Below are 72,089 nucleotides of genomic sequence, written 5' to 3'. Positions count from 1 at the left end.
CCAATAAAAAATGGTTCAAACTCATTCTGAACTCATTGACTCCAATTTATGAGTTCGCCTCTACTAGCAGGTATAATAGAGCGTGACCTGCTTTATTCAATAGTGTAACGAAGACGAGCTACTTCCGGAGTTTACAATCTTAATAAGCAAGTTGCCTTATTATTTGCACCTCATCAAGTTGCCTTGGTTCATCTCTCTTGGTATTACTTTGATCTCATTGCCTAGCTATATCATATCTCAACTCTTCTTGTTGTGTAAAATCCTACAAAAATCATATAAATGTGATCAGTCATCAGTTAATTAATGAAGTCTCTTAATATCTACACTATATATAAAATAAGGATCACTCAAATGTTTTTTCATTTTGGATATTTTGCACATATTCTTAGATACTATAATACAATTTTCATCCTCTAACTTTTTTCTTCTCAAGTGCTGAACCATGGGCTTTGAGTTTGATGAACTTGAATTTTAATTCAAATTCGGTCTTAAACTTGAATGTTTAAAACATGTCAAAAAAATCCCTTTTTAAGTTAATTATACGTTCTTCAGAGTTCTCTCTTGCTGTCTTTTGTTACTTCTTATGTTGTTAGGCCTCTGTTGGGGGACTCCTACTTGGAAGAAATATCACTGTGTTGTAGACAAACTCTTCTACTTCCATTTAATTAGCTCACATGTATCATCGACCAATTATATTTATATTACAACTAGTGTACCCTATTTCAATAAATACAATCTTCTTTAAAAAAAGATCACATAAATATTATATTAAAAATTAAATTTGGAGTTATAAAATAAAAGTGTCATGAAATAGTGAGTATTGATCCTATATAGCTAATTTTTAAATCCTGAATATTGGGAAAATAACTTAAATTACAATTATGTTTAATGTAAATATTTTTTAAAGAGTAAAAAAGGCGAACCACATTTCGCTAAGGGGTTTCGTATTTTTAATATAGTATAGATAAAGTTGTATAATCGAATATCATTGCCAAAAACACATGACTTGCATGCTTGACATGGTTTGATTGGCCTTTTTATCTATTTGGCACACAACATAATGTTAGGGATCTTACAAAAATAGCCAACTGGATTATGTTCTTACTTTTCCTTATCGATATATATAGATTATACACTAATTATATATAGTTGTACACATATTATTCATAAACAATATATATAGAGAGAGATTCCCGGCTATTCTAATTTAAGCTATGAGACTATTTAGGTTAATATCTCTATCAGATTGTCGTACTAATGGGCTTTGGGCTAATGAATTGAGTTTTAAAAAGGTTAAAATAACACGAGCTAGCTAGTTTTCGGATTGGTCATTCAAAAATAGCCAGTAATTGCAAAGTCATTGAAAAATAGTCACTATTTTGCTATAATAGGAACCGGTCCAGTATAATATACTGAACATTCGTGCACCTATGTATGAACTTCCAGCATATTATGCTGGAACTCCAATACGCGGGAAGTTCTAGCATAATATACGTTCTTCAGAGTTCTCTCTTGCTTTCTTTTGTTATACTTCTTACGTTGTTAGGCCTCTGTTGGAGGACTCCTACTTTGAAGAAAGATCATCGTGTTGTAGACAAACTTTTCTACTTTCATTTAATTTGCTCACACGTACCATCGACCAATTACATTTATATTACAATAAAGCTGTATAATCGAATATCATTGCCAAAAACACGTGACTTGCGTGCTTGAAAGAATTTGATTGGCCTTTTTATCTATTTGGCACACAACATAAGGTTAGGGATATTACAAAAATAGCCAACCGGATCTGCTTACTTTTCTTAATCGATATACATAAATTATACATTAAGTGTATACAATTTTACACATATTATTCATGAATCTTGAATATATATATATACACACACACCCACACATCCAAATCCAATGGACTACAAACGATGAGCCCATTTCATTAGGCCTAAGAAGTCATCTTCGTAGAGACCTAATTTGGTGTCACGTGTCAAATGACGTGGCATGCTAAGTCAAACGAAAAATAGCCAACCGGATTCTCTGCTTACTTTTCTTTATCGATATACATAGATTATACACTTGTACACACACACACACACACACACATATATATATACATATATATATATATGTGTGTGTGTGTGTGTGTGTGTGTCAAAGGACGTGGCATGCTAAGTCAAATGGAAAGTAGCCAACCTGATTCTCTACTTAATTTTCTTAATCGATATACATAAATTATACACTAAGTGTATACAATTATACACATATTATTCAAGAATACTATATATATATATATATATATATATATATATATATATATATATATACACACACACACACACATACATACATACACACACACACACACATCCAAATCCATTGCGCTACAGACGATGAGCCCATTTCATTAGGCCAAAGAAGTCATTTTCCTAGAGACTTAGTTTGGTGCCACGTGTCAAATGACGTGGCATGCTAAGTCAATTGGAAGAGCCAATAGGATCGTGCCACGTGTCAAAATAACAAAGCATGCCAATTCAAATTAAAGGTCCAATGAAACCGTGCCATATGTGCAAGTGACATGTTCTGGCCAATCAAACGTGACCTTGTCACACTTCAATTTGATTGGTCGGAAAGAGTTCTTATCATAACTCTTCCTTACCACAACTATAAATAGGGGTCTTCATAACACAGAAAAGGCACCAGAAATTATAACAAGAAGCAAGAGAGCTCGTGGATCAAGCTTCAAGCAATCAAGTTCAAGTTCAAGCTCAAAAACGAAGAACAAATCAAGATTCAAAGAGTACGAGTTCAAATCAAAGTTCGTGCTAGCTGAATTCAAGATCATCGTTCGTGACAACAAATATATATTCAAGATCAAGCTCAAGGGTTGTTGAATTTATTTACTATTGGAAAGAAGAATCGGAGGATTCATAGAGATTGTACACTCATATTACTTGAAATAAAATACTACGATTGTTGCAATATTTTTTCGGTCTTCATTTTATTTTCTTGACGCAATTTATTGTCTACAAATTCTGGCATGCCCAGTGGGACAATCTCTACCTTTTATCTCAACTTTTCAATCACCAAAATTCAAGAGCATCGAAATGGCTTCAAATAAAATCATCTCTAGATCAACTTCCTCCAAGCCTGCTACTTCTAGGTTCTATACTGATGTGAAAAGCATCTTCGATGTTACCTTTGGAAGATTCTGACTAGTTACGAGGACAAAAGCAAGCTCATTAGGACAACAAGCACCCCAGGTGTCGTCCGCATCAACTCCTATTATCAGATCTTTGTCCTCAAAAGGAGCAAGATCTTCTACGCACACACCTGGAGGAGGAAGCGATATTGCTGAAAAGATTGAGAAAACTCTAGCTCTGCTGGACCTTTATGAATCCAAGAACTCTACTATGAAGGAAGATGGTGATACTTCAATTGACGGATCCTCCCCACTTATACTGCATAACGTGATCCAATCAAAGATCAATCTATGTGACAATCCATGCTAATCCCCATCGTCCACAACAATCATGCAAGCCATAGTGAAAATTGCTTCATCTGTGGAGGAGCAGTTGGCAACCTTGACGGAATCAATCGATAGCTTGACCAAATGCATGCAAAATCAAGATGCTAGAATTGACAAGCTATAAGACAGGATGAGAATCTTGATGGAAGAATAATCCACCCATGCACCTGACAAGCTCCTAGAAGTTCAAGAGATTGATCCTCCCCCACAACAAGTTGCATCCACTAAGAAAATTCCAGTCTCTTCGGAAGGGATTATTCCAATCCATCAACTAAAGGAGTTCATTGAATGGAGTATAAAAAACAAATATGAAGTTGCCTCCAAGTACTACCTTACCTACGCAAAGTTGTTACTTTAAGGATCGATATGTTGAAGATGCCTGCTGGCTATCAACCTCCAAAATTTCAACAGTTTGATGGCAAAGGCAATCCAAAGCAACATGTGGCGCACTTCACTGAGACATGCAACAATGCTGGGACTTATGGAGATTACCTCGTCAAGCAGTTTATCCATTCACTAAAAGGAAATGCGTTTGATTGGTACACAGACCTCGAGGCTGGATCTATTGATAGTTGGTATTAACTAAAGTAAGAATTCCTCAATCGCTTTTATAGCACGAGACGTACTGTGAGTATGATAGAACTTACAAATACCCGTCAATAAAAGGGTGAACCAGTTATCGATTTTATCAATCGTTGGAAGAGTGCAAGCCTCAACTGCAAAGACAGGCTTAGTGATGCTTCTGGCATAGAAATGTGCATCCAAAGCATGCATTGGGGGCTGTGTTATATCTTTCAAGGTATTAGGCCTAACACATTTTAAGAACTTGCGACTCGTGCCCATGGCATGGAGTTGAGCATGGCCTCCATTTGTAATAAAAGGCTGCCCATCTATGAGCCTCGTAAAGGGAACGACATGAACGAAGTCAGAAAATAGAGCAAATTCATACCCAAGTCTGAAAACAGAGAAGCCATAAATGTCAACACATCATTTGTGAAGTTTACAACGAAGGTGAGTAAGAAGCAATGTGTGAAATCAACTTCTTTTCTAGATAAGCCGAGTGGAAAGTTGACTCTAAAAGAAATGCAAGAAAAGGAGTACCCATTTCTATATTCTGATGTGCCTGCAATTTTTGAAGAACTTCTCGAGGTAAAGCTCATTGGGCTCCCGGAGATGAAGTAGCCAAATGAAGATGGGAAAATTGTTGACCCAAATTACTGCAAATACCATCGACTTGTTAGCCACCCTTTAGAGAAATGCTTTGTCTTCAAGGACAAAGTTATGGACTTGGCTCGTGAAAAAAGATCATGATTGAAGACGAGAAAACAAGCACAAACCAAGTCTCTATCACCTTTGGCTCATTTAGTCTAGATGAATTATGTAGTTTTAAAGAAAGCAAAGATGAAGAATTACTGAAGAAAAACAAAGTTAAAGACGATCAACCTGATGATAAAGTGAGCATGGTGTTTCATCTCCAATGGAGGATAACAAGAAATGCGAGGACGTTTCACCGTATTATCATATATCCTTCAATGATAGGGACCCTCAAGAAGATGAAGGTGCAAAGGATGCTCCGCCTGAACGTGAATAATGGGTAAAGCCAACAGTGGGCGCTTTGAAAAAAGTAAACCTTGGCACTAATGAAGAATTGAGGCATACTTATCTAAGCACTTTACTAACAGACGATAAAGAAAGAACTTTTATTGAGTTACTCTAGGAGTTTTGTCATATTTTCTTGGAGTTACAAAGAGATGCTTGGCTTGGACCCTAAAGTAGTTGTCCATCACTTTGTAGTCAAGAATGATGTTCGTCCTGTTAAGCAAGCTCAAAGATGCTTTAGGTCGGACTTGGTTCCCTTGATTGAAAGTTAAGTTAACAAACTCATTGTAGCTGGATTTATTCGTGAAGTTAAATACCCAACATGGGTCTCAAGTATTGTCCATGTAAGGAAGAAGAATGGCCAGATTCGGGTGTGCATTGACTTCAGGGATCTCAACAATGTGTGTCCCAAAGATGAATTCCCGTTTCCTATTCCAAAGTTGATGATCGGTGCTACTACTGGTTATAAGTCAATGTCTTTCATGGACGGTTCGTCAGGGTATAACCAATTTTGTATGGTACCAAAAGATGAAGAGCTTACTGCATTCCACACCCCCAATAGTATTTATTGCTACAAGGTAATGCCTTTTGGCTTGAAGAATGCTGGTGCTACTTACCAAAGAGCTATGCAGAATATCTTTGATGACCTTCTCCACAAGAATGTCGAATGTTATGTGTGCGACTTGATGGTAAAATCAATAAAGAGAGGCGACCACTTAAAAGACTTGAGAATGGTATTTGAATTGCTCCAGAGGTACCAACTTAGGATGAACCAATTGAAATGCACCTTTGGAGTTACTACTAGAAATTTCCTTGGTTTCATTGTCCAACATCGAGGGATATAAATTGATCAAGCCAAAGTGGATGCCATTTCGAAAATGCCTGAGCCTCGCGATATTCATTGTTGATACCCAATTTTTCCCAATATATATTTTATACTCAAAATACTTTCAAAATAGCATGTGTATGCATATATAAGCATGCCCAAGTATTTTGGTATTTTTCCCAAATTTTTTAAGATTTTCAAAACCAATTTATTGTCTATTTTTAACAGTACAAAATCCAATAATTATTTCCGAAATTATCATTTTGGTGAATAATTTATTTCCGTCCAAATAGTTACACCAAAATATAATTAACGTGATTTTTGCATATTTTTACAAATTCATTTGATATTTTTAAGCTAAATTACATAAAATTGCAATTATGGCCTATATTACGATTAATAGCGTTTTACAATTATAAAATCATTTCCAGAATTTTTAGATTAATATTTATATATTATTAATTAGTTCAGTGCTTTTAATTTATTTTTAAAATCATTTTAGCTATTTTTTATAAAATAAAAAAGGGGAAATTGGCTATTTAACACATAGCCCATTATTATTTCAATTTTAGCCTCAAATTGATCCCCAATTCCGCCCCAAATTGAAACAACCCAATTTCAATTTTTACCTGACCCCTTGACCCGTTTTCAGACCCGCCCGACTTCCCCTTTAATCCTGGTCGTTGATCATTTTGATCAACGGCCGTGATTCGTCCTTTCCTTTTTTAATCCCATTACCCCTCTAACCCTAACCTCATTTCCACCCTTTAGCCGCCCTTGAATCCCAAACTCTCTCAAGACTCTCTCAAGGTTCTTCGGAACCCTAGCCTCCCCCTACCTTGTTCCATCGTGTTTTCACCGGAGTCCATGGCTTCTCAGGCCATGAACAGCTTATACTCACCTCCTCCGGCTCTTGCATGCCTGATGCTCGAAGGTTCGAGGCCAGACCTCGAAGGTCTTCACTCACACCTTTACCGATTTGAAGATTCCGGCCATCTCCGGCCTTGCTACGGTGGCTCTTGGTCTTCTGAGCCTGTTTCTGACCTCATCCGACTTAGATCGGACTTTTCCAAGCCTTTCTCATTCAGGGTTTTCTGAAACCCTAATTACTCGAGGTTTTTTCTGATTATTTTTTAGATCTGTCATATATTTGCACTTTGCTTAAGTTTCTTAAACGTTTTCTCCGATTTTCTTTCAAAAGTTACTTCTTTTCGATTAGGGTTTCTGGAAAAAGGTTCTTAAAAATGTTTCTAACTCTTCTTCTTCTTTTTTTGGTGTGAATCGATCCCTGCTATGTTCTTATTTTCTCTCTTCTAACTCACATGCTTTTTCATGTGTTCTCATGTTTGCTGTATTATGAAGTTTTTCTATTGTGCTCTATTCTGTCTTCCACTGGTTCCAATATCATGCTCTCACATGCCTATGTGCTTTATATATGAGAACTTTTCTTTCAAAAGGGTTTTACCAACTGTTAATTGATTCTGAATCCCCTCAGTGTTTCTTACTTGATTGTTACTGATTTTCCCCTAATTGAACCTCCCTTTACCTCTCTTTCTGACTTGGTTCATTGGTAATTTCGAATCCCCGATTCCTTGATTTACTAGGTACTAATTGATTTACTGTGTTCTTGCCTTATTTGGGCTAACCGTATATTTTAAATTTTTCTTTCCTTAGTTAAACCTCTATGTATTTGCCCCTAATTTCCTACTTTACACAAGATGTTTACTTGATTCTCTTTCCTTAACTAATTGTTGTCCATTACCGTTTGAGTTTGAACTCCTTAATTAAAAGAAGTTCTTATGTTGATTGATTATAATTGATACATAGTTCCATAATTACTATGATTCTTCCCTTACTCTCTACCTATTTTCCAAGCTATAAATACTCGACTCTTTTTCTTTTCACCTTAAAAAAAAAACGGAATACACTTCAGAGCTTCACTTAATTCTCACAACCCCTTCTAAAACTTTCTGCACTTTGGCTTTCTCAAGACTTCTGCTTTCATTTGTTTTTCCTAAAACTGGTATGTCCTAGTTTTGATTCTAGCATCAACCCCAATGTGTTTACTTACAAGTTTTTATGTCTATGCCTACTTTACTGCTCTGTAGAATTCAACTTCTATGATAGTATACTTATGTCTTGCTATCTGTTACTGCAATGAATCCCATTCCTCATACCCATTTATGTGCTTGAGCTGTGGTTTAAGACATGACAATACACAAAGTTATTGTCCATGGATTAAAACTGGATCCTTTGGATCCTAGACTCTTTCAATTTCCCATACCTCATTCCCTTAGGTGTGTTGAGTTGTGGTATAGCCTGGCAGCATCCAAGTTGTTGTCCAGGGCTAAACCTGACCTTCAATAGGTCCTAACTCTCTAATTTTTAGCTGACAGGCTGGTCAGGGGTGTGCCAGCACTCCTAATTGCTGGGCATGACCACCAGCCTGCCTTGGCATTCCTTAATTCCCCTCTATTGCACCTACACCTATTCCTAGAACCTTAAGTTCTGCCCCTCTCTTTTGATCCTTGCTTTGGGACCTTGAGTTCCCTCTGAACTTGGACATTTGAGAGCTGGCCCTTCCACACTGCACTATAATCTAATTCTGCAATATATTTGGGGTGTAAGCACTGCCTGGAGTTCCTGAAACTCCTTGGATCTTTGAAAAACCCCGGATGAGAGAAGGCTTTGGAATCTGATCTTTGGAAGTTGGTTTATTTCATATTTCAGACCTGGGGTCTGAATTAGGCTCTCATTGGTTGGAATCTTTAATTTCTGATATATTTTCCTTATTCATTCTGATCTGTAATAATCTTGTAATAAATATTTGGGGTCGGCTAGTGGAAAAGGGCAGGGGACTATGCATGCAAGGGGTAGATACCATGCTCATAGGGAATTACTATACTTCTGAAATTCTGCACTCATGTATATACCATGTTCATAGGGATTACTATTTTTCTAAAGTTCTGCATTTTATAAATCATTGAAACTCTGCATTCTTATATAGATACCATGTTTATAGGATTTTTTGCATTCTCATATAGATACTATGCCTATAAGGTTTTCTGCAATTTCATAACAGATGTCATGCCTGTAAGCCGATTCTAAAATTCTGCATCTTCATATAGACACCATGCCTATAGAACTTTCTGCATTCTGCATCCGTCATTAGGCAAACCTATTATAGGATTTAAATACCTAATCAATTGCATGTAGACAACCTGCCTATGGGATTCCTGCATAAGCAATAACAATGCTCAAATCAGTAACACCTAGAAAGCATGTCTATAGGAGCTGTTAACTGAACCTGAATCGTCAACTCGCTTATAAGCCTAAAATCAGTAGCAATAATGTTTAACGCCGCAGATCTTATGTCCCTGTAATTGACAATTCTTTTTCTGCAATCAGTTTACTTCTTTATTTATGAAACTAATAGATATCAAGCCTATAGGTTCTGTTTAACGCCTAGGCAAGCCTTAGGGTAAAATTTTATAATTGCATCAGTTTTGATAATTACAACCAGCGGGCAGGCCTAATTCGGACTTCTTATTTGAAAAAAATATGTGATAAATTAGCCACCCTTCCAACGCCTTAATTTGATTCAGACCAAACCAGTACTTGTAAGTCATGCTAAATAATCTGCTGATTTGAACGGGGAGGCCTACTTAAGCCTTAACTGCTATTTGTTAACCTTTTAACTGCTATTTGTTATTGCTTGTCGCCTAGATTTTTATCCTTTTTGAAAACTCTGAAAAAGCCCCAACTCCCTCCCATTTAGGATTAGTAGTCTCAATGCCTCCGAGACTGACAGGATTGGGACAGGTAATAACATGCAATAAGCAGCGATACCATTCCGCGCTTTAATACCTTAACGGGTTGGGAAAGGGTAGATATGGATATGATGACCGGTGCGCTAATATCACGTGCGACCCCTCTTCTAAGGAGTGATTTCTGGATATTGCATTGAAGTGATCCATGTTAATCACAAACCTAGGACCCCTTTTCTATATTTGCTCCCTTTAGAGTTGTTTAAACTTTTCAAATCCTAGCTCTCTTTCTACTTACTTTCATAAGTTTCAACCTAATTGCAATCTTATGTGCGAATCCTTATTTGAGCCTTGATTGTTTACTTGTAAAGTCACAATTGCAACATGGCCGGGAACCACACTAGTGGATCTTGAGGGGTGCCTAACACCTTCCCCTCGGGATAATTTCTAGCCCTTACCCTAATCTCTGGTCTCTTCATCTCAAACCCTTCTTAAAGTGTCCTAATGCACTATAATCATTAGGTGGCGACTCTTCAACTTCTAAACCTAATTCTCGAAAGGGAATAGATTTGTCCTCCCAATGTCGTATACCCGATTTCTGACCCCACGGTTAGCGAAAAGGGGGCGTCGACAGCATGGCGACTCTGCTGGGGAGATTCTTTAGGCTTTTACCATTGCATGTTGCTTGTGACTTTACTATCTCATTAATTGCTTTATTTACTATCTTTTATTCGCTACGAAACTGACTTGGCTCTTCATGTCTTTTCTTTCCTTTAGTTTCTTTCCTTTACTGCTTTATTTCAATACTGTTGTAATTACTGCAATTATTGTAATCAATTATCTTATGAAAGTGAAAATACATGTCAGTTTGTTTCATTCTTGTAAATTGTATCTTCAACATCATATTCCACTCGTGCCAAACAAATACCATAGCAACGCTTATAATGAGTGGTTGCGCTCTTCCAATATTATCACCCTTTAAATTCGGCAAAGGCGTATTTGCGGTAAAACCAGTCGATCAGCGGTGCAGTCGACGCTTCCGTGCCTTTCCCTCTTGAGTTGTCCACTCAAGGGTACCTGTCTAATACCCCGATAGAAACCTTACTCTGTCTAACTATGCATGCATCATGGTCAAACCTAGCCGAGTCAGTTATGTTGTCCACCTAATGACTCATTAAGATAGCCTTGTCCAAAGTCTATCGGGTTTCCCTAAAACCCAAACGGACACCTACATGTTCTGTGCATTTATTTGGAGAACTAAATGCTTTTTATGCTAATTATTGGTTTAAATAGTCGAGTTTGGCAGGGTAGGGGTCTAACACTCTGTTTTGCAGAAAATGAGGCACGAAGTCCCCAGATTTGGCATGGTAACCAACATTCATCTAAGGCTGCTGAATTGGTGGGAAGATCTCCACTCCATGATCAGACACTCGTCCGCAAATACTTAGGGAATCTACCTTCTCTTCTAGAAATCCAGCCTGACAACAAAATCATAGAGGCTGCAACTCTGTTTTGGGATAGTGACAGGTCTGTGTTCCGCTTCGGGAACATTGAAATGGCTCCTTTGCTCGAAGAAATAGGAGGCTTAGCTGGTATTCCTTGGGAGACTCCGGGTTTGCTTATTCCAGAGAATCGCAAGGGTAGGGGTTTCCTTAAGATGATGGGACTGAAGAAGAACCCTGACTTGACCTGTCTGAAAGACTCCTACATCCCATTCGACTATCTGTACGAGAGGTACGGCCATAGCAAGTCATACCGCACCTACTCAGATGAATTTGCCCTCACCTCATTGGGGCATATTCACAGAAGGGTCTTTGTATTCATGTTTTGTTTCCTGGGGATGATAGTGTTCCCTATGAAGAAGGCTAGGATCCACACCAGACTGGCCATGGTAACCAAGACTCTGATGGAAGGAATTGGCGGACAACCTTTCAGTATAGTGCCCATGATTGTTGCTGAGATATACCGGGCTCTGGACAACTGTCAGCGAAAAGCCAGTCATTTTGAGGGATGCAATTTATTACTTCAGCTATGGCTCATGGAGCACCTCCAGAAAGGAGAATACCGACAAGAGATCTTACGCAGAGACTGGGATGATCACATTGCCTTCCACCAGCCAAGGCGTATGAATTATATGCCTAACATGTTCGCTCAGCCAGAAGACGCTGAAAGATGGGTGGAGCTATTTGAGAATCTAAAAGAAGACCAAGTACAGTGGATGGTTGAATGGTTCCCTACGGAAGAATTCATTGTTCGATCCCGAGACGCACCATTTCTCATACTCATTGGTCTAAGAGGAACTTATCCCTACGTTCCCCTCCGAGCCATGAGACAGGCTGGAAGGAAGCAAATCATACCAAGGGTTGACAAAATAAGTCACTTTAGGGCTGATTTCCAGGAAGATGATAGCCCTCACAAATGCCAAGCTCAACACATGTGGCATTGCAAGCTCGTTTTGGGGAAAGAATCTATTGAGCCAGACAGGTATCACGCTGGTTGCGTGCCGCACTATTCGGGTTGGTTGGAAGATAATCACAATGGTATGGGTCAGCCCGGGTTCATTCACGGACACAGAATCATCGACGAGAAAGCTGAACACGGGTTAAGTACAATCAACTGCGCAAGAGAATTCGAGAGTGTGAAAGTGAGCATCGGGAAATACAAGAAGCCCATCAAAAGTTGATCGAGGAATGGAAGGATATGGCTGTCAGCGCCAACAAACGACTAGGGTATTTGCAGCGGGGTCTAGTGGAGCTAGAAGGAAAGTTCCTCAAGAGGATTGAAGATTGTCGGAACGCTGAAGGGAATGCAGGCGGATATTTGGCCCAAGCTTATCTGCTGCTAGGACTGCGCGAGCTGGTGAAGCTGTTCGAGGGGGATAAAGATACCAAATATGGGGAAGGTCCTTCTGGGACCAAGTAGTTAGGAGTCTTTTATTTTGCTTTTAATGATGTAATAAGGCCGATGGCCACTAGTGACACTTTATTTTCTGTTATTTAGCGTTGTTTTGGATTCATCTTATTTTTATCAATAAAATGAGGCATTTAGCATTACAAGTTCTCCAACTTAATTTGTCGCTAGGCCTACCTCGGGCACAACGAGGCACCCAAATTAGGACGCGATTTATATTCTTGCACAATGTGCTTAAATATTGCAACATTTCCTTCTCATAACCCGCACTAACTTGTTACCTTTTTTTGTTTTTCTTTATTTTTATTCCCCTCCCCAAAGGTTAGTTCGTGCATTCTGGCACCATCATCATACAGTACGAGATCCAAGGGCCCTCCAACTCCTCCTCCTCTAAGTCCTATCCGGAACAAGAACAAAGGTAGAATGGGAGATTCAAGCGCCAGAAAGGAAAGAATTGAGATTCCTTAGGGTACCCCGGTTGCTAAGGAAACTGCTGCCCAACTTGAGCAGAAACTGTTGAAGTTCCAAGAAGAACTGGATCAAGTTCGGAACTTGGCAAATTTATCATTCACTCTCACCGCTCCTGATGTCAACTTTCCAAATGCTCAAAATCCCGCACCTCCACAGAACACCCCACAACCACAGATGCAACCCACTCATGCTCAACATTGCAACACATGCCACACTCTACTACTCATTCCTGAACCACTAAACACCACAAACGATCATCCCCACAACACTCCTATCTACGTAGATACCATACCCCACTACACTCAACCAATCTCAAGTGCACCTGAGTCTGATGACAAGGACTCTCTTATCTGAAACTTGGCAACAGAACTGAAGAAGTTGACCAACCGAGTCCAGGGCATGGAAGGAAACAGAGGCATAGAGAGGTTGAATTATGAAGACCTCTGCATTCAGCCAGATGTTGAATTTCCGGAGGGATACAAACCTCCCAAGTTCAAAATGTTTGATGGCACGGGAGATCCCAGAGTCCATTTAAGGACATATTGTGATAAACTGGTCAGAGTCGAAAGGAATGAGAAAATCCGTATGAAACTCTTCATGAGAAGCCTGAAGGGGGATGCTTTATCCCGGTACATCAGTCAGGACCCCAAGAAATGGACAAGCTGGGTAGGTATGACATCGAATTTCATGGATAGGTTCTGATTCAATACAGAGAATGCACCGGATGTATTCTACATCCAGAATCTGAAGAAGAAGCCTACCGAGACATTCCACGAGTATGCTACTCGTTGGAGATCGGAGGCTGCTAAGGTCAGGCCGGCCCTAGAAGAGGAACAAATGAAAAGATTCTTCATCCGGGCTTAGGACCCACAATATTATGAGAGGTTGATGCTGATCGAGGGCCAGAAATTCTCTGATATCATCAAGCTAGGAGAAAGAATTGAGGAAGGCATTAAGAATGGTATGGTTACTAATCTTGAAGCATTGCAGGCCACCAACAAAGCTTTACAATCTGGTGGCACGTCCAACAAGAAGGATGTCAATGCCGTGATGGTCGCACAGGGAGCCAAATCACCACTAAAATACCACACTTACCCGTCACCTCCACTTACATATCAACCTATCCCGAATTACCAAGCATCCGCACCCTCTTACCAAAATCCACCACCCATTTACCAATCATCTCCACCTCCCACATATCAACTCACTTCGCCCAGATACTCTCAACCTGCACCTCTTTACCAAGCTTATAATGCCCAACCCTCTCACTACCAATCACCCCCCACTCGCTAAAATTTCCCGAGACCCAGACCAAATTTTGACCACAGACCTCCCACATAATATACAACCATCACTGGGCCGATTCACCAGCTGTATGAGAAACTTAAAGCTTCTAGTTACGTCTCCCCTATCCCTGCCATAACTCCAGAAAATCCTTCCCAGTGGGTCAACCCTAATAATATCTGTGCGTACCACTCCGGCATGAAAGGTCACACCATTGATGAATGTCGCTCGTTGAAGGACAGATTCAAACTCTGATCGACAATAAGGTTATCGTAGCAAAGGAGCCTGCTACTAATGTACGCAACAACCCTCTGCCTGATCACAGAGGTGGGGACATTCACATGATCGAGATCGAAAATGACTGGGACCCCGAGGGATCGATAGGACTGATTGCTGAGGATGATGAGCCAAAGAAACCAGCAGTCACACTTAACTCGATTATTGTGCAGAACTAGCCCTCCAGTGGCGATGAAGTAAACATGTCTATACCTCTCGAATTTGAAGCACCTTCTTCTGCGAAGGTGGCCGGGCTAATTGAGGTTGAGTTTGGGGCTCCAAAGGCACCTGTACTCTTTGAAGTTGCTGTGTTACCACCGAGGGTACCCATCCATGTAGCAATGTCAGACATAACACCGTTCCACTCAAATGCCATACCATGGGATTACACAGCTGAAGCAAAGAGGAAAGGAAAGACCAAGATGGGAGAAGCAATTACTGCGCAGGGTATGACCAGAACAGGCAGGCTTTACACTTCAGAGCACCTAGCTGAGTCCGGTAAGCAAGCCTCAGGACGGACTACTGAAACTGGTCCCGATGATCTTTGGAGGAAAATACAAGCTAAGGAGTATTCGGTCGTTGAGCAGTTGAACAAAACACCAACACAGATCTCCATCCTAGCTCTTCTACAGAGCTCTGACGCACACAAAAAGACCTTGATGAAGATATTGAGCGAAGCTTATGTGCCCAGCAACATAACTGGGGGAGAAATGGCAAATATGATAGGACAAATACTGGAAAGCCACAAAATACCTTCTACGAAGATGAGCTGCCGCCGGAAGGACTAAGTCACAACATGGCCCTAAACATCACCGTGCAATGCGAATATTACTTCGTCACTAGAGTCTTGATCGATGGAGGCTCCAGCCTCAACATCTGTCCGTTGATAACTCTCAGAACATTGGGAAAGAGCCTGTACGAAATCAAAGATGGAGCCATCAATGTCAAAGCCTTTGATGGGTCCCAAAGGTCTACTATCGGGGAAATCAGCCTATGCTTGCAAATGGGGCCAACCTGGTTCGATGTTGACTTTCAAGTGATACATGTCCGAGCATCCTACAATTTGCTGTTGGGACGACCATGGATCCATGCCGCTGGAGCTGTAGCATCGACCTTGCATCAGGCAGTGAAGTTCGAATGGAATCACCAAGAGGTGATTATTCATGGAGATGGTAGCAACCCCATATATAGTCGCCAGACCATCCCGATGATTGGAGGCAGAAGAAGAATAGGCGGAGAAACATACCACCACATTGAAAGAGTCAACGCTGTAGACAAAGATAAATGGTGGATAACAAGATTGAAAGTATCCTGAATTGGTGTGGATACGAACCTGGAAAGGGACTCGGCAAAAACCTCGAGGGAATTGCCAAACCCATCAAGCTGAAGAAACATGGCACTACATTTGGTTTGGGGTATGAGTACAATTGGGAGGAGTTCAATCACTGGTCACCACCATGGCGCGGTCCCTACTGCCCACTGGAGCATCCGATACCTCACCTAGAGCAGACTTTCCAACCGGCAGATATTATATATGGGTCGGAGAAAGAGGAAGCATTGGCAGCCATGAAGAATCTGTTCCTAGAGGATGGTGATATGGACTGCTGTGTTATTTTCGAGAAGGAAGGGGAGGAAGGCCCTTCTATACAAGTTGTGAACCAAGGAGAGTGCCTCAGCAATTGGTCGATCAGAACCACCAGGGCCCGGAAACCTTCGGGGTAGCAAGGCTGAACAAAAGCACCATGCATCACATTTTACTTTTTACTAGCTGATTTTATTTCCGCAATGTCTTTAATTCTGAAAAGAGCTCTAATACTCAAAACAATTACGAATTTAATCGAAGCATTTCAGTTTATTATATATCTCGCTCTTATTATTTTTTTATCATTCACTTTATTTTATACAACATTACTATTACTTACCTTGATGATGAACCAAGGATTGTGACTTACAATGAGACAACACAACAAACGGATATGGACTCAGAAGAGGATGATATACCGGAAGAGGTCGTCAGAGGAGTTGAGAATTTTGAAAATAGGCCTAAGTATAACTTGGACGAAACTGAGGTCGTTAATCTGGGAGATACATGGAATGTCAAAGAAACACGGATCAATGTTCACCTGTCACCATCAGAAAAGAAAGAGTACACGGAGTTCCTGAAGGAATATGAAGACATATTCGCCTGGTCATATGATGATATGACTGGTCTCAGCACATCCATTGTAGCTCACAAACTGCCAACAGGTCCAACATGCCCGCCGATAAAGCAGAAGCTCAGGAAATTCAAACCCGACATGAGTTTGAAAATCAAAGAAGAGGTTACCAAGCAAGTCAAAGCCAAGGTTCTCAGGGTAGTAGAGTATCCGACATGGTTAGCCAACATCGTGCCAGTGCCAAAAAAGATGGGAAAGTTAGAGTTTGTGTTGACTACCAGGATCTCAATCGGGCCAGTCCCAAAGACGACTTCCCCTTGCCTAACATACACATTCTTATCGACAACTACGCCAAGCATGAGTTGCAGTATTTTGTTGATTATTTCACTGGGTATCATCAGATATGGATGGATGAGGAAGATGCAGAGAAAACGGCTTTCATCACGCCATGGGAATGTAATGTTACAAAATGATGCCATTCGGTTTAAAGAACGCTGGTGCCACCTACATGAGATCCATGACTACCATATTTCATGACATGATACACAAGTAGATCGAGGTATATGTGGATGACGTCATCATCAAATCCAAGAAAGCCAGGGATCACATGGAAGACCTAAGAAAGTTCTTCAACAAACTGAGGAGGTACAATCTGAAACTGAATCCCGCCAAGTGTGCATTCGGGGTTCCTGCTGGAAAATTATTGGGTTTCATCGTGAGTCGTCGAGGAATAGAATTGGATCCATCAAAGGTAAACGCTATCCAAGAATTGCCGCCGCCAAAGAACAAGAAGGACGTGATGAGTTTCCTGGGAAGACTCAACTATATCAGCCGATTCATAGCTCAATCCACGGTCATTTGTGAACCTATCTTCAAAATATTGAAGAAGGACGCTTCTACCAAATGGACTGATGATTGTCAGAAAGCTTTTGATAGAATTAAGGAATACCGGTCGACACCACCGGTCTTGGTTTCGCCTGAGCCGGGAAGACCCCTATTGCTTTACCTTGCGGTATCGGATAGAGCATTCGGTTGTGTTCTAGGACAACATGATGAAACAGGGAGAAAGGAGCAAGCCATCTACTATCTCAGTAAGAAGTTCACACCGTACGAGGTCCAGTATTCTCTTTTAGAACGCACTTGCTGTGCTCTGACTTGGGTCACGCAGAAGTTAAGGCATTACTTTTGTGCTTACACTACTTATCTCATATCCAGAATGGACCCTCTGAAGTATATCTTCCAGAAGCCCATGCCCACTGGCAAGCTCGCCAAGTGGCAGATCCTACTAAGTGAATTCGACATTGTTTACGTGACCCAGAAAGCAATCAAAGGGCAAGCCTTGGGGGACCATCTCGCCGAGAATCCCGTGGACGGAGGATACGAGACCCTAAAAATGTATTTTCCCGATGAAGAGGTATCTTTCATAGGAGAAGATATTGCAGAATCCTATGATGGTTGGAGGTTGTTTTTCGACGGAGCTGCAAATTTCAAAGGAGTTGGCATAGGAGCAGTCCTAGTATTAGAAACCGGCCAGCACTACCCGGTATCCGCCAAGCTCAGGTTCCCTTGCACCAATAATATGGCCGAATATGAATCCTGCATCTTGGGGCTCAAAATGGCCATTGACATGAACGTTCAGAAGTTGCTAGTGATCGGGGATTCAGACTTGCTCATACATCAGGTTCGAGGAGAGTGGGCAACCAAGAACTCTAAGATACTTCCTTACTTGCATCATATACAGGAGTTGAGGAAAAGGTTCATAAAGACAGAATTTCAGCACGTCCCCAGAGTCTAGAACAAGTTTGCTGATGCATTAGCTACTTTATCGTCCATGATCCACCATCCATATACAAATTTCATTGATCCCATCCCAGTAAAGATTCATGATCAGTCAGTTTATTGTGCCCATATTGAGGAAGAAGCGGATGGAAAACCATGGTTCTATGACATCAAGGAGTACTTGACAACAGGGGAATATCCATAATTTGCCAACGCTACTCAGAAGTGCACACTTCGTAGGTTATCCAACAACTTCTTTCACAGCGGAGGAATTCTATACAGAAGGACTCCCGATTTGGGTTTACTAAGGTATGTCGAAGCAAAAGAAGCATCCAGGCTATTGGACGAGGTGCATGCAGGGACTTGCGGGCCGCACATGAATGGTTTTGTCTTAGAAAAGAAGATACTCCGAGCAGGGTATTTTTGGATGACTATGGAAACAGACTGTATCCAGTATGTTCGCAAATGCCATCGCTGTCAGATACATGCAAATATGATAAAGGCGCCTCCAAATGAGCTTACTGTAACAAGCTCACCATGGACATTCGCCGCTTGGGGAATGAATGTTATCGGACCTATCGAGCCTGCCGTATCAAATGGGCACAAGTTCATCTTAGTGGAAATCGATTATTTTACCAAATGGGTTGAAGAAGCATCATACAAGGCGGTCACTGAGAAGGTTGTGGTGGGTTTCGTTCGCGATCGCATTGTTTGTCGGTTCGGAGTTCCGGAGTCAATCATCACCGATAATGGTTCCAATCTCAACAACAACTTGATGAAATCAATGTGTGAAACTTTCAAGATCAAACACAAGAACTCTACATCCTACAGGCCTCAGATGAATGGAGCTGTAGAAGCAGCCAACAAGAATATCAAGAAGATACTAAGGAAGATGGTCGAAAGGCACAAACAATGGCATGAGAAGTTATCATTCGCCTTATTGGGATACCGCACTACAGTCTGCACATCGACCGGAGCAACTCCCTACATGCTGGTTTATGGTACAGAGGCGGTCATCCCCGCCGAGGTAGAAATTCCCTCCTTAAGGATCATACAAGAAGTAGAGTTGGATGATGTAGAATGGGTAAAAGGTCGCTACGAGCAGTTAGCCCTTATAGATGGGAAAAGGATGAATGCGGTTTGCCACGGTCAGTTGTATCAGAATAGAATGTCCAGAGCCTTCAACAAAAGGGTTAAGCCAAGGAGGTTTACACCGGGGCAGCTGGTGTTGAAGAAAATATTCCCACATCAAGATGAAGCCAAGGGGAAGTTCTCTCCCAATTGGCAGGGTCCGTACATGGTTCACCGGGTTCTAACTGGAGGAGCCCTTATTCTTGTAGAGATGGATGGAGAAGTCTGGCCGAAGCCAATCAATTCAGATGCAATGAAACGATATTATGTGTAACCACTTATGATTCCCTCAATGATTTAATTTGATCTACGCCCGACCTGATTCCCGTTTAAGAGGGGATACGTAGGCAGCCCTATGGGTTCGGTCATAATTAAATAAAAATTCCATTTTCCCCCGCTATTGGAACTGGGGCAGAATTTCGAGAAGGACCATCAAAATTCCGAAGTTGATTTTAGTCCACGCATCGCCAGGAGTGCCAGCCCAGTAAACCGGGGCAGAATTTTGAGGAGGATCCTCAAAATTCCGGAGCAAAAGAGGTTGCAATGTTTGGAACCACGTTGCAGTCGTTGGTTCATCTAAAGAAAACTATTTTCGATTATATATTTACTAAAGCATGCATAACTATTATCCAGATTGCTGTTGTTTAGCGACGCTACCCCAATGACACACAACGTCAAGAGCCCGGGGAAGACGAACTAACCTTTCCCCTTACAGAACTCACGATTTTTCTTTGGATGCAGGCACTCAGTTCGCAACATCATTAGGTATATTTATGCACTCTCAAGAATATAACTTCTCAGAATCATCACTTGTCCGCAATTGCTATCCGTATACAATCTCCCCAGAAGTCATGTTGTCGTAATCAGCTAAGAGATCTTACTACTAATCGTCCTTTTACATTCTTGCACTGCATAAGGCTACCTTTCTGCCTTCCGAGGTTAAGCTCTACCTCCATCTGCATCGCATAAGGCTACCTTTCTGCCTTCCGAGGTTAAGCTCTACCTCCATCTGCATCGCATAAGGCTACTTTTCTGCCTTTCGAGACTAAGCTCTATCTCCATTTGCATTTTGCATAAGGCTACCTTTCTGCCTTCCGAGACTAAGCATTGTCTCCATCCTGCATTTTTCTGCATTTTGCATAAGGCTACCTTTCTGCCTTTCGAGGTTAAGCTCTACCTCCATCCGCATTCTGTATAAGGCTACCTTTCTGCCTTCCGAGGTTAAGCTCTACCTCTATCTGCGTTTCCCGCATTGCACAAGGCTACCCTTCTACCTTCCGAGACTAAGCTCTGTCTCCATCTGTATTTTTGCATAAGGCTACTTTTTTGCTTTCCGAGGTTAAGCTCTACCTCCATCATCATTTGCATAAGGCTACTTATCCGCCTTTCGAGACTAAGCCCTGTCTCCATCTGCATAAGGCTACTCTATCTGCCTTTCAAGACTAAGCATTGTCTCCATCCTGCATGGCTGAAATATCGCCTCTTTACTTTTCTCGCACGGCTGCAATATCGCCACCTTTTATTTACATCTTGCACCGACTGAAAGATCGCCACCTTTTGCATTTCATGGGCTGAAAGATCGCCAACCTATTCAAAGGCATCATAGTTCGGAGGCACCACCTACATGGCCCGAGAACATCATTTCATGGCCTGCGAATTTTTATTTACACTCTTCATAGCCCGGGACGTCATGGTCCAAGGACGTCATCCTAACCGTCCAAAGACAGCATTCATGGTCCGATGGGAACTTGCATCACGTTTAAATTTACGCACAATATACGCTCGTATTACTTACTTGCAGGTACACCGGCTGGCAACAGCCGTCTCAGTAGGAGAGATCCCGCCCCGGTTCCCGCAGCCTATTAATTTTTCAGAAACCTCTCTCAATCTAAACATCGCGTTCGTCCGTTTCAAATCTCCATCGGCATATTCCGTCAATGGTTCCGGAACTACATACGACCTGAGTCCTGTAAGACCAGGGATATGTATGCAGCTCAAAAACCAGAGCTCGGTCAAAACTCCTTTCAAATCGCCACTTCCGGTCAAAATTGGCCATCTTATCTTTACCCGACAACTCTTTCATCATTCCCGGGTAAAGAGGGGCAGCTGTTGATACCCAATTTTTTCCTATATATATTTTATACTCAAAATACTTTCAAAATAGCATGTGTATGCATATATAAGCATGCCCAAGTATTTTGGTATTTTTCCCAAATATTTTAAGATTTTCAAAACCAATTTATTGTCTATTTTAACAGTGCAAAATCCAATAATTATTTCCGAAATTATCATTTTGGTGAATAATTTATTTCCATCCTCATAGTTACACCAAAATATAATTAACGTGATTTTTGCATATTTTTACAAATTCATTTGATATTTTAAAGCTAAATTACATAAAATTGCAATTATGGCCTATATTACGATTAATAGCGTTTTGCAATTATAAAATCATTTCCAGCATTTTTAGATTAATATTTATATATTATTAATTAGATTAGTGCTTTTAATTTATTTTTAAAATCATTTTAGCTATTTTTTATAAAATAAAAAGGGGAAAATTGGCTATTTAACACATAGCCCATTATTATTTCAATTTTAGCCTCAAATTGATCCCCAATTCCGCCCCAAATTGAAACAACCCAATTTCAATTTTTACCCGACCCCTTGACCCATTTTCAAACCCGCCCGGCTTCCCCTTTAATCCTGGTCGTTGATCATTTTGATCAACGGCCGTGATTCGTCCTTTCCTTTTTTAATCCCCTAACCCCTCTAACCCTAATCTCATTTCCACCCTTCAGTCGCCCTTGAATACCAAACACTCTCAAGACTCTCTCAAGGTTCTTCGGAACCCTAACCTCCTCCTACCTTGTTCCATCGTATTTTCACCAGAGTCCATGGCTTCTCAGGCCATGGACAACTTATACTCACCTCCTCCGGCTCTTACATGCCTGATGCTCGAAGGTTAAAGGCTAGACCTTAAAGGTCTTCACTCAGACCTTCACCGATTTGAAGATTTCGGCCATCTCCGGCCTTGCTATGGTGGCTCTTGGTATTCTAAGCTTGTTTCTGACCTCATCCGACTTAGATCGGACTTTTCCAAGCCTTTCTCATTCAGGGTTTTCTGAAACCCTAATTACTCAAGGTTTTTTCTGATTATTTTTTAGATCTGTCATAAGTTTGCACTTTGCTTAAGTTTCTTAAACATTTTCTCCGATTTTCTTTCAAAAGTTACTTCTTTTCGATTAGGGTTTCTGGAAAAGGTTCTTAAAAATGTTTCTAACTCTTTTTCTTCTTTTCTTGGTGTGAATCGATCCCTGCTATGTTCTTATTTGCTCTCTTCTAACTCGCATGCTTTTTCATGTGTTCTCATGTTTGCTGTATTATGAAGTTTTTCTATTGTGCTATGTTCTGTCTTCCACTGGTTCCAATATCATGCTCTCACATGCCTATGTGCTTTATATATGAGAACTTTTCTTTCAAAAGGGTTTTACCAACTGTTAATTGATTCTGAATCCCCTCAGTGTTTCTTACTTGATTGTTAATGATTTTCCCCTAATTGAACCTCCATTTACCTCTCTTTCTGACTTGGTTCATTGGTAATTTCGAATCCCTGATTCCTTGATTTACTAGATACTAATTGATTTACTGTGTTCTTGCCTTATTTGGGCTAACCGTATATTTTAAAATTTTCTTTCCTTAGTTAAACCCCTATGTATTTGCCCCTAATTTCCTACTTTACACAAGATGTTTGCTTGATTCTCTTTCCTTAACTGATTGCTGTCCATTACCGTTTGAGTTTGAACTCCTTAATTAAAGGAAGTTCTTATGTTGATTGATTATAATTGATACATAGTTCCATAATTACTATGATTCTTCCCTTACTCTCTACCTATTTTCCAAGCTATAAATACTCGACTCTTTTTCTTTTCACCTTAACGGAATACACTTCAGAGCTTCACTTAATTCTCACAACCCCTTCTAAAACTTTCTGCACTTTGGCTTTCTCAAGACTTCTGCTTTCATTTGTTTTTCCTGAAACTGGTATGTCCTAGTTTTGATTCTAGCATCAACCCCAATGTGTTTACTTAAAAGTTTTTATGTCTATGCCTACTTTACTGCTTTGTAGAATTCAACTTCTATGATAATATGCTTATGTCTTGCTATCTGTTACTGCAATGAATCCCATTCCCCATGCCTCTTTATGTGCTTGAGCTGTGGTTTAAGACATGGCAATACACAAAGTTATTGTCCATGGATTAAAACTGGATCCTTTGGATCCTAGACTCTTTCAATTTCCTATACCCCATTCCCTTAGGTGTGTTGAGTTGAGGTATAGCCTGGCAGCATCCAAGTTGCTGTCCAGGGCTAAACCTGACCTTCAATAGGTCCTAACTCTCTAATTTTTAGCTGACAGACTGGTCAGGGGTGTGCCAGCACTCCTAACTGCTGGGCATGACCACCAGCCTACCCTGGCAGTCCCTAATTCCCCTCTATTGCACCTACACCTATTCCTAGAACCTTAAGTTTTGCCCCTCTCTTTTGAGCCTTGCTTTGGGACCTAGAGTTCCCTCTGAACTTGGACATTTGAGGGCTGGCCCTTCCACACTGCACTATAATCTAATTCTGCAATATATTTGGGTTGTAAGCACTGCCTGGAGTTCCTGAAACTCCTTGGATCTCTGAAACACCCCGGATCAGAGAAGGCTTTGGTATCTGATCTTTGGAAGTTGGTTTATTTCATATTTCAGACCTGGGGTCTGAATTAGGCTCTCCTTGGTTGGAATATTTAATTTCTGATATATTTTCCTTATTCATTCGGATATGTAATAATCTTGTAATAAACATTTGGGGTCGACTAGTGGAAAAAGGTAGGGGACTACGCATGCAAGGGGTAAATACCATGCTCATAGGGAATTACTATACTTCTGAAATTATGCACTAATGTAGATACCATGTTCATAGGGATTACTATTTTTCTAAAGTTCTGCATTTTATAAATCATTGAAACTCTGCATTCTCATATAGATACCATGTTTATAGGATTTTCTGCATTCTCATATAGATACTATGTCCATAGGGTTTTCTGCAATTTCATAACAGATGCCATGCCTGTAAGCCGATTCTAAAATTCGGCATCTTCATATAGACACCATGCCTATAGAGCTTTCTGCATTCTGCATCCGTCATTAGGCAAACCTATTACAGGATTTAAATACCTAATCAATTGAATGTAGACAACCTGCCTATGGGATTCCTGCATAAGCAATAATAGTGCTCAAATCAGTAACACCTAGAAAGCATGTCTATAGGAGCTGTTAACTGAACATGAATCGTCAACTCGCTTATAAGCCTAAAATCAGTAGCAATAATGTTTAACGCCTGCAGATCTTATGTCCCTGTAATTGACAATTCTTTTTCTGCAATCAGTTTACTTCTTTATTTCTGAAACTAATAGATATCATGCCTATAGGTTCTGTTTAACGCCTAGGCAAGCCTTAGGGTAAAATTTTATAATTGCATCAGTTTTGATAATTACAACCAGCGGGCAGGCCTAATTCAGACTTCTTATTTGAAAAAAATAGGTGATAAATTAGCCACCCTTCCAACGCCTTAATTTAATTCAGACCAAACCAGTACTTGTAAGTCATGCTAAATAATCTGCTGATTTGAACGAGGAGGCCTACTTGAGCCTTAACTGCTATTTGTTCCCCTTTTAACTGCTATTTGTTATTGATTGTTGCCTAGATTTTTATCCTTTTGAAAACTCTGAAAAAGCCCCAAATCCCTCCCCTTTAGGATTAGTAGTCTCAATGCCTCCGAGACTGACAGGATTGGGACGGGTAATAGCATGCAATAAGCAGCGATACCATTCCGCACTTTAATACCTTAACGGGTTGGGAAGGGTAGATATGAATATGATGACCGGTGCGCTAATATTACGTGCGACCCCTCTTCTGAGGAGTGATTGCTGGATATTGCATTGAAGTGATCCATGTTAATCACAAACCTAGGACCCCTTTTCTATATTTTCTCCCTTTAGAGTTGTTTAAACTTTCAAATCCTGGCTCTCTTTTTACTTACTTTCATAAGTTTCAACCTAATTGCAATGTTGTATGCAAGTCCTCATTTGAGCCTTGATTATTTACTTGTAAAGTCACAATTGTAACATGATCGGGAACCACACTTGTGGATCTTGAGGGGTGCCTAACACCTTCCCCTCGGGATAATTTCTAGCCCTTACCCTAATCTCTGGTCTCTTCATCTCAAACCCTTCTTAAAGTGTCCTAATGCATTATAATCATTAGGTGGCGACTCTTCAACTTCTAAACCCAATTCTCGAAAGGGAATAGAGTTGTCCTCCCAATGTCGTATACCCGATTTCTGACCCCAGGGTTAGCGAAAAAGGGGCGTCGACATTCATGAATTGAAAAGTCTGCAAGGAAAGCTAGCATACCTTAGGAGTTTCATCTCAAACCAAGTTGGGAGGTGCTAACCATTTAGTCACCTCATGAAGAAAGGTGTTCCTTTCAAGTGGGACCAAGCTTGTAGCAATGCCTTTGAAAGCATCAAAACTTACTTAATGAAGCCTCTAGTTTTGGCATCCCGTATACCTGATGTGATGACCCGACCGGTCATCTTAAGAATTAATGCCCCGATCCCCTATTAACTGCTTTTCCCAAGTTTAATTCTGCTAATTTGATTTGTCGGGATGTTCGGTTGTGAGTTTCAAAGAGTTTTGGGACACTTAGTCCCTGAATGAGAGCTTAAGTGTTGGAAAATTGACCTTAGTTGGAATAGTATGAAGACGGCCTCAGAATAGAAATCTGATGGTTCCGTTATCTCCGTTGGGTGATTTTGGGGTTGAGAGCGTTTTCAGATAGTGTTTTGGAGATCCGTAGCTCATTTAGGCTTGAAATGACGAAGGTTGAATTTTTGAAGTTTCCGGTTCGACAGTGAGATTTTGATCCGAGGGCCGGAATGGAATTCTAGAAGTTGTAGTAGTTCCGTCATGTCATTTGGGATGTGTGTGCAAAGTTTCAGGTCATTTGGATGTGTTTTGGTTAGGTTTTTGATCGAAAGCGTATTTGGAGGAAATTGGAGTTCTTAGGATTAAATCCTTGATTAATTAGAGTTTCCGATGTTGTTTTAGGTCTTTTAAGAATTGGTACAAGTTTGAATAAGGTATTAGGTGATGTTGGCACTTTTGGTTGAGGTCCCGGGGGCCTCGGGATGATTTCAGATGGTTGATGGGAAGGTTGAAGAAGTGTTGCAGCAGCTGTAGCATTGCTGCTTCTGGTATTTTCACATCTGCGGCTTGGGAACCACAGATGCGGCCAAGGAGACCGCAAAAGCGGATTTTAGTTAGTCAGCAGGTTCAGCAGATGCGGTGGATACTCCGCAGAAGCAGAACCGCATCTGTGAGTGGAATACCGCAGGTGCGAAAAATTGGCCATTTAATGAAAGTCACAGATGCGACACTTGTTCCACAGAAGCAGGACCGCAGATGCGGTCCCAGGGCCGTAAATGTGGAAATCGCTGGGCAGAACATATAAATAGTTGCCTTTGCGAAATTTGGCTATTCTTCCACCATTTTCATGCAGGTTTAGAGCTTTTGAGAGGGTTTTTTGAGGAAAACAAAGGGAAATCGATTGGAGGTAATATCCTTGACTTCACAACTCATTTTTATGTGATTAAAGACCTAATTAATGGTGAGAAATTTGGGAAAAAGGGTAACTAGGGCTTGAGTTTAAGAGACCTTTGATTGAGGATTTGAGGGGTCATTTGGACTCCGATTTCAGTGTTCTTGTTATGTATAGACTTGTGAGAGTACGAGATTTATGAAAATATAAATTTCACCCGATTCCGAGATGTTGGCCTGAGGGGCGTTTTGGTCATTTTACATGTTTTCGCATATTAGCTTAGAATTTAATTGTAGAATCAGTTACTTGAAGTGTTATTTACAATATGCAATTTAGTTGAATATATTTGGGCCATTTGGAGTCGGATACTCGTGGCAAAAGTGTGGTTTCAAGTTGATTTTGAGCCGGTTCGAGGTAAGTGGCTTGTCTAACCTTGTGTGGGGGACCTTCCCCTTAAGATTGGTATACTTGGTAATTGAAATGCCTTGTACGTGAGGTGACGAGTGCGTACTTGAGCTAATTGTTGGAAATCCGGTTTTTTTCTTAAGTAATTACTAGTATGTTTCTTTTCCGTTTCTATTTCTTGCACTATTGAGCCTATTGTTAGCCTAGGAAAACATGTCTAAGTGACTTAATTTGCTTTATTTGATTTAACCTACCTTACTTGGATTCTTTGCAGCATGCTAGGCTAGAATCACTTGTTGCCTTAATATGAAATCTTGCCATTTCTGTATATCTTCCTGCTGTTGCTGTGTATTTATTTTGGGACTACGGATGTGGGATTCCGGTAGCTCCCCCCTTGTCTGTTTACTTTAGGACTACGGGTTAGATTCCCGGTAGACCCCCCTGCACAGTTATGTGGAACTATGGGAATGCACCCGGTAGATTCCCCTAGTATTGGGTATTTACATTTGGGACTACGGAACGAGATTCCGGTAGATCCCCGCGCACTATGAGTTGGACTAAGGGACGGTATCCCGGGAGATCCTTCAGATATATATATATATATGATAGACTACAGAACGGTATCCCGGAAGATCCACTGGATATGTAAAGATGGGACGACAGGACGGTATCCTGGAGATCCCCGATTGTTACTATCGGTGCTGAGCTGTATTTCCTTTCCATGTTTGCCTTGTTCTGTATAGTTGTTGCTGTTTTGGTCACCCTGTATTATTTTACTGATGTACTCATTTATATTGTTCCATTCTATACTGTTAATCTTTATATCTTATTTGACCTCAGTAGGACCCTGACCTTCCTCGTCACTACCCAACCGAGGTTAGGCTTGGTACTTACTCAGTACCGCTGTGGTGTACTCATGCCTCTTTTGCACATGTTTTTCATGTGCAGACCCAGGTACCTCTGATCAGGCCTACTATCGTTGAAGGAGGCAACTACGTAGAGACTCCGAGGTACATCTGTCGCGTCCGCAGATCAAGGAGTCCCTTTCTATTCCTGCCTTTAGTATTTAGCCCTTCTGCACTTTTCTGTTCTTTATTAGAAATTCTGGAGTTAGAGCTATGTAGTATTTCTTTCGTAGCTTGTGATTCATGGGTTTTCGGGTCTTGGATTTATGTTTGGTGTTGAGAGTTAAACATGGAATATGCCGAGCGACACATTTACACACTGTTATTGCTTTATTCTATTTTTAAACTATTTTACTTTCGCAAGTTTGGTTATCTTCCGCAAATTTAGGCTTACCTAGTCGGAGACACTAGGTGCCGTCACGATGGTTCATGGAGAGTGAACCGGGGTCGTGACACCTGAAAAGCCGTTGATACTATATATTTAAGTACAAGAAAGATCTATTGGAGCGTTGTTGGCCCAAGAAAATAGTGAAGGGAAAGAAAACTCCCTTTCCTACTTGAGTAAGATGATGGCACTAAATGAGCTGAATTATTTGCCAATCGAAAAGTTATGTTTGGCACTGGTTTTCTCAATCCAAAAGTTGAAGCACTACTTTCAAGCTCATGTCATTCTTCTTGTTTCTAGAGCAAATCCCATTAAGTTCGTGATGTCAAAACTTGTCCTTAATGATCGATTAGCAAGATGGTACCTCCAGTTTCCACAATTTGAAATTGTGTACATCCCTCAAAAGGCTATAAAAGGACAAGTGTTAGCAGACTTCTTGGCAGATCACCCTATACCAGATGATTGGGATCTAATTGACGAACTACCTAATCAGGACAGAATGGTCATTGAAGTTCAACCTCCATGAAAGATGTACTTTTATGGTGCTGCACATCGTGGAGGAGTTGGTGCTAGCATAGTATTTGTCACTTTTCAAGGTGAAGTTTTTCCCTACTTGTTTACGTTGACGCAAATATGCTCTAACAACATTGTTGAGTATCAAACATTAATACTTGGGCTTGAAATGGCTGTCGAAATGAAGCAGTTGTAGTTGCAAGTCTTTGGTGACTATCAGTTAGTGATCAACTAGCTTTTAGGTAGTTATGAGGTCAAAAAATTTGAACTACACCCATATCATGATTATGCTAAATAATTAATTTAGTGGGTCGGTGACGTGACTATTCAACATGTTCCTAGGAAAGAAAATAAGAAGGCTGATGCTTTAGCTGCCCTAGCTTTATCATTAACCTTGCTTGATCAAGCGCAAGTTACTTTCTGCCAAAAATGGGTAGTACTGCCATCAAATGAGGGTGAAAGTGAAGAAAATGATGACGAGCATCTTGTGGCCATTTCTGAAGCTGAGAAGGAAGAATGGAGACAACCCGTTATCGATTACTTGAGCTACAGGATACACCCAAAAAATTCGAGGAGAAGGACTAAAATCCACCGTCGTGCACCTCGCTTCCGTTGCTACGAAATTACTCTATATAGACGATCATTTGAGGGAGTACTCTTATGATGCTTAGGGGAAGATGAAACACTCCAAGCTTTCAAGAAGCACATTCTGGGGGTATGTGGATCAGATCAGTCTAGACCGAAGCTCCGCTTCTATATAAAAAAGATGGGATATTATTAGCCAACGATGGTAAAAAATGGCTTGGAATGTGCTCAAAGATGCAAGGCTTGCCAATTCCACGTAAATTTTATTCATCAGTCTCCTGAAGTGCTACATTCAACTGTTGCATCATGGCCATTGATGCTTGGGGACTGGATGTTGTTGGACCATTGCCAAAATCCTTCAGTGGACACTTATACATCTTGGCTGCAACTAACTACTTCTCAAAATGGGCTGAAGTGTTGCTATTAAGGAAGTAAAAAAGGAAAATGTTGCAAGTTTCAACAAGACTCTATGCAACCCATTAAAGAAAGTTGTCTCCAAATCCAAATGAGATTGGGATGACCGTATGGAAGAAGCTCTGTGGGCATATAGGAAAACTTATCGCATGACAACACAAGAGACCCCATATTCACTCGTCTATGGGGTCAAAGCCGTTTTGCTACTCGAGCCTCAAATACCTTCATTACGATTAACTATTCAAGAAGGATCACTATAGAGGAAAATGCTTGACTTTGATTAGCAGAGTTGGAGGCTATTAATGAGAAGAAGTTGGAAGCTCAATAGAGTCTTGAATGTTATCAGGCTCGATTATGTCGCTCATTCAATAAAAGAGTTTGCCCAAGATCCATTCAAGTACGAGATCAAGTCCTTTCCATACGAAGACCCATTATTACTTCCCATAAACCTGTAGGGAAGTTCACTTCAAAATGGTATAGGCCATATGTCATGCAAGAAGCTTATTCAAGTGGAGCCTACAAGCTGGTTGATTCAGATGGCATCAGAATCGGCCCCATAAATAGCAAGTTTTTGAAAAAGTATTATCCTTGAAGTTGCAATGATCCTTAAAGCAAGAGCATAAACTGCATGTTACTCCTGACCCATAAGAGTATAAAGTGTGTGCGGTCCCTAAAAAAAATCTGCTAGGTTGAGAACCTCGAAATAACTAGGGTATGACTTAATACTCTTCACCGAGGTACGTAGACAACTTAGAGTTTCATTCTAAGTTCAGTCACATAAGTTCAAAAGATACATAGTTCCCCAATCATTGTTCGAATGAAGCATGATGGAATATAATCCATTCAATCGGCACTTGAAAATATAGTTGAGATACCATTCTTCTATTGAACTTTGGATCCCATTTGAGTTAAAGTGGGCAAGCCTCTATGGTAAATCAGTATCTTCAATGGAATGAGTATAATCTTTTAAGAGGCTACTAAGTATTTTCACGACCCAAAATCTAACCACGTCATGATGACGCCTATCGTGATACTAGGCCAGCCACTCATTTCCAAATTTTCCATTTTCAAATAAAACTTAAAGAAATTCATAGTTTTAACATAAGTTCAATAAGATAAGGGTAGAAATCCAAAATCCAGTGGAAAGAAATACAATCCCAATCTCGGGTGTCACTAAGTCATGAGCCACAACAAATACAACTGTTTGAAATAACATGACCAACACGGTTTGAGAATATCCAAAACATATAAACTTAAGGAAGATAAGGAAAGGAGAAGGCAGAACTGCGGTCGCCAAACAGCTACCTCGCAGTTCCCAAGTGAAAGTCCTCGCAATATAATTAGCAGCCGCTAACTATAAGTCACCCACTACCGAGGAAAGACATGCCAATCCAGCCTCATGGAGAGGATCCATCTCCATACCAATACTTCGGACAAGATCCATGTCCAGGGAAGATCCATCCCTCAATATCATCAACTACTGCACTCACTGGGGGTGTAAAGACTCCAGAGGGGCTTCTCTGAGCCCAAGCGCTATATCAATGCCAGCGAAGGCATGATCAATATCATTGCTGCGACGTGCAACCCGATCCCATACTGTCAATCAATGTCCGTCTCTCGGCCTCACTCAATCAATACTCTCAAGTCTCACACACATGGGCTAAGATGTCATGATACAAGCCCGAACAATGATATGATATGTCTAATAGCAATAATCGAGACTGAGGCATGATATAATATGCATGAATAGGACTGAGTATAGAATATACATGAAACTAATGACATGACAACAAGAAACTACCTCTCGGGATTCAACAATATCGGCGTAAAGCCTTAACATAATATCTAACATGATTTGCATCTTATCAACTTAATCACATAATTACAGCACAATTTTATCAACGTAAAGAGTAAATAAGCGGTGCCATGGAATGATCTAGGACGCATTTCTCACGGTGTATGCCCACACATCCGTCACTTGGCATTTCGTCACATCAATAGTAATCATAGAACACATTGTTCAAGGTTTCGAACCCTCAGAACCAAGTTTGGAGGCGGTACTTACCTCAAGCTAAGCCAAACTCTAGCCTGTGACGCCTTTTCCTCTCGATTCGGCCTCCAAATGCCCTGAATCTAACCAAAATCAGTATATAAACATCAAAATATGCTAAGAGAACAAAACCACTCGAAAATAATCAAATTACAATACAAATCCCAAAATTGACCAAACCCGACCCCTGTGTCCACGTCTCGGAATCCGATAAAATTTACATCAATGGAATCCTTATTCCCCCACGAGTTCATTCATACCAAAAGTACCAAAATTTGACCACAAATGACCTATCAAATGCCTAATTTTAGGTCTCTAATTTTCCAAGCCCTAACCCCCAATTTGCCACTGAATTTTCCATATATTTCAAGCTTACAACCTTAAAAATCATCATAAAAGCGAGTTTAGGGACCAAAGACCTTACCTCTTAGAAACCCTCTTGAATTCTCCCTTGAATTTTCTCTCCAAAGCTTCTTCCCGTTTGAAATGTTATGAAAAATAACCCAAATTCGCGAAGGAAATCTTTTATACTTTCTGACCCAGGCTTTTCGCACCCGCGGTCCATTTCCGCTTCTGGGGCCAAGCGCACCAATTCTGCGGTTTTCACTTATCAGCCAGCCACCGCACCTGCGATCATTTTCTTGCACCTACGCCATCGCAGGTGCGCCCAAATTCCGCATCTGCTGTCTCTAGCCTTTCCCTCTTTTGGCCGCATCTGCGACTTCACTTCCGCTTCTGCTAGCTCGCACCTGCGGTCCCCAAGCTGCAGGTGTGGTTATGACAGAAAACTCAGCAGCTTCAGCTGCAAATTCCCAACTCCAAACTTCCCGTCAACCATCCGAAATCACCCCGAGGCCCCCGGGACCTTAACCAAAAGCACGAACAAGTCATATACCACTATTCAAACTTATACCAATCTTCAAAACACCTCAAACAACATCGAATCAACCAAATAACATCGGATTCAAGCCTAAGGTTTGAAAATCTTCCAAATTCCACTTTCGATCGAAAAGTCTATCAAACCTCGTCCGAATGACCTGAAATTTTGCACACACGTCACAATTGACACAACGGACCTACTCCAACTTCCGGAATTCCATTCCGACCCATATATCAAAATCTCACCTACCAACCGGAAAATGCCAAAATTCTAATTTCGCCAATTCAAGCCTAAATCTACTCAGGACCTCCAAAACATATTCCGATCATGCTCCTAAGTCCCAAATCACCTCCCAAAGCTATCCGAATCATAAAAATCAAATTACGAGATCGAATGCTCACAAGTCAACTTCCGGTTGACTTTCCAACTTAAAGGCCAACTTTAGAGACTAAGTGTTTCAAACCTTACCAAAACCACTCCGAACCCCAACCAACTAACCCGGTAATACACAATACAGCTGAACAAGACAATAAGAATCAGAAATAGGGGAAAATAGAGCGGTAAATAATGAAATGACCGGCCGGGTCGTTATAGTATTTGTATTGAAATCTAGAGATTCACTATGTTTTCATGTTCACCAAATATTTAAGTCCTCCGGTCTTCAAGTTCGCCGCTCTTCAAGTTGAAATATTTAAGCCCTCCAAGTTGAAGTCTTCAGGTCCGTCGGTCTTCAAGCTGAAGTCTGCAAGTTTGCCGCTCTTCAAGTTGAAATATTTAAGCCCTCAAAGTCTCTAAGTTGAAGTCTTCAGGTCTGTCGGTCTTCAAGTTTAAGTCTTCACGTTCACTGCTCTTCAAGTTGAATTATTTAAGCCCTCCAAGTCTCCAAGTTAAAGTCTCCAAGTTTAAGTCTTCAGTTTCGTCGGTCTTCAAGTTGAAGTCTTCACGTTAGCCGCTCTTCAAGTTGAAATATTTAAGCCCTCCAAGTCTCCAAGTTGAAGTCTTCAAGTCCGTTGGTCTTCAAGTTGAAGTCTTCAAATTCGCCGGTCTTAAAGTTGAATTGTTTAAACCCTCCAAATCTTCAAGTTGAAGTTTTCAAGTCTGCTAATTTTTCAAGTTGAATTTTAAAAGTCCACCACTCTTCAAGTTAAAGTCTGCAGAGTCCGCCAAATCTTCAAAGATTTCCAAGTGTTCAAGTCGATGTCGTCAAGTCCACCAAATCTTCGAGTTGAAGCTTTCTAATTTTCCAATCTTAAGGGAAACATTTAAGTCCATTTGCACCTTAAGTTGGCATCTTTGTGGGTTTGTCCTTAAAAGTAACTATAACTTTTCAATCTTAAGGTGGACATATAAGTCCCTTTGCACCTTAAGTTGTCTCTTCGTGCGTTGGTCCTTAAAAGGAACTATACTTTCCAATCTTAAGGTGGACACATAAAACTCTTTGCACCTTAAGTTGGCCTCTTTATGAATTTTCCTTCTATATGCGGTTGTTGATTTGTCCTTCCTTATGATGTTGAGGGTTTGTCCATCTATTTGTTGCCATGGACTTGTACTTTGATATGCCATATGAACCTTCGTACCCTAAGTAATCCCTTCGATTTTCGGGCAGGAATGAGTATGCATCGCTTCAGTGTGAGAATAATCTCTCCGATATTTGGGGGATGATGAGTATCCACCCTTTCGCAACCTGAGAGTAATCTCTCTGATATTTGGGCCACCTTGAGAGTAATCTCTTTGATATTCGGGCCGTGATGAGTATCTATCCCTTCATACCCCGAGGGTAATCTCTCCGATATTCGGGCCACCTTGAGAGTAATCTCTTTGATATTCGGGCCATGATGAGCATCCATTCTTTTGCACCCTAAGAGTAATCTCTTAAATATTCGGGCCACCTTGAGAGTAATCTCTTCGATATTCGGGCCGTGATGAGTATCCATCCCTTTACACTCTGAGAGTAATCTCTCCTATATTCGGGCCGTGATGAGTATCCATCCCTTTACACTCTGAGAGTAATCTCTCCGATATTCATGCTACCTTGAGAGTAATCTCTCCGATATTCAGGCCACCTTGAGAGTAATCTCTCCAATATTCGGGTTGTAATGAGAGTAATCTCTCCGATATTTGAGCCACCTTGAGAGTAATCTCTTCGATATTTGGATAGGGATGAGTACACATCCCCTCATGCATGGATCATCTCGTTAAACAAGAACACATCCTTCTCGCTTGACCTGCAAAAAAGAAAGGGAAAAAAAGAAGAAGACAACTTTTAAAAAAAAGCTGTGCCTGTCAATAATTCACTTGGAAAGGCTTATGAAAGGTAGTCACAGGCCATCATTGTTTCAGTAACCAAAAGTGAAAGTCATTGGCAAAATTGGAGTTCAAATGCCAAAAATTTCAAACTTACGTGGCTGTCCTTTTTCTTCATAAGAAGATGAATTTCAATTTTAAGCAAATTTCAAGCAACTAACAAGTTTTTCCACTACAAATAAATTGCTTAGGCTAATAAATTGGTGGTTCAAAATAATTCCATTTGATGTCTTCAAAATACTTCAGTCCTTGTCTTATTGTCTGTGACTGACAAGTCTTGAAGTAAGGGGTATTTGTAAGGAATTAAAATTTTATTAAATTTAAATTCGTAAGAAATTTGGATTTAATCTCAATTAAATGTATTATAGTCCAAATAAATATTATGGATTAATATAGCTGAATTAATTATTCAAATTCAATAAATATGAATTTAATAAATAAGTCTAAATCCATTGAGCTATAAATGATGAGCCTAGTTTATTAGGCCCACGCAGTCATCTTCCTAGAGGCCTAGTTTTGTGCTACATGTCAAATAATGCGGCATTCCAAGTCAAACGTAAGACCCAATAGGATAGTGCCATGTGTCAAAATGACAGGGCATGCCAAGTCAAATTAAAGGGCTAATAAAACCGTGCAACATGTGCAAGTGACATGTTTTGGCCAATCAAATGCGGTCTTGTCACACTTTAATTTGATTGGTCGGAAAGAGTTTGTTCTTGTCAGAACTCTTTCCTACCACAATTATAAATAGGGGTCTTCATAACCCAGAAATTACACTAGAAGTTATAACAAGAAGCAAGAGAGAGCTCGTGGATCAAACACTGCAAATTTCTCTACAAGTTTCAAGCTTCAAGTAATCAAGTTCAAGTTCAAGAAATCAAGTTCAAACTCAAGAACAAAGAACAAATCAAGATTCAAGGAGTACGAGTTTAAATCAAAGTTCGTGCTAGTTGAATTCAAGATCATCGTTCGTGACAACAAATATAGATTCAAGATCAAGCTCAACTGCCCTTGAATTTATTTATTGTTGGAAAGAAGAATAAGAGGATTCATAGAGATTGTACATTCATATTATTTGAAATCAAATACTACGATTGTTGCAATATTTTTCGGCCTTGATTTTATTTTATCGACACAATTTATTGTATAGATATATATATATACACACACCCATCCCCGACTAATCTAATTTAAGCTATGCGGCTATTTAGGTTAGTTTAGGCCTCTCTATCAGATTGCCGTACTAATGGGCCTTCGGCTAATAAATTGAGATTCAAAATACCAAGTAGATTGTTTGACCCAAATGGAGTTAAGACTTTTAATCAAGTCCATGTACTGAGGAATAATTAAGGGTTTTTGGTATGATAACAACATATCCATATAATTGGCAGAAAATAGTCCTAGTTATAGATATTGGCATCAAATAGCCAATAAATATATATCACAATAATAATATGTATATCACAACTTTTTTTTTCTTCTTTGTCTATATCAACATGTATATTAAAATTTTATTTTCATTCTTTGTATATAAATAATACTATTCTTTGTATATCATTAATATAAAATTATATATATAGTTATTGCTGCCTTTATATCAATATATATCACAATAAAAATATTATATTATTTGTATATCATAGTGTATAGCACATCGGACATGTGTATACCAAAATACATATCATAAGTTTATTTTTCTTCTTCGTGTATATCAAAAATTAATTTTTTTGTATACCAAAATATTATTACTCCCACAATTATATTTATTATTTTTATATTTTAGAACTTGCTTAAACATGCTATATCAAAAATTTATTTTCCTTTTTGATCAATAATTAATAATTCTATTATTTGTATATCACAGTGTATAATATAATAATAATGTGTATGTAAAAAAAATTATTAAAATTTTATTTTCCTTCTTTGTATAACACATTTAGATTGAAAACTCAAGTTCAAGATGGCTCCACATGTGTATCCCCTATTGTAACCCGTGTATATTGCTATATACATAAGTGATATCTTAGGTATATTACGTGTATCTATATATATCCATGAAATTTTGTATTATATGTACGGTATACAATGTAATATACACGGGCATCCAATAAAAATATTATGTTGTATACACAATATATAAAGTGGTATACACAATATACAAAGTGGTATACATAATATACAAAGTGATATACACAGATGTCCTTAAAAACTTGTGTGTGATATACATTGATGTACACAATATGCAATGTGATATACACATGTCATAGTTGGATTTTTAGGTCTGATTGTTTACCTGAAACCAGCCTAAATCACTTCTAATCTTGCTCAAATTTTGTATATAGCCTCGTTTAGGTATTACAACCAATTTCAATCACACCCACTCATTCAATCGAACCAAAAAAGGAAGAGAGAAGAAAAACAAAGTTGAAATATATTTTTTCTCTTTTAGTTTTTGCTAATCTTGCTCAAATTTTGTATATAGCCTCGTTTAGGTATTTTCAACAAATTTCAATCACGCCAACTCATTCAATCCAACCAAAACAAAAGAAGAGGGAAGAAAAATATAGTTGAAATATATTTTTCTCTCTTAGTTTTTGCTTCTGATTTTCTCTGATGTGAGATCAACATTACCTTTTCATCCCACTGATTTTTTTTGCATAATTTGCAAGAATTTTCGCTAAATTATGAGAGCAAAAGAGAAGAGATAGAAGAAGAAATACAAGGAGAGAAAGAGGGAGGGAAGCCAAAATAAGCGTGTAGTTTTTTTTTTGAGAGAGAATATAAAAGAGAATAGTTTTTTTTAAGATTTGGCTATATAATGCCAATTGTTTGAGGCTAGTTTTGCCAAACCTAATATAAGGCTAAAAAATTATCAATTCCGGTTATCTGTTGTTTTCAATAATTAACCCCTGATTTCGGCTAACAATAATTTGAATTTAGGATTTGCTCCCAATTTCATATGGAGGTTTTCTTTTAGAAAAAGAAACAATAATATGTAGAAATGGCGTGGGTTGACCACTGTGTGGCATGGTATAAAATGTTCAGCCGGTGTTTTATATATTGAGTAAAAGTATCCAATTTTTTGTTAAAAGAAATATAAGAGGACCTATTAACCCTTTGCTCTTCATGGAAATTAATTACCGTATACAGTTGAACTGTTACAATTGCTTCGTTTTCTTCTTGACATGGACAAATTGCAAGGATGAAAGTTTATAGAAGCAACACAACAAGTTGTGAAAAACTAGTAAAGGTGCACTGTCAGTCAACTCCCTGCTGTCTCTATACATATTGAAAAATCAACCTATTCTTCATTACTAGTACTAACAATTAACATTCAACCAATAGTTTAACTAGTAATTGTCTAAATCTATAACTGTTGGCCCAAGTAAATGTGAAGTTTTGAAAACTGATAAAAGAACTCAAACATGGACCATGTCCATCTTGTGAAGCACAGTCGTGATCAATTCAAACATGTGAGATGCACGTGAAGGAGATAAATCTAACTTATCAGAAGTAATATCTCCTGATCATGGTCGAAAAGGTTGCATATTAGATAAGGAGAAAGACTTCTTATACAAAGAGAACACAGTTTAGGAAAAGGATAAAGTTAGAGTATGAGATCAACTAGAACTCTTCAACCATGGAAGAGTAGCATCTGTATCCTAGTCAATCTCTAATTGCTAGCTCCTTAAATATCAGTGTTGTTCTCTTTTACAGGTAATGCACATAAGCAGAAGTTAAACATGAATTGAGAGCAAAATAGCAAGGCAATTTTGCAAGCAATTTATGTGTGATTCAAGCATGCAATCCTGAAGCTACTTGAACCAGATAGAAGAACCAGTTCCAAGTGTCTATATTTTACTCTAGTTCAATTGTAGTAGGTGATTTTACATTATACTTTCCAGCTTTTGTAGAAGCAATTGCATAAGGTACGTAGAGTTTTCAAGTTAGAGTTAACTTGAAGTTGTCGCAACAGTTGAGGTTGTGTGCCACAACAAGATTAGAGTTAATCCTAGGTTTACAAAAGAGTTTTTGTAAATGCAGTTTTTTGGCTCAGTGACTTTAGTGGAGAGTTTGGGAAAATCCTACAAGAAGGTAGGTCGTGGTTTTTTCACCTTTTGAGCCAACGTGGAAAAAATCTTTGTGTTCTTTATTTTTTGTTCTTATTATTCCGCATCAGTAGTAGTTGGAACACATAGAAGAACCGGGTCCTTCTATAATCAAGTTAAGCAAAAATTGGGTACCACACAAATCATCCCCCCTCTTGTGTGGTATTGAAGTCTAAAACATCAATTGGTATCAGAGCGGGTTATCCTTGAAGAGGCTAAAATCTTAGGAACAGATCAAAATGAGTACACCACCTGGAAACTGGGAAGGACAATCCACTACTAGGCCTCCACTCTTTAATGGCCAGTACTATTCGTGGTGGAAGAACATGATGAGAGACCACATCATAGTAGAAGATTATGAACTCTGGGACATAGTTACTGTTGGTCCCCTGGCTACTACAAAGAAGAATGTTGAAGGAGTGGGCATACCAAAGACAAGAGCTAACTGTACTGCTGATGATTTGAAGAAATGGGAAAAGAATGCCAAGGTTAAGAAATGGCTTGTATGTGGACTAGGTCCAGACGAGTACACTCTACAAGTGGCCCATGAAGGAACTCCTCAAGTAAAGAGATCATGAGGAACACTGCTATATTCTCAATATGAGAATTTCATCATGAAGGAAAGAGAAACCATCCAAGAGATGTACACAAGGTTCACAACACTAACAAATGAACTTAAGTCTTTTGGAAGAATTATCCTTGAAGAAGACAAGGTTGAGAAAATCCTGACAAGGGTCTTTCCAGTAACTTGGGAAAGCAAAATCACGGCTATTCAGGAATCAAAGAACATTGCTACTCTCAAGTTGGATGAGCTGATTGGAAATCTCACTGCATACGAACCAAGAAGGCAAACCATGAAGATGGATGCGCCCAAGAAGGAAAGAAGCTTGGCTCTCAGAATAGCTGAAGGTGCAGACTTAGCGGATGATGAAATGGCTATGATCACAAAGGATTTCAAGTAGTAACTAATGAGAGGAAAGGGTTCTTCAAGAGGTGCAACCTTCAACAAACCAAGGGCTTCTGAAAAATAGACCAACGAGGGCTGCTACAAATGTGGTAAGACTGACCACATGATCAAGAATTGTCCTCAGTGGGAAATTGAATGGAAGAAGGAAATGGCTGAACAAAGAAACAGGAAGAAGGAACAGGTTCAACCCAAAAGGAACAAATGATCAACAAAGGCTATAGTTTCTGCTTGGGGAGAGACCTCATATGAGGATTCATAAGATGAAGCTGGAGATAAACAAGCACCTATGGCCATTGGAGAATCAGACGATGAACAAGGGGTAAGTGTTATTCATCTCAAAGACAAGATTAAATTTTTGTCTAAAGAAAGGCTATCTGAATTATTGCTAGACTTCATTGATGAGTCTGAGGTCATAAACAATGAGAAGGAACAACTGTCCAGGGAATGTGTGATCCTAAAATCCAAGTGCAAATATCTAGAATTTAGGACTAGTGAAAGTAATAGTAAAAATGCTGAGTTGAAGAATGGGGTTCTTGAACTTGACACCAGTGTCTTAGAACTTAGGTCTGAAAATTTAAAACTGAAATTAGGGACAGGTAAGAAGAAAGCTGATCACACACATCTCACCTTAGAAGAAAATCTAGGAAAAATGAAGGATGAGTTGTACAAGAAGGATGAGCATATAAGAGTCCTAAAAGAAGATCTAGGCAAGGTGAAACATGAACTAGATAGAACTTGCAAATGGATAAGTCCTCTGATGCACTATCCTGGATACAAGAGCACCACAATAGCAACAAGAGAGGACTTGGCTATGGGACCCCAGCACCTAAGTGGGATCCCAAAATCAAATACATCACACTTCCTGAAAACAAAATCTGCACACACTGTGGCAAGACTGGTCATTACAAAAGTGAATGTAATGCAAAAGAAAAGGCCAGTCAAAAGAACAAAACCTTTGTTCAAGAGAAAAATATGTTGCTTGGATGGGCCAAAAGGAATTTAATTCACCACTTTGCCTATAGAAAGGGAACCAAACTAGTTTGGATTCCTAAGACTAACCCCTGATTTCGTTTTGCAGGTCCAAGTGAAGGGAAGTAGCCAAATATGGTACATGGATAGTGGCTGCTCAAAGCATATGACTGGAAGTAAGAATTAATTCCTTTCACTTGAGGACCTAAAAGGAGGAAATGTCTCCTTTGGAAATGGGAAGAAATGTGAAATCATTGGGGTTAGAAAGGTAGGTAAGACAGACTCACATTCCATTGAGAATGTCTACTTGATAGATGGCTTGAAATATAGCCTAATCAGTGTATCACAACTGTGTGACAGAGGTAACCTGGCAGCATTCACCTCTACCAAATGTTTTGTGATTAATCTTACCACTGATAAAGTTGTTTTGGAGGGAAAAATAGGTAACAATATTTACATTGTAGATTTGTCCACTCTTTCAGAAAATGAACTCACTTGCTTGAGTGTGTTGGACAACGATCCCCTCCCGTGGCACAAAAGACTTGGTCATGCAAGTCTGAATTAACTCAAAAAATTAGTCTCCAAGGACCTGGTGATAGGGTTACCTAACATCAAGTTCAAGAAAGACAAAGTTTGTAAGGCCTGTGCAAGGGGGAAGCAGGTAAGATCAGCTTTTAAAAGCAAGAAAATGGTAAGCAAGACTAGGGCGATGGAACTGGTTCATATGGATCTCTGTGGTCCAATGAGAACACTGAGCAGATGTGGTAAGAAATATGTGATGGTACTTGTTGACTATTACTCTAGGTTTACTTGGGTATTGTTTTTAACATCTAAGGATGAAACATTTGACATGTTTACTGCCTTTGTTAGAAAAACTCAGAAACAACTAGGTAATCAACTTGCATCAATTAGGTCTGATTATGGAATTAAATTTGAAAATGCTAAGTTTGCTGACTTTTGTGATGAGCATGGTATAGATCATAACTTCTCTGCCCTTAGGGTTCCTCAACAAAATGGAGTAGTTGAAAGAAAGAATAGGACTCTTGAAGATATGGCTAGGACTATGCTTTTTTCTAGTAAACTGCCCCATAGCTTCTGGGCAGAGGTTGTAAATACTGCATGTTATATCATTAATCGGTATATGACTAGACCTCTTGTAGAGAAGACTCCATATGAGTTATTTAAAGGGAGAAAACCAAATATATCCCATCTTAGGGTATTTGGATGCAAGTGCTTTGTGCACAATAATGGAAAGAACTCCCTAGGTAAGTTTGATCCCAGAAGTGATGAGGGAGTATTCTTGGGATATTCTTCATATAGCAAAGCTTATAAAGTGTACAACAAAAGAACTTTGTGTTTAGAAGAAAGTGTATATGTAGTTTTTGATGAAACTAACATTCTTTTTGAGAGACAGGAACATGAAGATGAAGCTATTGTGATGGTAAAAGAATTGAGTGAAGTTACAGCTCAAGCTGAAGATGTACCAAAAGAAGGAACAGGTGATGGAACAAGTTCTTCCATCTAGGGCAACCTGATAGGGGGAACTGAACAAAGAAGAGCTGAAACCAATCCCCTAATGGAACCTGTCCATGAGCCTTTTCCTAAACAACGGAACATGGGAGAAACATCAAACAGAAACCAGTTGGTTGTGAAACCTTACAAGTATCAAAGTTCTCATCCCATTGAGAACATAATTACTGATCCAACCTCTGGAGTTAAAACTAGATCATAATTAAAGAATTTGTATGCTTTTAATGTTTTCTTATCTCTTATTGAACCTAAAAATATTGCTGAGGCTTTGCAGGATGCAGATTGGGTAAATGCAATGCAAGATGAACTTAATCAGTTTGAAAGAAATCAAGTTTGGCATCTGGTTCCAAGACCCAAGGATAGATCAGTAATTGGCACTAAATGGGTCTTCAGAAACATGCTTGATGAAGATGGAACAGTTACAAAGAACAAGGAAAGGCTGGTAGTCCAAGGTTATAGCCAAGAAGAGGGCATAGATTATGATGAGACCTTTTCTCCAATTGCAAGACTGGAGGCAATAAGACTCCTCACAGCCTTGCACACATGGAATTTACTCTTCATCTGATGGATGTCAAAAGTGCCTTCCTAAATAGCTACCTAAAGGGAGAAGCGTTTGTCAAACAACCTCTAGGGTTTGAAAAAAAGGAGTGTACGGAACATGTGTACAAATTAAACAAGGCTCTCTATGGACTCAAGCAGGCTCCTAGAGCATGGTGTGAACGACTGTCCAAATTCCTGCTTGAACATGGCTACAAGAGAGGTAAAACTGACAGTACTCTATTCCTGAGGAAAAAACGTAAGGATCTTCTTGTAGTACAAATATATGTTGATGACATAATTTTTGGGGCAACCACTGATAAACCGAGTAAGAAATTTTCCAAATTAATGGGGAGTGAGTTTGAAATAGGTATGATGGGTAAGCTTAACTTTTTCTTAGGCTTACAGATCAAATAAAACCCAAATGGAACCATGATCCATCAGCAGAAATATGCAAAAGAGTTGATTAAGAAGTTTAAAATGGATGAATCAAAAGAAATAGACACACCCATTGCAACAACTACTAAATTAGACATAGATGAACCTGATTAATCTGTTGATCAGAAGTTGTATAGGGGTATGATTGGTTCACTTTTATATCTTACTGCTAGTAGACCTGACATAGTTTTCATTGTAGGGCTTTATGCTCGTTTTCAGGCAAATACTAAGGAATCTCACTTGACTGCTGTCAAGAGGATGCTGAGATATTTAAAAGGCACTACTGATCTTTGCCTTTGGTACCCTAAAGGTAGTAACTTTAATCTAGTAGGATATGCTGATGCTGAATAAGCAGGTTTCCTTGTAGATAGGAAAATCACCTCAAGTATGGCTCATTTTCTTGGTTCATGTCTGGTATCATGGGCCATTAAAAAGCAGAATTCATTGGCCTTATCTACTGCTGAGGCTGAATATGTTGCTGCTGCCTCTTGTTGTGCTCAACTGCTATGGATCAAACAATGGCTGATAGATTTTGGCATTGAAGTTGGTTGCATCCCTATCTTTTGTGATAACACTAGTGCTATAAGTATGACAAAGAACCCAGTTCATCATAAGAGGACTAAGCACATAGATGTTAGACATCACTTCTTAAGAGACAACTACGAGAAATGATTGATTACCATAGAATTCTATGCTACTGATAAACAAATTACTGACATATTTACTAAAGCACCGAGTAGAGAATGCTTTGAAATGAACAAGTTACAATTAGGGATGATTAAGATCACCTAATGGGACCAGCTCAGAATGCACAATGAAAAAAAATGAAACAAAAATTTTGTTGGCTAGGAAATCTGGAACTTGTGTAAATACTCAGATTAATTTTTATTCAATTTCATACTGTAAATAGTATACTCCCGTGACATGTGTTGATATGACTCACTGATCTCTAATAAATTTTCTCTATTATGGTAATTTGAGGCATGATCAAGAGAATTCTAAATGAAGAACTTGGTTCATCAGTATTGGTCATCTGAAAAATGAGGTATGTTTTTTATACTCTGCACAATTAGAAATATAAATATTTAAATCATGAGCAGAGTCCTACCTATGTTCAAATACATCAGAAAATCCTATCAGTTTATTTTTTGAACCAGTTCCGTCTCTACTAGAGTTCTCACCACATAAAATGCCTAAAATCTAGGAAAGCTTAACCGTTCATTCAACCTGAAATTTCAGGTTGATTAGACCCCTAATTGACTGCTAAAAGCTACTGTTAGTCATTAAATAGGTCTCTTTCTTTAAATACCCATCATCATCCTCTGCCACCCTCACTATTCCAAACCTTCAAAAAATTTATTTCACTCTCAATTGTTCTCTCTTCCAAAAGCCTAAATCACAAACTTTCTCAAGAAGTCAGTTACAATGTCGAACCCTCAAGATAATCCAGGCACTCCTCCACCACCCTCCCATTCTGGTTCCTCCACACCACCTTCAACCAGCACAACCACTCAACCTAGGGAAAGGCGAGTAAAAATGCTTGCTCGAAAAACGGTGGCAACTGGGCTCTTTCAAAGAATTGAATGAGAAATTGAAGTCAAGCCAAGCCCAAGATTCTGAGAACTCAGATGATTCATTCAAATTGTGAGTGAGGGGGAATGAACTAGGTTTTCTGACTCTGAGAAGGCTCAAAACTCCCCTTCTAAGGTAAGTTCTGCTTTGGCTGAAAATTTAGAAAATAAGTTTGTTTTGGTTGGGTCTGTTAGGAATATAGAATTTCCTGAATTGGGAAGAAGAGGAGGTAAAAAGAAAAATGAAAAAGCAAAAGAGAGAGAGAGAGATGGTGTATGTGTTGATGTGAGGGGCAAAGGGAAAGGAGTGGCTGATTCTTCACCCACTTCTGAAATGATGGTACCAGCTATTTGTGGGGTCGAACATGCAACTGTGGAAGAAAGTGGCAAGAAGTCAGGGGGAAGTGGTTCCGGGGAAGCTGCTGAAGGGTTGGTTAATCTAAGTTCACAGGCAGATGAACCTGGTTCATCTATTGAGGAGACTCTAGCAGACCTTCTGAAGAAAGTAGGTTCCAGTTATGATCCAAAGAAAAGGAGAACTCCAACACTAAAAGCCCCCAGTGCTGCAAAACCTTCCAAGAAACGAAAGGCTTCCTCCCCAACAACTCCTGAAATTCCCTTGCCAAAGGGAAGAGCCACAAAAGTAGGGTGAAATAGAGTGAGACTGAACTATAAAAGGCTTTGGCTGAAAGTAAGAATAAGAGGATGGATAAAGGAAAAGGTAAGGTTGCAGAGTCCGCTGAAGCTGTTAATGTTGAGGAGATGGAGCAAGTTCATCTGGAGGACCATACAACAATGGAGGTTCAGACCCCCAAGCCCAAAAAGACCAAGACTTCTTCCAAGAAGTCTCATCTGTGTCTAAGGCTACTGAACCTTCATTGGCCAAAAGGACAAGGTCTACAGTGAAAAACAAACAAGTTACAGTTTCTGAAAATGAGGAATGAAGTGGTGAAGAATAAAGTGAGTCTGATGGTGAATAAGACAAGCTAGCCACGTTTGGCAAAGAAAATTTTTTGAAGGGAAGATTGCTGAAAGACTTAGTGGAACCAGGAATGGTTCATTTGGTTGATGCCCTAGCTGTTCAGGGTTGGAAGGACATGGTCCTTCAGATGGATGGAAGACTCACCAGGAATGAGATCATTGAATTCATGGCAAATGCTGAGGTCAAAGATGGTAGAGTCACTAGCCAAGTAAAAGGAGTTCAAGTGACCTTTGATGCAGAGAAGGTGGGAGAGATTCTTGACATCCCTGCTGAGTGATATGATGACTACACTAGGCAAAGATGGCCAAGTCTGGATTCCCTTCCTCCTGCTCTTGAAATTACTAGGAGATTCTGTGATGTTGAAGAAGTGAATGAGGTCAAGTTTGTGCACAAAAGTGAAATGAAGCCACATCACAAAGTCCTCTTTGATTTTGTCAACAAGTGCCTACTGCCCATACAAGAAAGAAGGCACATTGCTAACTATATCGACTTAGTTCTGATGGAGAGCCATGAAAGTGAAAGGAAAATAAATTGGCCTGCATTCATCATCAAGCTATGGGACAGGGTCATCGATGGTTCCAAGGCCCATGCTACCCCCTATGGATTTATTTTGACTACTGTTCTGGATCGGTGCAAAGTGCCTCTGAAGAAGTGGGAAATGGCCACAAGCAAGGACTACTTTGGGATTAATACTTTGATTGCTTGTGACTATCTAGTCAATGCCATTCCAAGTGAACCTAGTTCATCCAAGAAGATACCTATCAATAATAAAATCAAGGCTTTAGTTCAGGAAAGTGACGCCAAAGATGCTGAGATAGTGTCGCGCCCCCCTTTTTCCCTCCGCGGAAATCGGGTTTATGACATTTTGGTATGGGACAACTCTTTCCTTATGGGAAAGGGATTTTGCAATTTTGAAGAGTCGCCACCTAACAATTTTAAGGTGCGTTAGGGCACCTATAGGGTTCATTGATAACTACGTTTGGTAACCAGAGATAGGGCAAGGTCATGAAATTATCTCAAGGGGAAGGTGTTAGACACCCCTCAGGATCCACTAGTGTGGTTGCCGGCCAGACAGTTTTTATGAATTTGTACTATTAGCAGGTAAACAAGTAAGGCTCAAATAATGAGATTTAAGTTTAAGAACACAGATGTTGGAAAGACAATTAGTGAAAAAGCAAGATTTTGAAAGGAATTACAATCTAAGCATGCTTATGAATGTAAATGGGGTGTCCCCAGTTTGTTTATAATATGGATCACATCAATGCAATACCTGGTATGACACTCCTCAAAGAGGGGCTACACGTGGTATTAACACACCGGTCATCATATCCATATCTACCTTTTCTCGCCCCGTGAAGGTAATTAAAGCGAGGGTTGGTCTCGACCCCTATTGCATGCTGTTATCCGTCCCTTCCTATCAGTCCTAGAGAAATTTAGGACTCCTATCCTATAAGAAGGAGGTTCTAGGCAGGCCCTCAGGTTTAAAGGCAAAATACTAAGGCGACATACAATAACAAGTAGGACTTTAATTAAGGGGAGCATGGAAGACAAACGAAAGGCTCAAATATACCTCCACAGGTAATGCACATAGACAACAAGACTCATACACAGTTAAAGACTGAATTTAAATCCTATGCATGGTATCTAAGTGATAACAGCAGAACCAGATTTATTACATGACTCAGAAAATAAGTCCGAATCAGGCTTTCCTACTAATTTTAACAGTTGATAATTAATCATAGAGACGATTCTGGTTTTATTTATAGTTATTACCTAAGGCTTGCCTAGGCATAAAATAGTATGCAACAATTATTCAGAATTATTAAAACAATGTATAAATTATTTTACCCTAAGAGCATGCTGTCCTAGTTGATACGAATGCAGAGATTATTACCAGTTATATTCAAAAAATATCACAAGGCGAGATTATTACCTTTTCAGGAATCAGTAATTAACTAGGCAACTTAAACAAAATACAAACAGGATCCTATAACATGATATCTAATATGCACATGCAAATGGCAGGGTTGATGAAAACAGAATCCCTAAGGCATGATTGCTAAATGCGCACAAGAGTTGCAAAATACGACTTCCGAAAGTACAAGAGTAATAGCTTTGTATGCCAATGTTGTTACTATCCTAGGAGCAGGATTTCTAAGTGATAGCCATAAAACATGGATTAGTGACGGATGAGATGCTGAAGCAAGAAACATGGGACCTAAGAGCATGATTTCTAATGCATGTATGAACCCTAAACATGGTTTCTATTGCGCAATTAGGAATATAAACCTAACAACATGTTTTCTACCCCGTAACAACTATAACATGCATATTTACCCCATCCCTTTTCATTAGCCAACCCCAATACTTGTTTACAACAAGTTATTACAGACCAACATTGAAACAAATTACATAAGTAGCAATGAAAAATAAGAAGTTACGCTATAGGAAGCCTGATTAGGACTTACTCTCTGAGTTATGTAATCAATCACCTCAAGTGCCAAGATTGTTTCATAGCTTTTCCTCATATCTTGGTGTGTTAGAGTTCCCTAAGGACCTCAAGGGATCCCGGACAGTGCTTACACTCAGATTTCATAGACAAGACAGAGTAAGTGCAGTGTGGAAAGGCCAACTTTCATGTGTCCAAGTTCAAAGGGAGCTCAAGGGTTCCAAGGCAAGGCTCACACAAAAGGGGCAGGACCTAGTAGTCTAGGAGTATAGTGAAAGTGCAGGACACACGTTTGTTTAAAATTGGACTACCAGGTCCATTTTGAAAGCAATCAATAACAGAAATGGTTGAAAGTAGTTGTATTAGTAGGACAGAGTTCAAACACTTCAGGGTAAGACCACACATAACTAGTGAATGAATTCAGTAATCACACATGGGGGTAAAAGAGGATACATATATATTGACTATAGACACCTGACCTCAGCAGGAATATTAGGACTGGTAAGGACATGCTCAGAGATAGTTAGACACTGGCATAATCACAAACTAGTCATGAAACACATAAAGGAGGGACATGGGATTTAGGATTCACAAAATGGTAAGTGCACAGTAGGTAAAAGAATACAATCGTCCAGGCATGCTTGAATCACATGAATTAAAAGGGGAGGGAATCATATCAGCATGCTTAGATACAAACTTCACAATAAGACCACAAGTAAAAGTAGGCCAGAAATAAAAGAAACTAAAGCAGGAATAGAAACGTGTTATTGTTGAGGCTTTAAATTAAACTAGGAAATACCAGTGAAGATAGAGGTAAACAAAATGAAAGAAACAAGGTTTACATATGATTAGCCTTGGCTTGCAGCCGGCCAATAGTAGTAGAATAACATTGAATTTTTCTTTAAGTGAGAGAGGGATTTTTTGAAAGCCAAGTCTGGTCTTGTTAATGAAAGACTTAGGGTATTTATAGCTTTGAAAATAGGTAGAAAATAAGGTAACAGGTAAAGGTTTAGCACAATTATGGAAGTAATCACAATTAGAATCCAATTAATACAAGTACTTCCCTTTAATCAAGGAATTATAGCTTAAACAGATACTAACAGGGATAACTAAGGAAAGAAAATCAGTTGAGAAAGATTGGTTTTTACTATATAAGGGGTAGTAAAAGTATATAGCATATGATTGAGTCTAAGTACAAAATATACTAATTTGAGGAAAGGATTCAGCAAGAATGAAGCACCACAGCAAATAAGGGAATGAAATCAATCAACTTAAACAAACGAGGAAATTATTTAGGGGTTTATAAGAAAACTTTGCAATCAAACCGTAATTTAAGGAAATTAGGATCAATCAAGAGGGAGTCATGATTCTGCACTTCAACATATAAATAGAGAAGAATGAACATGCGTATCAGACATGCAAGGTCAGCCATATCGACAAAAACAAGCAAGAGATGAACAAACTAGATGAACACAATCATACACGAGTAGGCTAAGGACTCAGTAGCAAAAAGAACCCACTCGAAGCATGGTAATCAACAGAAGCTTAACCAAGTCGAGTAGTCATGGCTAACACATAGAACCAGAGTGAAGAAACAATTCTAACACACAACAACAGGTGAAGAAGATCAGGCCAACACACAAAAACAACTAAAGAAAGTCTTTAAAACTCACAGTAACAAGTGAAGAAAATCTTTAAGAAATTAGGATTTTTAATAGAGTTGAGTTAAAAGTGGTAAGAACTTAGAATCGGTCAAGATAAACAAATAAAAGGGTCTAACCATAAAGAAATCGATCGAAACAGGTATACATATAAATCAAATAAACAAAGACAGTTCCAGAACCCCGGATAAAACCAAAATAATTAGGGTTTTCAACGTGATGAATCAGGTAGAAGAAAAACATAAATAAACCATTTCAACATAGTAAAATCATATGATAGTACTAAATCAGAGGAGGAGTCATAAAAAAGGGGTTAAGAAGCCCTAGTCTTGAAGACGAAAAGTCACTTTGAAAAAAATCGGGAAAAAACCTTTGAAGAAAACACCAAAAGCTCATGATATACACAGACCTAAGATAGATCTAAAAGAGATCGGAAAAATCTTTAAAGTTAGGGTTTTGGAGAACCCAGAGAAGGTGAGAAAACCTTGAAAAGTTACAGGTTTTAGCCGGAAAAGTCATAGATCTTACTCGAACAACCATGGATGGCCGGAAAATGGCATGAGAAACCATGGGTGGTGAGTGAACCGCCTCTGGTTCACTTGAAGGCCTCAAAACGATGACACACGTTCAAGAGGGAGCCATAAGGCTGGTAGGTGGCGAGGCCACTATGGATTCAGGCAGGAGATGGCCGAAGAAGGTGGACAAGGTACATCGGAGAGGATGTGAGAAGAGAAGGTTCTAGAGAGAACTAGAGATAGAGAGAGAGAGAGATGAGAGACCGGTTGAGAGAGAATAAGAGGGGGGTGTAGTCATTAAGGTTTAATATGATAAGAGTGAATCCGAATCGTTGATCAAAATTGATCAACGACCAGGATTAACTCAGGTATGTGCCGGTATGGTTTGGGTTTGGATTTGGGTCCAGTGGGTTTTTTAATTAGGTTGGGGGTCCGTTTGATTTAGGCTAAAATTGAAAGCCAATTTTGGCTATAAGTTAAATAGCCAATTTCCGCATTTAATTTATAGAAAATAGTAGATAATTTCTAAAAATAATTTAAAAATTCCAAAATGATTTATAATATATAATTAGCAATTTAAAAATACAGGATCCAATTTTATGCATATAAAACATAATTAAATCTTAAAAGGGCTAATATTACAATTATGTGCAATTTAGCTTTAAAAATACTAAATGTAAATATAAATATATGTAAAAATTACATTAGCCCTATTTTTGCATAAATATAGAAATACAATAGATTAATTATCAAAAATAATAATTTGAAAATAATTATTGGAGATTTTATGGATAAAAAGGTAGAAAAATAATCAATTTAAAACCTTAAAATTATAGAAAAATAATAAAAACCTTGGATATGCTTATGTATGCATATATATGCTATTTTTTTGGTATTTTGCATATTTAAAATATATAGGAAAAAATTGGGTATCAACAGATAGCTTGGCTGAAGGCTCGCTTAGCAGAGGTTGAATCTGAGAGGGATGCTCTCAAAACTTAACTTACCAAGGAAAGGGAGAAGAATGATGAGATTTTTCACAATATGCTGAATCTTCTCCAAGCCCAAAACCAACCCTCTAGCTCCCCCAAACCTTAGGAATTCTAGCCTTTATCTCCTGAACCTGTCTAGTACCATCAGTGACCCAGATTAGGGATTTCTCTTTCTTTTTGCTCATGTTTTGAATATTTTTGCTTTCTGTTTGTGGATTGTGGTAGCAACATATATTCTATTAATGATATCTACTATTTTTGCTCTTTTTGACTGTTACTATTTCCTTCTTAGTTTAAATATGTTGCCAGATCACTGATGATTAATCCATGATTGCACTTGCAGTTGCCCCAGTGGCCATGAGTACTTATTAAAATCTGGGACTCACACTTTGTTTATGCAACTTTTCGATGATGCCAAAAGGGGTAGGAGATATTTTGCTTTACATATTTGAATATGTGATGTTTATAACCTAATTAACTTGGTCCTTGATGATAAGTGAGTTTTTCTAAACTTTGTATTGAGTGAATTTTTCTAAACTTTGTATTGATGAATAAGTTGAGTTCTTACAGGGCCTAAGTGAGTGAAAAGAACAAAGTTTGTCATCATCAAAAAAGGGGAATTTGTTGGCCCAAGTAAATGTGAAGTTTTGAAGACTGACAAAAGAACTCAGACATGGACCTGGTCCATCTTGTGAAGCACAGTCGTGATCAACCCAAACATATGAGATGCACGTGAAAGAGATAAATCTAACTTATTAGAAGTAATTTCTCCTGATCATGATCGAAAAGGTTGCATATTTGATAAGGAGAAAGACTCCTTACACAAAGAGAACACAGTTTAGGAAAAGGATAGAGTTAGAATATGATCAACTAGAACTCTTCAACCATGGAAGAGTAGCATCTGTATCCTAGTCAATCTCTAATTGCTAACTCCTTAAATATCAGTGTTGTTCTCTTTTACAGGTAATGCACATAAGCAGAAGTTAAACATGAATTGAGAGCAAAATAGCAAGGCAATTTTGCAAGCAATTTATGTGTGATTCAAGTGTGCAATCCTGAAGCTACTTGAACCAGATATAAGAACCAGTTCCAAATGTCTATCTTTTACTCTAGTTCAATTGTAGTAGGTGATTTTACATTGTACCTTTTATCTTTTATAGAAGCAATTGTATTAGGTACTTAGAGTTTTCAATTTAGAGTTAACTTGAAGTTGTCGCAACAGTTGAGGTCGTGTGCCACAACGGGATTAGAGTTAATCCTAGGTTTACAAAAGAGTTTTTGTAAATGCAGTTTTTTGGCTCAGTGATTTTAGTAAAGAGTTTGGAAAAATCCTACTGGAAGGTAGGTCGTGGTTTTTTCACCTTTTGAGCCAGGTATTTTCCACGTAAAAATCTCTGTGTTCTTTATTTTCTGTACTTATTATTCTGCAATTGTAGTAGTTGAAACACATAGAAGAACCATGTCCTTCTATAATCAAGTTAAGCAAAAATTGGGTACCATACAAATCACCCCTCTTATTGTGTGGTATTGAAGTCTAAAACATCAATAACCTATCGCCACCGTTACCAATCATAAAAAATAATTTTAAAAAAACAAAATCAAAACTATTAGAAAAGAATAAAAACTCATAAGATTAAGTCTTAAGAAGGGAAAGGTTTTTGAGAGAGAAGCTTGCAAGCATCACTGCTAAGATCAATGGCACCTCAAGCTGGAATCACCAATGATTAAACTTTATGACACAATGTCCTAAAGTACTGCAGTATAACTAAAATTTAAAACTGTATAGGGTAAAATATGTTCATATTTCATGATCGCATGAGAAAGAGACACGTGGAGCTGAAGACAACAAAGATCACTCTTGTCATCGAAGAGAATGATATTCATAAAGGCAAAATAAATTCCTTCCACCCGATAGCATTAAATGAAAAATATTCTGTAGCATTAAGTGCATGGTCTATTACAGAGAATAAGGCATTCACTGCCCGCCGTTACACATTTTTCAATGGCCTTTATAATTGTCATTTAAGAGGGGCTTAATCCTAGGACCTTGTTCCCTAGGTGTAACTATAAATAATAAGCTCTACCATCATTGCAAGGACACAAATTTTCTAACAAACATACATTATATTCTATCAAAAGATTAATAATATTTCACTTTCTTTCTTACTTATGTTGTTGTTACTATCTCCAGAAGCTTTCTGCCCGGGACTAAGATATTTGTTGTTTTATCTCAATTTCAAAGCTAAGTGTAATATTTTTGTCTAATTCATTTATCATTTTAGGATCAAATCGATTCACTTGTCTATAAACCACGTATAAATTTAACTGTACCATTTTATGGGTCAATAGATTGGCGCCCACCATGGGACTTAGATAGTTAAATTGATCCTACATCTATTACTAAATTGTTTAATTCTTTGTTCTTAGAAAAAATCATTGAAAATGGCAGATAACGATGTCAACATCACACATAATGTTGAGACCCAAGGAAATCAACCTCAGCACGAAGATTCAATCAGTAATACTGTAATGAGGGGGACGAGGCCACACTGTTTCACAACGAGCAATATCCATGACACGTTTGAGATGCGACTCCTGATGATGCTGAAGATGAGCATATTGTTGAAACAACAAGGATCCTATGGGATCAACAAAAGACATTATGGGCCATCGCTCACGGCAGGGGCAGGTCATGAAAGAATTAATGCAGGCGTTGTCGGGTGCTTCAAACAACATGAATGGACGAGGTCCAATTCCTCTCAGTGCTCCCGAAAATCAAACAACGCAAAGGGTCGATAACAACACCCGAGGGGAGAAGTTGGCTTTGATAAGGTCGGGGGGAACGATAACTATTTCGGCAACGACAATGAGAACGGTCCTATTAAGACCGAACTCATGCAGTTTATAAGTGAAATAAATGCCTGAATGGATCTAATTCTGGGAGCACCACCAGTTCTGAAAGAACTGAATTAAAAAAAGTACACTCAACTACCGTTCAAACAAAGCGCGGACCAAAGTTGATCCTGAAGCGGTTCAAATGCTATATATGCCGAAGTATGATGGGACTTCAGATCCCCAGGAGAATATCACCACATATACAATGGTGGTGAAGGGAAACAATTTGGATCCGCACGAGATTGAGTCAGTTTTATTAATTAAATATGGGGAGACCCTTACGAAGGGGGCCCTAACGTGGTACTCACTCTTGCTCGAGCATTTCATAGATTCCTTCGAGATGCTCGTAGATTCTTGCATTAAAGCCCATGTTAGAGCCAGAAAGGTACATGCCCGAAAGGCCGACATATTCAGGATCACACAAGGAGAGTCTGAATTACTACGGGAATTCGTGACCAGATTCCAGAAGGAAAGGATGCTGCTACTGATCATATCGGATGAATGGACAACTGGAGCATTCACTAAAGGTTTGAATCTGAGGAGTTCCGATGCTTCTCGAAAATTAAAGGAATGTTTGCTCAAGTTCTAGGCAACAACATTTGCAGATGTTCACAACCGGAATGAATCAAAGATAAGAATTGAGGATGATCAGCTCGGATTCCCACAATCAACCAAAGGTTGAGAGCGGGAGAGGAATAAAGAGAAGCCAAGAGAGATTTCGACTTAGATCGACAGTCTTCAAGGGGTCTATTTCCGCCCTATGAATGGATCGAAGAACGCGACATATGTTTTTGTTCGGAAGATAGATTCGCTAACGATAGGAGAATATGTCGTGGTCAGAATAATAGGTCATTGCAGGATAAGGAGACATCGAGTTCTCGAGATTCCTCCTATCCCACGCTTTCCGAGTATAACTTTAATATCAACGTGGTAGAGCTGGTGTAGCTATAAGGAACATCAAAGATGCATGATTTCCGAAGCCAATGAGATCCAATCCCATCCAAAGGGATCCTAATTTATGGTACGAATATCATGGGATCAACGGTCATCTGTGCGAGGAGGTGGCAATTGATAAGCAGGAATTTTTACTGTTTATTTGCTCTCTTTTACTTATGTTTTAGCTAAAAAATGCTTAAAGGTATTCCCGAAAACTGTTACATCTCGTGTTTCTTATATTAAAGCTTCGTCTTTAGTTAATTAATGTAGACTTGGGGATGATATTATTTTAAGGTTAATGTATTTATGCTATTTATAACAAGCGATAAGTAAGTGTCATGAAGGATAAAGGGTACACGAATTAAAGAAAACGAGTTTCATTGAAGGTGACCGATTTGGGATAAAATATGGATTGAGCAATAATATCCAATAATTATGGACTAGTACCATGCAAGGTACCATATGACCACAGTAGTTTGATATATAAAGTATATGAAAAATAAGTAGAATTTTAAGTAATTTGAGATAACTATTAATTATGTTGGTAATTGGTTAATTATCGGATAACGGGACATTACCTAGTATTAAAATATAAGATAAGACTAAGCCCCCCCCCAAAACGTGGCAGCAAATAAGCTAACCAAACATATGACGAAGGGTCATATTAGCTTAGGTGGTAAGACTTTAACGTGTAAAAGATAAGTCTACTTAGTCTCTTAGTCATAAGACATAAGTCTCTTAGTAATAGAAATCATATACTTTTCTATCAAATTCAAAAGGACTTCAAGAATAGAAGCTAAACCCAAATCATATATCACATTAGCATTCTGATGAGTTGCCAAATACAAGAGTGAGGAATTGCCAAATACAAGGCCTTTCGTTAGCCATTCTAATGATTTTCAACAAAAACGTGAATTATTGCAACTAAAGGAAATCCAACAAGAATTATTAGCAACGTAAAATTTTGCGATTCTAAAGGAGTACGGTGCAACCTTTTTCAAGAACATCATATGGATTTTTCCCTACTCCAGGTATATTAAGGCCATCCTTTCTTTCTTTGTGGCGTGATCCAAGTCATACAGAAGAAACGAGCAAATACACAATTTTCATATAGGACTCTATTCATAGAAATACTAGGGGGTCTCTGTGTTCTTGATTCCCCATGTGACAAATTATTATATCTTCTGTTCATGGGTGTCAAAATAATACGCAGTTGATAAAGTTTATCCGAAAGGAATATTGAGATTATTAACATATTTTCATGCATTTCATGCATTTATACATGTACATCGACCCATGACCAGATGACATTATATACGCGTATTTATATGTATATATATATATATATATATATGTATATATATATATGTATGTATGTATGTATATATATATATATATATGTATATATGTATATATATGTATGTGTATATATATATATATATGTATGTATGTATATATATATGTATGTGTGTATATATATATGTATGTATATATATATATATGTATGTATGTATATATATGTATATATATATATATATATATATATATATATATATGGGATATGGGAAAAGGTTACGACATTACATAGTACCACTACCTAATTAGTTGGTATATGTTGATGATGTTGCCCACAGTGGCTGAGATGACATGATGGAATGCCCTTAGAGGCTTGATGATATTATGTACTCCTATACCTATGCATGACATGATATTTATATGCATGTGCATGACATTATAAATATTTCAGAATTTACAAAGTTATTCAGATTTACAGATGGATTTCTTTATTCCATGTTTCATCTATATCTTTTACGTACTGATTTTCAAGCCTTACATACTTAGTACATTTTTTGTACTGACGCCCTATTTCACGGGGCCTGCGTTTCATGCCCGCAGGTTTTCCTCGCGCATGTTATTCTCGTAATTCAGAAAATATTATTCATGTTTATATCTTAGTCGCATGCTTAAGGGTGTTCAACAGGTAGAACTCATGCACTCGTCACGGCCCATCGGTTTGGGTCGTGACAAAAGTGGTATCAGAGTAGTTTTGTCCTAGGATTGTCGATCGTGTCTAGTAGAGTCTTGTTTATGGGTGTGTTGTGCACCACACTTATAAACAAGAGGCTACAGGACATATAGTATGTTATCCTCTCTTTTTGTCTTAGATCGTGCGATATAAGAATTCATGTTCCTAACAATATGTTACGTTTTCAATAGTGCCTCCAAAAAACTACAGCTGCCTAGAGGGGAAAGTCAGTGGCTGGTGGGACTACTAGTCAAGCGCCACGAGTTACTAGGGCTTGGGGAGAGTCTCATAGTGAGATTCCATCTCAGACTTCACATACATCGCCCTCTCCAGAAGGGATCCGAGGGGCACCAGCTCCAGTGTCCGCCCTTGTACATTCAACCCCTTAGTCAGATGCACCGGGTCAGGAGATGAGAGATGCTATTCAGCTATTAACTCGATTAGTAGCCGCACAGGCTCGGCGTCAGGAAGAAGGTATTGGTCATGCAGATAGGTCTGTTAGTGCGAGAGTTCGTGACTTCATTAATTTAGACCCTCCCGTATTCACTGGGGCAAATCCAGACGAGGACCCTCAGGTATTTGTTGATAGAATGCAGAGGACGTTAAGGGTAATGAAGGCCACTGTGACTGAATCAGTTGAGCTAGCTTCCTATAGACTCCGAGATGTTGCAGTTAATTGGTACGTGTCTTGGGAATTATCCAGAGTTGAGGATGCCCCTCTAGTAGTATGGCAGGAGTTTAAAGAAGCTTTTTTTCGTCATTATCTGCCACCAGAGCTTAGACGGGCCAGAGTTGATAGGTTCTTGACCTTTCGGTAGGGTAACATGAGTGTTCGGGAGTACAGTCTTCAGTTTGATTCGTTGGCTAAGTATGCTCCCACTATTGTATCTATGATGGAGGATCAGGTTCACCGGTTCATGATGGGATTAGAGCCGCATTTTCTTAACGATTGTATGTCGGTTTCGCTTCAGCCAGACATGGATATTTCTCGTATTTAGGCATACACTCATGGTGTAGAGGAGCATAAGCAGAAACAGAGGGCCGATCGTGAGCATGATAGGTCCCAGAATAAGAGAGAGAGGTCTTTGGGTCCTTCTAGTGAGTTACGAGGTGGTCAAATACAACAGTACCCGAGGTATCCAGCCTAACCATCGGCTAGAGCACCCTCTCAGTTTGGCGTTAAGAGATTTGATCATTCTACATATTCAAGGCCTGGTTAAAATCTTGGGCCTCAGGTTTTTAGCATAAGGGTGAGTAAAGTCAGATGAGGCCACCCTTGCCACGATGTACTCAGTGTGGTAAACTGCATGCCGGGTAGTGCCGTATGGGATTGGGTGTTTGTTATACTTGTGGTTATCGGGCCACGCTATGAGGGATTGTCCGACGAGAGGTGATGCAAGCATATCTCAGCCAGCGGGATTTGTAGCTGGTTTGTCATCATCAGTACGCACCCCTGGGCAAGGTTCACAAGAACCAATGAGTCGTGGTAGAGGCAGAGGCAGAGCATCTAGCTCGAGTGGTACTCAGAACTGCATTTATGCGTTGGCAGGATGACAAGATCGGGAGTCATCGCCTGATGTTGTTACATGTATATTATCTGTCTCCTCATATGATGTATATGCACTGATTGACCCAGGTTCCACCTTATCATATGTTACTCAATTGGTTGCTAGTAAGTTTGGAATAAAACCTGAATTGGTTAAACCTTTTGAGGTGTCTACACCTGTTAGGGACTCAATTATAGTTAAGCGAGTATATAGGGGTTGTATAATAGTAGTTCATAGTTGATCTAGCATAGCGAACCTAATCGAGTTAGATATGGTGGAAATTGATGTTATAATAGGTATGGATTGGTTGGCTTCTTGTCATGCCAACGTTGATTATAGATCAAAGATAGTCCGATTTCAATTTCCAGGGGAGCCTATTTTGGAGTGGAAAGGTAATACGACGTCACTGAGAGGAAGATTTATTTCCTATCTCAAGGCAAGGAATATGATCATAAAGGGTTGTATTTATCACTTAGTTCGGGTTCAAGATGTGGAAGTAGAGTCACCAACCATTCAGTCCATCCTTGTGGCTAATGAGCTTCTCGATGTTTTTCCCGACGAGCTTCTGGGTTTCCCACCAGAGTGGGAAATTGAGTTTTCTAATGACCTACTACCAGATACTCATCCAATATCTATTCCTCCCTATAGAATGGCCCCCGCAGAGCTAAAAGGGTTTAAGGAACAACTAAAGGATTTGCTTGAAAAAGGCTTTATCAGACCTAGTACATCACCATGGGGAGCACCTGTGTTATTTGTAAGGAATAAAGATGGTTCCTTATGGATGTGTATTGATTATAAATAATTGAATAAGGTGACAATCAAGAATAAGTGCTCGCTCCCGGGGATTAATGATTTATTTGATCAGTTGCAAGGTGCCAAGTGTTTTTCAAAGATAGACTTGAGGTCCGGGTACCATCAAGTAAGGGTTAAGGAGGAAGATATTCCGAAGACATCATTTAGGACCAGATACGGGCACTTTGAGTTTTGTGTTATGTCATTCATTTTGACCAATTCCCCAGCAGTCTTCATGGATTTGATGAACCGTGTGTTCAGGACCTTTTTAAATCTGTTCGTAATTGTACTTAGAGTTTTACACAAAGGGAAGTTGTATGCAAAATTCTCTAAATGTGAATTCTGGTTGAACTTTGTAGCTTTCCTTGGGCATATCTTTTCGGGTGAAGGCATCCAGGTGGATACACAAAAGATTGAGGCAGTGAAGACTTGGCCTAGACCCACAACATCGACAGAGGTTCATAGCTTTCTCGGTTTGGCAGGTTATTATAGGAGATTTGTAGAGGGATTTCCTTCCCTTTCAGCACCTTTAACAAAGTTGACTCAGAAGGGAGCAAAGTTTCAATGGACTGATGCTTGCGAACGGATTTTCCAAGCATTAAAGGATAGATTAACTTCAGCACCGGTCCTAATGCTACCGAAAGGGACCGATGGTTATGTGATCTATTGTGATGCTTCATGCATTGGATTGGGTTTTGTGATGATGCAGCATGGTAAGGTGGTAGCTTATGCTTCTAGATAACTAAGAAAGCACAAGAAGAACTACCCAACCCACGATTTAGAGTTAGATGCGGTGATTCATGCACTAAAGATGTGGATGGGCTACTTGTATGGCTTTCGTGTTGATATCTATACAGATCATAAGAGCTTCCAGTATATCTTCAGGTAAAAGATATTTTATACCATCCGGGGAAGGCGAACGTGGTAGCCGATGCCCTCAGCCATAGATCTATGGGTAGCCTATCATATTTATAGCTAGAAAAAGGGGAATAGACCATGAGGTTCATTATCTAGCTAGTCTTGGAGTTCGGTTACTGGACTCAGGTGATATTGGAATTACTATTCAGGATACAACAACATCCTCATTATAGGGATACCACCCCTCAAAAGAAGAAGACACCGTTCGAAATTAAAGGAGATGGAGTCCTCAGATGACAATTATGTGTCTCTAATATTGTAGGGCTGCGTCGGTAGGTTATGGGAGAAAATCACTATTTTCGTTATTCTATCCATCCAGGAGCGACAAAGATGTATCATAATATTAGGGAAGTATATTGGTGGGACAGAATGAAAAAGGATATAGCGGAGTTTGTTGCTCAGTGTCCTAACTATTAGCAAGTTAAGATTGAGCATCAGAAACCCGGTGGATTATTGCAGGCTATGGAGATTCCGACTTGGAAATGGGAAGTAATCAATATATATTTTATCGTAAGCTTACCTCATACCCAACGTAAGTTCGATTCGATATGGATGATTGTTGATAGGCTTACAAAGTCAGCCCATTTTCTGCCCGTTAGGACTACATATTCCGCAGAGGATTATGCAAGGCTTTATATTAAGGAGATAGTATGACTGCATGGTGTCCCTATATCTATTATCTCGGATATATGAGCTCAATTTACAACTAACTTCTGGAGGTCCTTCTAAAAAGGATTGGGGACCCAGGTAACTCTTAGTACATCATTTTATCCCAGATAGATGGACATGCTGAGCATACTATTCAGACACTTGAGGATATGTTACGAGCTTGTGTGATAAACTTAAAAGGTAGCTAGGATGATCATCTGCCGCTTATTGAGTGCATATATATTAATAGCTACCATTCCAGTATTCAGATGGCTCCATACGAAGCTCTTTATGGACGGAAGTGTAGGTTTCCTATAGGGTAGTTCGATGTTGGGGAAACTACGTTAGTAGGACCAGAATTTGTACAACAACCAATCGAGAAAATTAAGCTTATACATGAAAGGCTATTAGCAGCTCAAAGCCTTCAGAAGTCTTATGCGGATAATCGATGGCGACACCTGGGATATCAGGTTGATGATTGGGTATTCGTAAAGGTATCATCGATGAAATGTGTTATGAGGTTTGTAAGAAGGGGAAAACTTAGTCCTCGGTACATTGGACCATATAAGATCATACGCAAGGTAGGCCAGGTAGCGTATGAGTTAGACTTGCCTTCTGACTTAGAATCTGTACATCCAGTCTTTCATGTGTCTATGATCCATAAATGTATCGGATATCTTTCAGAGTTGTGTCAGTTGACGACGTTCAGGTCACAGAGCAGCTATCATATGAAGAAACTCCCATTGCTATATTAGATAGACAGGTTCCAAAATTGAGAACTAAAAACGCAACTTCGGTGAAAGTACTTTGGATAAACAACAATGTGGAAGAAATGACTTGGGAGGCCAAGGAGGATATGAAGTCTAGATCTCCCTACTTATTTCCTCCTCCAGAGAAGGGTCCGACTGAGACGTCATAACCTTAAGGTACGTGTATGGATTCTTGTATTAGTTATTATCATTGGTTGTGTAAGGCCATTCTCGTTATTGATTACCGTGATACTATGTGGAGTTGAATTATTGAGTTTCTACAAAAAGAGTTGGTAGTAGTGTTGTTACAAAAGCGACTCTACCAAATTTATATAGATCCCGGGGAGTTGAACATTCGAGACAAATATTTTTAAAGGGGGAAGGATGTTACATCTCGTGTTTCATACATTAAAGCTTCGTCTTCAGTTAATGGGCGTAGACTCGGGGATGAGATTACCTTGAGGCTAAATTATTTATGCTATTTATGACAAGCGATAAGTAAGTTCCATGAAGGATACAGGGTACACGAATTAAAGAAAATGAGTTTCATTGAAGGTGGCCGATTTGTGATAAAATACAGGTCGAGCGATAATACCCGATAATTATGGACTAATACCATGCAAGGTACCATATGACCACAGTAGTATGATGTATAAAATATATTAAAAATAAGTAGAATTTTAAGTAATTTGAGACAATTATTAATTATGCGGGTAATTGGTTAATTATTGGGTAACGGGACATTACCTAGTTAATTATTAAAATATAAGATAAGACTAATCCCCCCCCCCCCCAAAAAAAAACGTGGCAGCAAATAAGCTAACCAAACATATGACGAAGGGTCATATTAGCTTAGGTGGTAAGACTTTAACGTGTAAAAGATAAGTCTACTTAGTCTCTTAGTCATAAGACATAAGTCTCTTAGTAATAGAAATCATATACTTTTCTTTCAAATTCAAAAGCACTTCAAGAATAGAAGCTAAACCCAAATCATATATCACTTTAGCATTCTGATGAGTTGCCAAATGCAAGAGTGAGGAATTGCCAAATACAAGGCCTTTCGTTAGCCATTCTTATGATTTTCAACAAAAACGTGAATTATTGCAACTAAAGGAAATCCAACGAGAATTATTAGCAACGTAAAATTTTGCGATTCTAAAGGAGTACGGTGCAACCTTTTTCAAGAACATCATATGGATTTTTCCCTACTCCAGGTATATTAAGGCCATCCCTTCTTTATTTTTGGCATGATCCAAGTCATACAGAAGAGCAAACGCATAGTTTTCATAAACGACTCTATTCATAGAAATACTAGGGGGTCTCTGTGTTCTTGATTCTCCATGTGACATATTATTATATATTCTGTTCATGGGTCTCAAAATAATATGTAGTTGATAAAGTTTATCCAAAAGGAATATTGAGATTATTAACACATTTTCATGCATTTCATGCATTTATAAATGTACTTCGACTATGACCAGATGGAGTTATATATGCCTATTTATATGTATATATATGTATATAGGATATGAGAAAAGGTTACGGCGTTTTATACGTACCACCACCTAATCAGTTGGTATATATTGATGATGTTGCCCACAGTGGCTGAGACAATATGATGGGATGCCCTCAAAGGCTTGATGATATTATGAACACCTATACCTATGCATGACACGACATTTATATGCACGTGCATGACATTATAAATGTTTCAGAATTTATAAAGCTATTCAGATTTACAGATGGATTTCTTTATTCCATGTTTCATCTATGTCTTTTACGTGCTAATTTTCATGAGGCCTGCATTTCATGCCCACAGGTGTAGGTAGGCAAGCTGATGGTCCCCCTTCTTAGGATCCTTGATCAACGAAAGTTGGCATGCTCCACTTGATCCGGAGCTGCTTTTGATTTTGGTACAATATGCTTATATATATATATATATATATATATATATATATATGACGTGGCTCAGTCCCGTGTTTGTACTTCTGTATTTCCATTAAAGGTCTGTAGACAGTTATTTATAGTTGGATAGTATGTGGCCTCATCGGCTTTCAATTTTGGCTATATAGTTTTCTATAGCGGCCTTGCCGGCTCGCCCACTGTAATCCGCACATATATGTATATATATCTTTTGGGCAGGTTTTCCTCGCGCATGTTATTCTTGTAATTCAGTAGATATTATTCATGTTTATATCTTAGTCGCATTCTTAAGGGTGTTCGACAGGTAGGACTGGGGCACTTGTCGCGGCCCATCGGTTTGGGTCGTGACAGAAACTAACGAAATATGGTTACTTACAAGAATATTGGGAAATGAGCCAAAGAAGTCAAGATCAAATCATGAAGGAGTCAACAGTGAACAAGAAACAAAACAGGGCAAAAAGGGCTAGCAATGCGGACCACACAATTCTAGTGTGGCCGCAGAAGGAGGTTAAGAGATTATGTTTTGGCCAGCTCAGAGAGTGCGGGCCGCACTGAAATTGTGTGTCCGCTAGAGGTCATGTGCAGCCGCATCCATTATTATGCTGACCGCGTGATTGAGATTCAGGAGCTGGAATATAAAGGAATGTAGACCGCATCACTTTTGTGCGGCCGCATAATCCTAAGTACGGCCACAACTAGTTTTATGCGGACCGTAGAAGACCCCAAGTTCCCAAGACTGTGGACCCGACACTTTTGTGCAGCTGCAAAAGCCCATTGTGCGGACCATACTAGAATTATGCGGCCGCACAACCTTTGTAGGGGCATTTTTGTCAGATATTTTTCGCTTAACATAACTAGTACTTTTTGTCATTTTTAGGTTAAGTTTAGTTTGCAGAGATGCACCTGAGCGGTTTTCTTTACTTCTTTGAGTAATTTTATATTAGATTAACTTCTTAACATTAGGTTTTCTTTTATTAATCAATGATTATGCATTCTATCATAGTTTCTTCTTGTATTTCTTTATTTTTCATGAGTAGGTAAATCTTTAGCTAGGGTTATGGATCAACCCTAGTATGGGTACTTAATGGGTATTTAATTTTAGGGCTTGTTTGTGATTGGGTTAGTGATATTTAGCCTTGTGTATGCTTAAATCCTAGAATTGATGGTTGCAAACATTGATTCATACCTTTTTGACCTAGCCTTTGATTGAGAAAGAGAGACTAGGTTTAGGAAAACTTGACTAACAAGCAATTGGGATGAACTCAAGAAATTGATAGCCCCATTAAATGGTCAAATCTAGAGATAGTAAGACTTGAGCATATATCACTTAATTTTTGCAAAACCCATTTGGAGGTTAGAAAGCCAAATTGGGCAAAATCACTTAAACTACCAAGCGGTATAGAGTGAGCAATTGCGTGTGATTGCTATACCACGACCCCGATAAATCAATTGCCCTATAGTTTACAACCTATTAGGTAGCCACCTAGGTGGAAGTCACGACCCTAGATTCCTTTATCATTTGAAAAAACAACCAAAACCAAAAACATTGTCTTCTAGTTTATTACTTGCAATCATTAGTTAAAAGTAGAAAGAGAAAAAATCAATGAATATGTGGAAGTACAATCTAAGGCACATCATACGTTTACTTTAGTTATATACCTAATTATGGTGTGAGTTTGGGTGAGATCAATTTTTGGCGTTGTTGCCAGGGAGTTAAACGGATTTAGCTATATATTTAGGTTTTTGTGGTTTTTGTCTTTCTTTTCCTTCCGAGTTACTAATTTTGTGTTTGAATTAATTTTAGGTACGGAAATGGCTGTCAACAACGAGCCCATTGGAAATTTGCCATTTGGGGAGGATGTGGACGATGATGCAACGGATGAGGTTCCTCTTGAACCTCAAGCTAATAGACGAGGCCGCCTGCCTCAGAATAATGTGCCCGTCCCTCCCCTACCTCCACCAAGAGCGGAAGCGCACCAACAATTGCCAAATGTCAACAATTATCAAGTTCAAAGAAACAATTCTCAAGGACAAAACCAACAACAATGGAGGTCACAAGGGAACCAAGGTAAGTGGAACAACCAAAACCACCAAGGCAATTGGAGTGGTGGCAATTTTAATAAAAGAAATTGGAACAATCAAGGAAATTAAGGCAATTAGAGTAATCAAGGCAATTGGGGAGGTATTAATCAAGAAGGGTGGAACAACAACAACAACAACTGGGGGTCGGGTTTTCAAAGGCCTCCGATGTTCCAATAGCCACGTAATCCACCTCCCTATCCTTCTCAAAACACGAGCTCTTCTTCTAATGAGATGGGTAGAATTGAAAACATGTATAAATAGATGATGGATAAGAACGCCGATCCGATGCTCAAATAGCCTCGCACAACACTTCTATTTGGAATTTGGAGGTTCAACTAGGACAAATCTCACAAGCGTTGAACACTCATCCTAAGGGGCACTACCTAGTGAAACTGAAGAGTGGGAATAACACGGGACATGCTATGGCCGTGACTACTAGAAGTGGAAAAGGTGAAGCTGCAACCACCTCAAATCAAACAAAGATTGTGAATGAAGATGTTGTGGTTTAAGAGGATGAAATCCCAAGCAATGTGGTTCGAGCTAATAAAGAAGTGAGAATTGATATAGATGAACGTGTGGAGGAGTCACAAGAAGAGGTGAACCCGTCTAGGGAACACATGATTGACATGCCGGAATCGATGGTGCCAAAGGCTAAGGCACCAATGTCAAGGCCTCCTCCTCTATACACTCAAAGTCTTGCAAAGAAAAATAGTGAGAACCAATTCAAAAAGTTTATTAATATGATGAAGAGTTTGTCCATAAATGTGCCAATGGTTGAGGCATTGGAACAAATGCCAGGATATGCAAAATTCATAAAGGATCTGGTAACCAAGAAAAGATCAATGAATTGTGAGACCATCAATATGACTTATCAAGTAAGTGCTATTGTGCACTCAATGGCTTCAAAGTTGGAAGATCTGAGCGCTTTCACAATCCCTTGCACTATTGGGAGCGCCGATTATGCCAAAGCATTATGTGATCTCGGGGAAAATATTAACTTGATGCCCTACTCTATGTTCAAAACTTTGGAAATTGGGAAACCAAGACCCACATCCATGAGGTTGCTAATGGCGGATCAGAAAATGAAGAGGACTTTGGGTATTATTGATGATGTATTGGTTAGAGTTGACAAGTTCATCCTTCTGGCGGACTTTGTTATCCTTGATTTTGAGGTGGACTATGAGGTGCCTATCATTTTGGGTAGACCTTTCCTTGCTACGGGGAAGGCTTTTGTTGATGTGGAGGCCGGTGAGCTCACTTTTTGGGTGAGTGACAAAAAGGTGGGTTTCCATGTGTGCAAATCAATGTTGTTCATTTATGGATTTGGTGACCGACATGATAGTTGATGATGCTAGTGCAACAATGAATGTTGAGGACAAATTGGAAGCCGTGTTGCTCAACCTAGATGATGATGAGGAGAGTGATGGCTATGTGGAGTGTGTAAATGCATTGCAAGGCATAGGGTCGTACACTTATGAGCCCCGAAAGCTATCTTTGGATCTTGAAAACCGGAAGACTCCTCCAACAAAGCCCTCAGTCGAGGAGCCTCCTATCTTGGAGCTAAAGCCATTGCCTCCACACCTCAGGTATGAATTCCTTGGCCCTTCTTCTACTTTACCGATTATTCTTTCTTCGTGCTTAACTGAAATGCAGGTAGAGTCCACATTGGAGGTGGTACAAAGGAGGAAAAGAGAAATAGGTTGGACTTTGGCGGATATCTGGGGCATAAGTCCCGCCTTTTGCATGAACAAGATTATTTTAGAGGAGGGTGCCAAACCCTCCGTTGAACATCAAAGAAGATTAAATGAAGCAATGCAAGAGGTGGTGAAGAAGGAGATAATCAAGTGGTTAAATGGCGGATTTGTCTACCCCATTTCCGATAGCTCGTGGACCTTTCCGGTGCTATGTGTCCCAAAGAAGGGGGGCATGACTGTGGTAACGAATGAAAAGAATGAATTGTGTATGCGGTGAAATAAGGGGGGTCTATTTCCCGCCATTAAGGTACATTCAAGAAGTCATGTCAACATCTCGAGGCTGTAAGATTACAATCGAGCTCAATCCCTCGAGGATCGTTCGCGACCCTGTAGGGATTCCGAGGATAAGGAATCTGTCCGCGACCCGATGAAGGTTCCGAAGATGGGGGATTCCCGAGGCTAGCGGCTATAGTCAATAGACACTAGTACCATGCCTAGCCGTCCCATCCCCATGTCTTTACATTTAATACACTTTGAACTATATGGTATTCCCTCTCCTATATAATGGGAATCCATGCCACTTTGTAAAGGGCTGATGTTGCTCCATTTCTCCACAAGTGCAATAATCTCTCTCTCTCTCTCTCTCTCTCTCTCTCTCTCGTCTTTCTAACTTGCTTGTTCTCATTGGCCCGAGGTCACCTTAATACCCACCACTCTGGTCACCTTAATACCCACCACTCTTCTACTTGTTCTTCATCATATAGCTTAGTATTGGCCGTGAAGATCCTTGTTTAATCATATCTTCAACTATTTTCCCATTCCTGGCTATCCCCGATAGCTTGAACTCGACCCTGACGTCGACCTCAAGGTCCCCTATCGATCAGACCTATACCCGGGCAGCAGGCCCTTCAGTTCGATTATTATATCGTTTTAGCTCGCATTCCATTATTAAACTTCATATTATTAGCATCAACTGCTCTAACAACTAGCTTAGGAATAGATCACGTATTTTTAGAATCCCATTTACAAATATAATTGTTGTTACCATTTTCACTGTAAATAGTTTGGCGCCCACCTTGGGGCTAAAAATAATAGTGATTATTTTCTTGCTGGTTTCATTGCACAAACGCATATTAACTTTCACACTTTTTCTTGTCCATGATCCTTTGATTTTAGGTCAAAATGCCTAGCTCGGTAAACGGAGTCGAGAACGACAACCTCGAAAATCACGGGGAAAATGGTGTGGCTATCCCGGTTGCCGGAGCACCACTATAGAATCCCGATAATGCGCTCGGACAGATTCTAGCGGACTCAAATTCACAGGACGCACAGCAAGTCGATGAAACTTCTCACACCGACAGGAGCATACGACACAGTGACCGACATGAAGCTCAGAAAACCCCGGCCCGGGAAGACCAGGAAGTTAGCCTTCATGTTATTTTGAAATGTTGCAGGCATAGCAACTAGCCATTGCCCAGTTGCAAAGTCATCCGAAGACTCCTAGCACAGTGGCACTAGAGACAGCTCCCCCCGCCGAGCAAGTACCTGAAAGATCAAGCAATAACAGTTCGGTTGCTGACCCTGCCATAGTGAAGATGCTCAAGGACCTCACCAAAAAGATTGAATCAGGTAAGAAAATGATTGCAGTCAAAGATGAAAAGGTCGAGACCTACAACTCTAGGGTGGATCAGATCCCAGGAGCACCCCCGATCCTGAAAGGTTTGGATTCGAAGAAGTTCATACAAAGGCCGTCCCCCGAGGAAGCGACCCCAAAACTCATTCCTAAATAGTTCAGAATGCCGGAACTCCCTAAGTACAATGGTACTACCGACCCCAACGAACACATTACTGCCTATACCTGCGCAGTAAAAGGTAACGATATAAAGAATCACGAGATCGAGTCCGTATTGCTGAAAAAATTCAGAGAAACGCTTTCGAAGGGGGCCATGATGTGGTATCACAACTTGGCTCCCAACTCCATAGATTCATTCTCCATGTTAGCGGACTCCTTCGTAAGAGCGCACGCTGGCACCATCAAGGTAGCAATGAGGCAGTTCGACGTGTTCAATGTTAAGCAAAGGGAGAAAGAAAAATTGCGAGAATTCGTGTCTCGCTTCCAGATGGAACGGATGGAACTGCCGCTAGTCTCCGGTGACCGGGCAGTGCAGGCCTTCGCCCAAGGCCTGAACGAACGAAGCTCGGTGGCCTCAAAGCAGCTGAAGCGAAACCTAATTGAATATCCGATCGTGACCTGGTCGGACATCCACAATCGGTACCAATAAAATATCAGGGCTGAGGACGAAAAACTGGGAGCCCTTTCGGGCTCAGTGTACCCAAACAGACTCTTGGTAAAAGAATCAAAACCAAACAAACAAAGGTACCAGCCGTACCTCGAAGACAGAAGGAACGCCCTAAGGAACAACCTACCTCGCAACAATCAGAGGATAGGTCGAGGACAGGATCCTCGAGGGCACGTCAACAGAGCTAGGTTCGATCGAAACATAACGCCAAAAAATGCGCCCCACTTATCGGAATACAACTTTAGCATCAATGTGTCAGACATTGTGTTCGCCATTAGCAAGATCGGAGATGCCAGATGGGCTAGACCGTTACATTCGAATCATTTCCACAGAAACCACAATTTGATTTGCGAGTTTCACAACTCGCGCGGGCACCGAGCCAAAGATTGCAGGCAGCTCCGAGAGGAAATGGCCCGATTGCTCGACAACGGGCACCTTCGGGAACTTCTCAGCAGCAGGGCTAAAAATCAATCGTGATAAGGAGAAATGGCAAAAGGAAACAAAATAGACGAGCCTCAACACGTCGTCCACATGGTTTTTTGATGATCGCCCCGAACGCATTCAAATGAAGGACCACTTAGGAACCACCAAATAAGCGCCAGAACTCGAAAATCGCCGTCGCCAGCAAGGTATAAACGCCCATCCCTCTTCCGATCTTCTACTTCACGGTTACTCTTGTGCAGGGAAATAACCAAGGTAATCAGGACGATACCCCGACTCGAAGATTCCGAGGCTTCAGAGCGTCCGTTGCACTCATTTCCTTTGATTGGAGTTTTTATCCCGAAATGGGGTTTTTACCGGTAGGGGTTTTTAATGAGGCAACATCGACGCACTTCCCGAGAAGGATCAGCAAGCATATGAGATTTTCTTTACAACCGGCCACGCACCGGAAAATAACGAACGAAACCCCCAATAGGGAATAACGCACCAGACCGAACGGTCCAGGAAGCCGTGCCCGCGTGGGCCGAGCTCGCAACAACGAAAAGGCACGTATTTACAACATTTATCTACACCGAGCAATAAAGAATATCTTTCTACATCTTATTCTCCAAA

General features: G+C 39.6%; 3 protein-coding genes across 3 annotated transcripts; all 3 read left to right on the top strand.

Annotated features, from left to right (window-relative positions):
* The first annotated feature begins 29,244 nt into the window (after nt 1–29,244).
* LOC138876067 (uncharacterized) lies at nt 29,245–29,586 on the top strand. Its single transcript, XM_070154958.1, has one exon. It carries the CDS (start codon nt 29,245–29,247, stop codon nt 29,584–29,586), a length of 342 nt encoding a protein of 113 aa, XP_070011059.1.
* A 30,615-nt stretch (nt 29,587–60,201) lies between these two features.
* On the top strand, nt 60,202–61,464 carry LOC138876066 (uncharacterized). The gene is made up of 2 exons (XM_070154957.1): nt 60,202–60,700; nt 61,082–61,464. Exons 1-2 carry the CDS (start codon nt 60,202–60,204, stop codon nt 61,462–61,464), a joined length of 882 nt encoding a protein of 293 aa, XP_070011058.1.
* Nucleotides 61,465–66,772: 5,308 nt separating this feature from the next.
* Nucleotides 66,773–68,388, top strand: LOC138876065 (uncharacterized). The gene is made up of 2 exons (XM_070154956.1): nt 66,773–67,028; nt 67,553–68,388. Exons 1-2 carry the CDS (start codon nt 66,773–66,775, stop codon nt 68,386–68,388), a joined length of 1,092 nt encoding a protein of 363 aa, XP_070011057.1.
* The last annotated feature ends 3,701 nt before the right edge of the window (nt 68,389–72,089 follow it).

The sequence above is a fragment of the Nicotiana sylvestris genome, chromosome 8 (genome assembly GCF_000393655.2).
Source record: "Nicotiana sylvestris chromosome 8, ASM39365v2, whole genome shotgun sequence".
Classification (NCBI taxonomy): domain Eukaryota; kingdom Viridiplantae; phylum Streptophyta; class Magnoliopsida; order Solanales; family Solanaceae; genus Nicotiana; species Nicotiana sylvestris.
Note: the sequence above shows the minus strand (reverse complement) of the source record. Positions and strands in the feature narration are given on the sequence as shown.

What these genes read in the sequence shown, in the direction of transcription:
- LOC138876067 (XM_070154958.1), top strand. Translation starts at nt 29,245, where the DNA reads ATGGCACTAAATGAGCTGAATTATTTGCCAATCGAAAAGTTATGTTTG.
- LOC138876065 (XM_070154956.1), top strand. Translation starts at nt 66,773, where the DNA reads ATGGCTGTCAACAACGAGCCCATTGGAAATTTGCCATTTGGGGAGGAT. An exon ending in GAGGTCACAAGGGAACCAAG is followed by an intron (nt 67,029 to 67,552) that starts GTAAGTGGAACA and finishes TTGTGGTTTAAG; the next exon opens with AGGATGAAATCCCAAGCAAT.
- LOC138876066 (XM_070154957.1), top strand. Translation starts at nt 60,202, where the DNA reads ATGGTGGAAATTGATGTTATAATAGGTATGGATTGGTTGGCTTCTTGT. An exon ending in ATTTGTAAGGAATAAAGATG is followed by an intron (nt 60,701 to 61,081) that starts GTTCCTTATGGA and finishes TGAACTTTGTAG; the next exon opens with CTTTCCTTGGGCATATCTTT.